We start from the raw sequence: 72,089 nt of genomic DNA, 5'->3' as shown, positions 1-72,089 counted from the left end.
TGATTTTGCATTTATGGTATTTAAGTGATGAACTTGCCATTTTATCATTATTTGACGATACCGTTTCATTGGAAGTAAAAAAATATTGTTGGAGCTGTTAATACTCGTAACGGTACAGATTCTAAAGCTAAAAATTTATAATTGATAAAAACGATTTGAATTCATTAACGCAAAAAGTCTGAGTGACTTTGTTTCTAAAAAGTCTTTAAATCTCTTTAAAATCTTTGATTTACCATATGACTTCCTTGATAAAGATATTGAATCGTGGCCTACTAATGACAGTTACATTGAAAATAAAGAATACTTTAACCAATTGAAAGTTGTTAATGATTCAGCAGAACGAGCTGTTGCATTAGTTAGTGAGTATAATCAATGCTTGACAAAAATGAAGAGCAATTCCAATACTTATTGCAAATTATCAAAGAACATCGAAAAACTACCCAAACTGCAATAGAGGAAATTATTTACAGTAAAAGTGTACCGTTATGTTGAAAATATTGAAAATTATATGGCAGTTGATAATTAAATAAATAAATTCTTCGATAAAAAAGTGAAACACACTAAATTGAATTATATATTTAAAAAAATGCACTAATTTTTTGTTTTAATGTAATCAAACATGTCCAAGACTAAAAAAACTAATTAAAAAAATAGTTCATAACATATTTCTATTCATAGAAACTCAAATTTGTCTAAATTTCCTTGAAACTCACAGAATAAATTGAAATTTTTCGAATTATTGATCAAAAACTAGAAAAATTGATATGCATTGATGTTTGACGATGAATATCTCGTAAACGCTCAACTTGATCGAAAAATCATAAGAAACCATTTTTATAGAGCAGTAAATTTCCTACAAAACTATGAGTTTCATCATTCATAATGATTTTTTTCATTGAGTTATAAAATTCATAAGAAATAAAAAATTTTCCCAAAAATAATCAAACTTTAACCGTTAATATCTTTTAAACGGTTGGGTTTACGAAAAAATCGTAAGAGACCTTTTTTGTAGAGCATTCAATTTCCTACAAAATCTAAGGAACAAGATATTTTTTCAAGTAGTTGGAAGCGAGATATAAATTTTTCTATCTGATAATAAGATAAAATAGAAAACTGTAAGAAGGAGGACCTTCCCGTTACAATTAAGAACTCATGCTTGGAGAGGCTTTCTTAGAGGTGTCTAGGAACCTATTTTTCAGAGTACCAAACGAGAAAAAAAATATTCTTTTTTTTTTAATCACCCTAGTGAGTAATAATTAATATTTTTATTCAAAAAATGTCATATTCCTATAAATATTTTTATTGTTTCCTGATAAATAAACATTTAAATATATATATATAGAGATTTTTTTTTTGAGGGTTCTTATGTACATAATTTATATTTACTAATAAAAGTACTCCGAAATTTATAATCTGTCTTTAACATGTCTTTCCCATTCATCTAAAAGATATTCATTTTGGAGTCCATTTTTTTTTTTAATATCTGATATTTACAATGATAAATTATATATTTAAAAATTTCATTATCCGATCGATTATTAGATAAAAATCAAAGCGTTGTCATTAATTAGCGCGGTTCACCTCAGCATGGATGGTCTAAAATTATAAACAAAATAAATAAATATAATTTAGGCTCAGCCAATTATAATAAAAATTTAAAAGAGCTGTAAATAATCGCCATTGAGTCGCATTCTAGCTATAATGGTCCGATTTTGTTTATAAATAATAATTATTATTATATATATGAATTGATGTAGGTTAGTCTGGCTATAACCCAAAATCTTTTGTATATATAAACATAAAAAAATTTCATAAAATCCGGGTTCATTTTTTGGGGATCTTCATTTTCAGGCAATAATCAGAACCGAGTTTCATTTAATAACTTTACAAAATTTTGACCGCACTTCATACAGCTAGTATTTATTCTACTTCATCGAAGTAGATAAGAGTTTAAAGATTGATAATCGCTGATCAAAAATTGTAATAAAATATATTGTAGGTGATACGAAGTTCACCGAATTAGCTCGTTTTCTAATAAATTCAATTGAAAAGTAACCCACAAACGACCTGCTTATAAGTAAACTATGGTTTAGATTTTTGCCTGCAATGATTTTTTTATTTCTTTAATTTTAATTAGTTTATGCTGGAAGAATAAGTGAACGCTTACTTTTTAAATAATAATATTTTTATAAATTCAATCGAGAAGTAACCTTCAAACGACCTTTGAATAATTTAGAGTTTTGTTTGCAATAATCGTCATATTTTTTAGATTCTAATTTTTGGCGCGATACTCTAAAATTCAAAATTTTAATTTCTCAACTTTCAAAAATTGTAATTTTTTTTGTTTCCTTGGAAAAAAATAATTATTTCTTATGAAAAATGTAATGTTTCGAAAAATATGAAAGGGTATACTTTGACAGGTCAGAACGACTTTTATTGTTACTACTCGATGTTGGGAGAATAACTCTGCACTTATTTTTTTAATAATAATTTTTTTATAAATTAAATTAACAAGTTACCTACAAACGGATTGTTCATGATTCAGAGCTTTGCCAGTTATAATTTTTGAATTTTTATCTTCCCGCTATAAAAATCGAAGATTTTAAAAAATCGGGAAGTTATTGGTTTTACCCCGTTTTTCGAAAATTGAGTTTTCATTAGATACCCTGACTCTTCCCGCTATGGTGTACGTGCGGCTGTGTGTGTGTGTGTGTGTGTGTGTGTAAACTTCTTATAACTTTTGAACGGCTTGACCGATTTGATCGCGGCTGGTGCCTTCCGAAAGGGCTTGGCCAAACTTAGATTTTGAGTATAATTTGGATCGATTCGGATCAGTAGATATTGAGAAATCTTAAAAAAACTAAGAAAAAAAATTTTTTCAAATGTGGTTTTTTTCGGATAACTTTTAAACGGCTCCACCGATCGATTCCAAAAACTACTAAGCTATATAGAGAATAAAAACCACGTCGATCGCCACCAAGCTGGTCGAAAGGGGTTGTTGATTCGTTCGAGAGATATCGTGAACGAAAGAAAATCGAAAAAGTGTTTTTCGGGATTACTCTTATTATATTATTATTATTCATATATAGATTTCTATATAATTTGTTTTACTCCGGTGGGTATTTTGTGATTACTATAAAACATTCTCTTTTTTATCCAAGAGTCTGTTATTTCAATGATTATAAATCTTTTAATAAACAGTATTTTGCGAATGAAATGATAGGAATTCTTAAAAAAAAATTTAATTTCATAAAAATTATTAGTTTTGTCAAGTTCATAAATTGTTAGCCGGGCCCTCCAGCAATATATAGTTCCATATACTAAACAAAAATAATATTATTACTTATATATTTATAATTAATAATTAATAAATTAGATGAAAAATTTTGTTCACTATAAACCGATCATGTACACAATTTGCATTACCTGTAGTTATAACCAACTCTTCGCTACAAGTGAGTCTCTTAGGTAAACAGGTAGTGAAACAGTCATTCAAGCGTCAGGTCCACACTAACATTTAAAAATGTTAGTTTGTGAGTGGGTGTGCACACTGACAAGCTAGCATCAGGGTAGTCCTTTACCTGCCCAAAATAGTTACGGAGTAGGGGTGATACCCTGAAAACTGACCCTGATTGGAAAATGCTGTGCCCCAACTCAAGGCCCAATAGGTGGAGCCTTAATTAGGGAACACTTATATAACTAAGAGTTCGTTACTTTTTTTCTAATCTCCAATACGAGTTCAGTCCTAGTTCAACTCTCTCAACAGTTAGTTATCAGTTACTTGTTTTAAACTTTGGTCAATCGATACCATTTTCAAGTGTTAAATTTTAATCGTTACATTCAAGTATCCGCATACTTAGTTTTCTCTACATACAGTAGGAAAACGTGTAACTGAGAATAACCGTTCACTTTCAATTTGAGTCAATACATTTTTCCTGATTTCATTCAAGTGTCCGCACACTTTGTTTCTCCTCATATCGTGGAAAACGTGAAACAACACAAAAATAACGACTTCGGTAGTTTGAGACAAGTGAACATCCCGTATCCTGATAAAACATACAGCAGGATCCAATCAAGGATCAACTCAACAGGGATCATCGGGTTATTGTAAGTTATAATATTTAACAAATTAAGTTACCTTTATATTCAGACTTTCAATTTAGAATTTGTAAATCTATAGTTAAAATAAATTCACCACAAAAGTAAAACACCCATCTAAACATTATTACATTCCAAACACAATCTCACGATCCCGGTCTATAGGTCGCAAGACTTGGACCAAAATTATATTTCAATAAGTCTAATCTTGGACATAACAGAAGAATTAATAATTATTCAAAATTTACGTAAACATCCGTACGCACGGATGGCCCGGAATAATTATCAAATCTAAAATAATTTTGAAAACAAAGATGATCATTGAATAAAGTTTGATAGATTCTAAAGATTTTTCGATAACACCTTGCCACAAAATACCTGGCTGAACAGTGAGGAGAAAAAGATAATAAATATTCTGCTTTGATCGTTAGTCTCTGAGTAAAGGTGAAATTTGACTTTCTAAAGCACTCCTTGCTATGTAACAGACAGACTTTTTTATATGGATAAATATCCAATCTACCTGAACATTGTTATAATTGTAAGAAAAATGTTCCGTAATGTAACTGTTTAAACTTTATACGGATAGGGCACTATTACTATAATGAATAAAAAAATAAGTGATATTTGATCAAAGGTCTATTATATTGTAAAAATCAACAACTGTTAAAAATTTTCATTAAATTTCTTGGCACGGATAACCTGGAGTCAATTATTAAATAATTTATACTTTTCATGATTTTTTAAAGATTCCATAAAAATAATGCATTACTTATAACTTCTACGGCTAAACCAAGTATTATGTTGAAATTGCAGCTTTCAATTACCTGTAGTGATTTCTTTTTCATTTTAATTGGCTACAGAGAATGAGTTGCAACCATAGAAAGTATAATTTATGAATATTATCAATTATTTAATGAGAAGTGATGGTAAATTGTGACATACAATAACCTGATCAGACATGAACAGATCTGACTGGATCCGTTTATGCCTAGCCAAGTATGATCAAGCCTGGTCATTTTTTATAATTGATCAAACCTGAAGACTTATGCCTGTTCATATCTGATTAGATTTGATCATTTCTCTCCCGGGAAGACCATTATTTATAAAAGTATAACTAGTGAATAATTTAAAGGGAAATCCTTAGCACACGGAAAAAGACAACTCGAAAATTTAAACATAAAATGTAAAATGAGTCCAGCTGTAATCATAACTAGAAAAATTACAGTTTGAAATAGCATTTTTCTAAATTCAATGTTTTAATTCAATATTCAGAGCTTGCAATGTAAATATTACATTTTACAATGTAATTTTATAAAATCCGTAATAATTACAATCTTAAATTGTAATTTTTCCAGTTTTCATCACGAAGCGCCACGTTGCATTATACACTGTAATTTTTCGAGTTTTCTTTTTCCGTGCACATGTAACACGGAATTGTTTTTAATAAATGAGGGTGTGTTGGTGTGTGGACTAATATTTATTGCTATAAAACTCTGATAATTATTTACACGGAAATCCTTAGCACGGATAGCATGGAATTTTTCTTCCTATCATTTAGGTTGTCAAAATACATAATTTACATTTATAACTTACAGTTCTACTAATAAAATGAACGATGTTCATAACTAACACACCTATTCTGACACGGATGACCCAGTATTTCATATAATAATTTTTTCATAATCAATACCCAGTCGATTGTATTTTAATTTAGAGATTTTTAAGTTTGTAATTATATTTTTAATAAAGTTTTTAATTAATATTTAGAAGAAATAAGAAAATATATTCAGTTGCACCTTAACTCATTAATATAAAAAATTATTAAAAATGTACGGATAAGACTGACACGGTTGGCCCGGTATTATTTTCCAAAAGCTCACATGAGTTCATTTTCTTTATAAATGAGGTAATATTTATAATATTTTTGAGCTGCTTCTTCTGATGAACTTTTTATATTTTTTCCAAAATTTACAGATGATTTTGGTGCATTATATACAGTAAATAGTACTGCAGGATCCGTTGAGGCGATAAGCTTATGCCTAATGTCCCTTATATGATCCATGATTGCAGGCGGATTTTTAGGATCATTGATTGCTGTATACATTGTATATCTTTCAAATTCGTATTTTTCTTCATACCTCTCTTTTATATTATTAATTAGTTTTTCGACAATCTTCCTCTCATTTTCTTGTAATTCTTTTATATGATTTATTTTTTTAATTTCATCAATTAAATTTACTTCTTCATTGTCTTTTTTATTTTTTTTTATATCTTTCCAGAATTCGACGTACTCTTGATTATTTTTTTGATTCGGTGTTTTGGTGGGGTTGTACATATTTTCCAGTTTGTACAGAATGTAGATCTATGCGTTCCTCTCGCAAAATCATTATAAGTGTAGCTACAAAACATAAAACATTATTCTCAATTACGGAGCTATTTACATTTCTCTGTTGCATTAGTGATGCAGTTACTTGCATTTTAACACTCAGTAAGAAATTTTTCGTCATTGTGTAAAATGTAAAAGTTTAGTGTAAACTTTAAACATTTTAACGTGTTGATTTAGTACGATTAATCATTTATATCCTTTCATCGATTCGCTTTCCGATACAAAAATATATTTTTCAATACTTGAGTAACACTTTTTTAATGCTACACTTACACAAAGCTGTGTTAATTTACTTCTAAGGTAGCTGTCGCGGTTAAACCATAAATTCGAAAAATTCTAAATTTTTGTATATTTATTAATAATATGATGATACAATTACCCTTAAAATTTTGTCGAGTAGCCGCCTATAACCCGAGATGAATTCAATTAATAGTTGGATATTTAACATTGATTGCATGTGCTCTTTACAGTTATGTACCAGTTTCTTAGTTTAAAAAAAAATTGTCAGAAACTTTTAAAAAACTGACAGACAGTCTTTTAATGTATTTGTTTTGGGTTGAAAAAAAAAATTTTTTGAATTTTCGACTGCTTAATTATTTATATACAATGTATTAAAGTTCAAAAATTAATGAAAAATTATATACAGAGTGTGTTATCTATATATGGGTGATTCTCTGTAAGGATGTTTTTTGCTGTCCCGGGCATTTTTTTATTAGAAAAATTGTTATTATTTAACTAAAAAAAATTTATTACTAAAGTAAAAAAACATTTCTATTTGGAGCGTTAAAAATTAAAATGAAATAAATTTTGATTTTTTTGCTATGAATTCGTAAACCACCGAAATATCAGTCCCCTGGGCTGTTCCACTCCCAAAATTAAAATTTTAAAATTAGATTCCAAGTTATTCGTCCATGATATATAATTTTGTCCATAATGTTTATATACTTAATTAGTTAAATTAAATTTTTTAATTTTTAATAATTAATTCCGGACCGTCCGTGCCAATAACTTTTTTTAAAAAATTATTAATATTCACAATGAAATAAACCTTTTACTGGATAGGTATTTCATTTTCTTATTTTAAGTAATGTAATACACTACCTGTTTCAAAGTTAAATTCTAATATTAGTAATAATTTTTTTTATAAATTATTATATTGTTTACATTGATTTTATATTATTTAAAATAAATAAAATTATTTTAATATATGGCAAAGGGGGCTAAGAAGAGTCGAGTCTGGGCCCGACTCTTTATAAATATCTGAGCCAGGTATTTATTATCCCTACCCCTCCATATTACTACCAGATCATTTGTGAAGAAATTTTTCTTTACAAATCATCTATGATTTTTCGTTTTTATTCAATAAATAATCAGGAACTATTAATGGTTTAGTTTTTAAAAATCAATTCCAGGCTATCCGTGCCAAGGAATTTAAGGTATATTTTAAACAATCATTAATTTTTATAATATAATTAATCTTTCAGCGAATATAGCATACTTTTTTAATCATTTAAATAGTAGTGTCTGACCCCTGATAAAAAAAAAGGATTGAGACAAAGAAAAAAGTATTGAAAAGTAATGGTCTTCTAGTCAATCCAATACTTTTCAATACTTTTTCCTTTATGTCAATATTTTTTTTTATTCAAGGACCCGTATCGAGTTTAAACTCTAATATAATTGACCATTTTTCTTTAAGTTATAATATTAATCAGGTAGATTTGATATTTAACAAAAAGAAAAAAAGAGAATTTGTCTAATATTTGGTAAGGTGTGCCTAGAAGAATGAAGCTTCAGCCTTATTCCTTATAACAATCTGAGTCTCTGAGTCTCATATTTATTACCCCTTTCTTTCTATAGTTCTCTAAGGTCATCAAAGAAAAAGGTAAACGATGATGAGTCGAATTTTATCCAGACTCCTTATGACAATTTGAATCAGATATATATTATTCCTATTCTATTATTTTACTACAAGCTCAGGAGAGAAAAAGTTTTTCTTTATAAATCTTCTATGACCATTCATTGAATAACAATGTTATTCATTGTTATTCAATGAATAACCTGAAACTAGTAATTTTTTTGTTTTTAACTATTAATTCCGGGTCATCCGTGCCAAGAAATTTTTTATAAACTTTGAAAAAATTATTAATTTTTAAAATAAAATTAACCTTATATCGAATAGGTATTATATTTTCTTATTTTGTAAATATATAGCAAGGTGGGCTAAGGAGAGTCGAGTTTTATCCTGACTACTTATGACAATCTAAGTCTGGTATTTATAGTCTCTATCTTTTCATAGTTCTATTAGGTCATTTGTGGGCTAAGGAGAGTCAGGGCTTCAGCGTGATTCTTTACAACAATCTGAGTCAGTTATTAATCATCCCTTACTTTCCATAGTTCCACCAGATCAATTGTAAAAAAGTTTTTCTTTACAAATCATCTATGACCATTTCTATTGATTAAGTAACCAGGAACCATAAATTTTTAGTTTTTAATAATTAATTCCGGGCCATCCGTGCCAAAAATTTTCTGTAATTTTTGAATAATTATTAATATTGAATATGAAATAGACCTTTTATCGGATAGGCATCACATTTTCTAATTTTAAGTAGAAATATACCACCTGATTTTTATCCTGATTTCTTATTCTTATGACTATCTGAATCTGGTATTTTTTATCTCTATCCTTTCATATTACTACCAGTTTGTTTATGAAAAAGTTTTACTTTATAAATCATCTATGACCCTTTATTTTTATTCAATAAACATTCGAGAACTATTAATTTTTTTGCTCTTAATAGTAAATTCCGGGTCAACCGTGCCAAGACATTTTCTGTAAATTTTAAAAAATGATTAATTTCAATGGAATAACTGGTCTGGTACTGATTGTATAACATATTTTTTCGTCAATAATTACGAATAACTAAAATTCATAAGTAATGGTTTTCTCTTGACAAAATGATTAAACAATAGTCTAATTTGTATAGAAGAAGCAGTAAAAGTAACAGAAGAAGAGGAGCATGCATGCGTCTCTGATTATACTGTTGGTTTGAGAACTGTATATAAAAGACCGGGATTGATGCTATTCACATTTTGTTCATATTTCTCGATACTCCATATTATAAAATGAATAGTATTAGTCTGGGTACGTGAGATTTTAATTTAAACAAGAACATTGGGTCATTTGTGTCAAGAAGGGCACAGTTAAATATTTAGAACCCTTTAACTTTTTAATATAATTAACTTAACGCTAATTAAATGGTTTTTATCAATAATACCGGGTCATCCGTGCCGAGGTGTTATTCGTAAATTACTTAAAAGCACTTATTTTCACATTTTCTCTAGTAAACCACAGATAAAAGTAATTATTTGCAAACAAAATCGGACCATTATAATTACGATGAGCCTTAACTATTATTTACAGATTTTTTATATTTATATTATAATTAACCGAGCTCTGATTATATTTGATTTTTTTTTGTGTTAATAATTTTAGTCTGTCTGTGCTGAGGTGCACCGTGCAAATTGTTGAGACCATTTTAATTTTTATTAAATTATTGATCGAATAATAATATTTTTTAGTAAACAATTTATTATTGTAAATGTTGTATATATTTAAAAAAAAATCAACTCCAAAATAAGTATGTTTAAAATGAATAGAAAACAGGTGTTTCAGACAAATTGAAAGTTTTGGAGTACTTTTATTTTTAAATAAAAATTATGTATATGAGAGCCCACCAAAAAAAATATAAATGTTATTTATCATCAAAACAATAAAAATGTTTTTAACAATATGAAATTGTTTAAATAAATTAATTAATTATTACTCACAAATGTAACTGTAATTTAACATCCTGTATTGTTCTATTTTAATCCAGTAGTGCTTGTAAAAATTTAAACGCTTAAATTTATTAATACTTTATAGTTATTGATATTTATTAAATAACTAATAAAAATGTCACTAGTAAAGCACCATTCATTTCAAGGTTAATCTTTAATATTAATCATAATTATTATTTTAAATTATAATTTTGTTTTAGTTAATTATATATTATTTTAAATTAAAAGAATTATTTTATTATATGATAAGGTGGGCTGAGGAGAGTCAGGCTTCAGCGTGATTCCTAATAACAATCTGAGTCGGTTATTAATCATCCCTTCCTTTTCATAGTTCTACCAGGTCAATTGTAAAGAAGTTTCTCTTTAAAATCATCTATTACCATTTCTATTGATTAAGTAAACAGGAACCGTAAATTTTTTAGTTTTTAATAATCAATACCGGGCCATCCGTGCCAAGAATTTTTAGTAAATTTTGAAAAAATATTAATATTTACAATGAAATAGACCTTTTATCGGATAAAATAAAATTACGATAGTACACGGACAAAGGTACTAGAATTTTTTCTATAGGACCAAACGAAAATAAAAAAATTATTGCAGGCATAGCTCCGCATTGCGAATGGGTCGTTTGTAGTAGGTTACTGTACAGTGAAAATTATAAAAATATTATTATTTAAAAAGTAAGCGTTCACTTATTCTTCCAGCATAAACTAATTAAAATTAAAGAAATAAAAAAATCATTGCAGGCAAAAATCTAAACCATAGTTTACTTATAAGCAGGTCGTTTGTGGGTTACTTTTCAATTGAATTTATTAGAAAACGAGCTAATTCGGTGAACTTCGTATCACCTACAATATATTTTATTACAATTTTTGATCAGCGATTATCAATCTTTAAACTCTTATCTACTTCGATGAAGTAGAATAAATACTAGCTGTATGAAGTGCGGTCAAAATTTTGTAAAGTTATTAAATGAAACTCGGTTCTGATTATTGCCTGAAAATGAAGATCCCAAAAAATGAACCCGGATTTTATGAAATTTTTTTATGTTTATATATACAAAAGATTTTGGGTTATAGCCAGACTAACCTACATCAATTCATATATATAATAATAATTATTATTTATAAACAAAATCGGACCATTATAGCTAGAATGCGACTCAATGGCGATTATTTACAGCTCTTTTAAATTTTTATTATAATTGGCTGAGCCTAAATTATATTTATTTATTTTGTTTATAATTTTAGACCATCCATGCTGAGGTGAACCGCGCTAATTAATGACAACGCTTTGATTTTTATCTAATAATCGATCGGATAATGAAATTTTTAAATATATAATTTATCATTGTAAATATCAGATATTAAAAAAAAATGAACTCCAAAATGAATATCTTTTAGATGAATGGGAAAGACATGTTAAAGACAGATTATAAATTTCGGAGTACTTTTATTAGTAAATATAAATTATGTACATAAGAACCCTCAAAAAAAAATCTCTATATATATATTTAAATGTTTATTTATCAGGAAACAATAAAAATATTTATAGGAATATGACATTTTTGAATAAAAATATTAATTATTACTCACAAATGTAATTGTAATTTAACATCCTGTATTTTCTTATTTTAATCCAATGGTTATTATAAAAATTGAAACACTTTTATTTTTTAACAATTTATAGTTTATTGTTATTTATTATTATTATTATTATTATTATTATTATTATTATTATTATTTATATTTATTTTAAAACTGATGATAAATATTTCACGAGCAATAAAAAGAAATTATTATTAAAATAAATAATTTTATTTAAATAATTATAATAAAAATATTGATTGCACAGATACTTTTAATTTAAATCACTGAATAATTATTATAATTTAAAAACAATAAATTAATATTTTTACCATAGTTTTATATGACTTGTATAATGGAGTACATATCATCTACTTATATACAAGAGAAAATGTATGCTTTCACAGGGAGCTCTTTAATGCTACGAGGATCCGGTGTTAAAGTTGTAAATGCATGTGTATCCGCCATCTATTAGATTTTCAATACATTAATTTAGGAAATCTGTTTTACTCTCAATTTCCACGATTAGTTTTGTCGCAACCAGGTGGCACGACGCGATAATGTTTAGTACAACCACTTGGCCAACCTTAACATACGAAATCTCATATACAGGTATGCAAAATGTCGCACACCCTGTAGCGCGTATATTTGAATGAGCATTTAAGTCATGTATAATATTTTACATTGCTAAAAAACTTAAAGTTAAGTTTTTTTCAATTTTAAGTTTTATACATTCTATTTTTAATGCTAGATTTTGTTGAAAATAATTAAAAGTGAAATAAATTTTTGTGAAATGTTTTTTTAAATTTAAAGTGAATGTGTTTGGAGGTTATGAACATGTCAATGTTGTTATACTAAGGCTCTCTTAAGTTGGCGGGGGGTAATTGATTTTTTATTAATTTTTTTGGCTAATTCAATTGTTCTTTAACTGTTCTTCAATGTTTGATCAAAAATTTCTTTTGTTCGTTTTTATTTTTTTTTTTTTTAATTTTCAAAAATTGACTCTCAAGTTAGCACTAAATATTGATTTTCTCACTTTTTTTTTTTTTTTTTTTAATAGTTTATAATTATTTATTCATTTTTCTATTAAAAAAAACATTTGTTCGTCCTTTGTTATCCTGTAATTTAATAATAAACTTTTTTTTATTCTAAGCCAATTTATTTTCACCGCGCATGCGCAAAGGTCATTCGAACCGTAAGTAACCCGGTAATCTTTAAATGAGAATTATTTGTAAATTATCGTTATATCCAAGGGACATAAAAAGTTTTCTGTTAATATTTTTTAGGATTTAAGTTGATAATTATTATCTTAAATATACGTATTGCATGTCTTTAATGCAAAACACGTCGGTAGGTTCTACAATGGCCTAAAAAGCAGTTCTTACTTTGCATGTTCTGCCATTTTTGTATAATCTATTTATTTATATTAAATACTAATGGTCGTTTAATAGTTTTTAATAGTGTATTTGGATTATTTGATAGTAATAAATTTATTGATGAACTTTTTTTTGTCAAATTCGCCCGAAAATTTTGTTATCCTTTCAGCTATACAACTATCAAGTTTTTTTTCAATTTTATATAAAATTTTATGAGAGTAATCAACAATCGATTAATTTTATTCTAATAAAAATATTCAATTAGTTATCAATAATAGTATTGTACTATTCTACTTCCGATTATAACCACACGAATGACCTGTTTGGTGCGGTTTTTCAAATTTCAAATTGCATTTTCTCATAATAATAATAATTCAATATAGCGAAAAATAAAAAGTTTGACAACAGATATCGTGATCGATACAATTGCAAAAACATGTAATAGACTAGTTACTTATAATCAAAAAATAATAAAAAGAGAAATACATAGATAAATAAAAGATAATTTTTTAATTAATTATTAATTCACAGACAACTATATCTGTGTTCATATTAAGATGATAATCGAAAAAATTATGATTATGTTAATAATATAATAGTTACCTACCGACCGATTTTCTATTGAATGTAGTGAAGTCTATTGTATTTGACTTGTCTAACTAAACGTGTTTAACTATATTTATAATTAATTGATAAGTTAATTAGTAACAGGAATAAAATTAATTGTGCATTAAGCTGTTGGTTTGTAGCCAGGTGATTTTTCTTATGTGATTTTACGTATTAACAACTGCATAGAATCATCTAACGTAGGATAATTTATCACAATACTATCAACTTAATAAATAATTTATAATAAATATAACCATATTCAAATGAACAATCATAACGTTCATAATATTTAATAATCAAAAATGTACAGATAAAACCTGATGTTGTCACTGTTGTCAGTGTCATAAACCATGTGTCTTAGTAATGTTGAAAATCATGCTGGTAAAGCAATAAAAATTAGTAATGTACTTAAAATTTTTTTCTACAATGAACCCATTGTTATTAATAATTATGAATGTATTCATGGTAAATATAGAACTGATTTAATAGAAAAAAATTCCAATAACTGAAAAACAATTTATGATAACTGATTTTTAGTATTCAGCTAATAAAGCAGCTAATGATAACATTAAAAAATGTCAGCGTACTATCTACTTAATAACCCTTTTTGTTTTGACTTATTATTGCTAAGACTTGGATCTGATTATTACTTGTTTATTGTGTTCTGATAATTAACTACTGGAGAGATCAAATATATAAACTTGCCTACCCGGGAAAAAATGATCAGACCTGACCATGCCTGTTCATGTATGATCAGGCCTGAAATTAGACCTGATCATGCCTGTTCATGTATGACCAGGCCTGAAGTTATACATGATCATGCCTGATCAGTTCTGTTCATGCCTGCTCATATCTGGAGTACTAAATACGCTCAGGCCTGATCAGGCCTGTCCATGCCTGACCAGACCTATCCATGCCTGCTCATGTCTGTTCATGTCTAAAGTGTTAAATACGTTCAGGCCTGTCCATGCCTGATCAGACCTCTCCATGCCTGATCAGACCTGTCCATGCCTGTTCATGTCTGAAGTGTTAAATACGCTCAGGCCTGTTCATACCTGTTCATGTCTATTCATGTCTGACCATGCCTGTTTATGACTGTTCCTCTCTGACTATAGTCAGAGATATGATAAAAATTTTTCTTTGACGAAAAAAAAATTTTTGGTCATCACAAAAAGTGCAAAATTATTTTTAACATTACGTTTATTTAAATAATTTTGAAATAAAAATTTATTACATTTTCTATGGGATGTTATGGTCTGCTCTGCTCCTGCCTAATATGAAAATCATTACTTATTATATTATTTAAATAAATGTGATATTATAATGAGATTCGGTTACATAAATAAATTAGGACTATCAAAATATATTATAAAACCAATTTTAACATTATATTTATCATAAACTTATTCGATACTCTATGTACTTCATAGAATTGTTACATCTAATATAGCAGCACAGCAGGCGGGAAATTCAAGGCAAACGGATAACACCAGAGTTAAACAGCATTGAGCATGGTTGGTAGTTGGATGGTTGACCGCTGGTGTTACATCCTTACAATAATATGTAATTATTTTTTTTTTTATTTTATTTTATTATAGAGAATTGCGTACGACTCTATCAAGTACTACAACCATAAAATTAAGCAAAATAATTAATTAAAAATAGTAATGGGTTTTCAGACCTGACCATGTCTGATCAGGCCTGATCAGGTCAATTCATGCCTGATCAGGCATGGTCATTTTTCATGTCTGATCAGGGCTGAAGACTCATGCCTGTTCATGTCTGATCAGGTCTGATCATTTTTTCCCGGGTAAGCAACAATAACACCGTATAACTTCATTTCAGAAAAAACTGCGATGTTTCTAATAATTGATAATATTTATGAAACTAAAATTGACAGATATTGAAAAAATTTTTTTTTAATTTTATAAAAATGAAATTATTATGAAAAAAATTTAATAAAAACAACTCCACATTTGAAAATTAAAAAAATAATTAGTGAACATTTTTAGAAGCATTTTTTTTTATTGTAATTGATTTGCTACAAAAATTAAAAAAATTTAGCTGTCAGCTAGTATTATTGATATTCTATTAAAAAGAAAATTATCAATAGTCTTTTTTATAGACTGGTCTTCAAAAAATTATAAATGTGTTAGATTCACAGTGGTTTGTTAGATATGTTTATATCAATGGTGGCTTATATTTTTTGTTACACTCTCAAAGCCCAATGATAATAAATAAAATAATATTATTAAATAAATTTTTCTTTAAATGTAATTTATTAGTAATTTAAAATAATTCTATCTGCTTACAATATCTAATTTATATCCACAATAATTTTCGACCTACAACATCAAAAAAGTTAAATAAATAAATAAAGTTATCAATTAAATAGTTTATTATAGACGTGAGCGCTAGTAAAAACTAAATCAAGATCAAATCTATTTTTTTATTATTATTATTTAATTAAATTATTTATCAGTTCATGTTAAAAATACTAAGTAAAGAAAAAAAAAGATGAGAAAGATATAAATTAAAACGAGAATATTATATATCTGGCGTGCGCGAATTGGATTACAAAAGAAAAGTTTTACTTTATTTTACATTGTTTCCACAGAGTTATTCTCAATAAGTTAGTAAAACCACATAGAATTTGTAATCGTTTTTGTGCCATTCGGTCAGCTGGAGAGAACAAATAATGGTGAAAGCCCCTAAAACGTTGATCAACACGTGATGTTAGCCAGAAACTAATGGCCTTAGCACACTGATAGCTGAGATGAATTGAGGACAAAGCACTGATAACTTTAAGTAATGATAGTAAAATAACTCATGAATAAGATCAATTGAAAACTATGAGAATAAAATGATATTATAATAATAGTAACGCAAGAAAAATACAAGTTCTGCATATATTCTCGGTCGATAATAATTCAACTAGAAAAACAAGACTCTTATGAAATACTTTTCATCCTCACTTTCAGACACGCATATTCTAGTCCACGTTTTTGATTTCACTGTTTTCTTTTATTAGTATTGTTATTGTTATTATTATTATTATTATTATTATTATTATTTTTTTTTTTTTTTTTTTTGTAAATTAAATTATAAAACTCCCAGCTAAAAATGCCAAAATAGGTAACCTCCGTGGTTGAAACTACTTATGTACAGTAAATATAAAACTTCGCCCCAAGTGGCACAAAAATATTTTATTGAATTTAAGTTGACATAATTATTAATGTTTAACTTCTTGGTAAGCAGAATTTACCAAAAGGTCAACTATTTTTTGTGACGTTTGGCGTATAAGTCCAAACGGTCTCGATGTTGAATTATTACACTGACACCGATGTTTTCATTAATTTTCAGCGTGCTTTCCTAAATATCAAAGCGGTGTTAAAATATGATATCGAATTTCACATTTCTTTTATTGATAACTAAAAAAAAAAGTGTCCACTTATTCACATATAAAAAATCCTGATAAATCCACGTAGCGTTAATATAAGAGCTGTTATATTCACGCAGCGTGGCTTTATCAGGACTTTTTTACTTATGATGAGTAGACATGTCTATTAAAAAATTGTCTCATGCTTTTCATATTTACATTTTTAAGTTCATAAATGATAATAATAATAATAATAATAATAATAATAATACTAATAATATATATATATATATATATATATATATATATATATATATATATATATATATATATATATATATATATATATATACAGGGTGTCTCTGAAGTGGCGGGAGTAATTGTTGGGGTCGATAGAGAAAAAATACTGAATCGAAAGTTCCTGAGCCAAAAATTTTTTTGGGCCATAGAATTTGAGTTATGAATTAAAAACGATAGCCAATCAGAAGCGCGCTATTCGAGAAATGAAAATGAGCGGGGAAGTAGAGGAGACGCGAGAGTGAGATGCTGCAATAGCAGCTTACTCGCTCACACAAAGCCGAGCATGAGAGGGGATTGTGACGCTATGAGCCGAGTACGTAAGTGTGAATGAGTGGATGTATGAGGTCGCAAGCGGACGGCTTAATGTATGAGTGTGTGTCCGTGTATCGCAGCATTATTGGAGGCGTTGTAACGCTGAATTAAAGCTAACCGGGTACTCTAAGACAGAGGAAAAAATTTTAATTTTTATTTTTATTCGAAAAAATTTAATAAAAAAAAAATAAAAAGGCCCAAGATTTAACCAGACCCACAGAAACGGAGAGTAAATTTTTAATTCTCATTTATTTTGCTGGGGATTATTTTCAAATACAAAAAAAAAAAGGCTAAGATTCAACTGGAATCCAAAAAGAGATGGATGAAAAAATTTTATTTTTTATTTTTAATCAGCAAAATTATTTTTCTTTAAAAAAGAGCCCAATCTCGACTGGAGCAAGAAAAATGATTGAAAAATTTTATTATTAATTTTCAATCAACAAAATTATTATAAAAAAATAAATGGGCCCAAGTCTCAACCGGACCCAAACAAACGGATAAAAATTTTTATTACTTACTTAATTTGGTGGAAATTATTTTTAAAAACGAAGAAAATTCCCAAGACTCGATCGGACCCAAAAAAAAATAATTAAAAGAATTTTTTCCTTATTTTCAATCACCAAAATCATGTTTCTTCAAAAAAAGGCCCAATCTCAACCGGACTAGAAGAAACTGATTGAAAAATTTTATTTTTTATTATTAATCGAGAAAATTATTTTGAAAAAAAAAATAGGGCCCAGAATCAACCGGACAAACAATGGACTTGAGTTCAATTTTTTTCTTAATTTATAATTTGACATTCTACCTGTTAATTCACCGATAGATAATTCTAATAAAAATATCAAAATTATTCGGACTTGAGTTCAATTTTTTTCTTAATTTATAATTTGACATTCTACCTGTTAATTCACTGATAGATAATTCTATTAAAAATATCAAAATTATTCGGACTTGAGTTCAATTTTTTTTTAATTTATCATTTGACATTTCGCTTGTTGATTAAGTGATTAATAATTTTAATAATAATATCAAAATTATCAGGACTCGAGAGCGATTTTTTTTTTAGTATATTTTTTTACATTTTACCTGTCAATTAACTGATAAATAATTTCAATTAAAATATCAAAATTATTCGGACTTGAGTTCAATTTTTTTTTTAATTTATTAGTTGACATTTTACCTGTTAATTAACTGATAAATAATTTTAATAAAAATATCAAAATTATCAGGACTCGAGAGCGATTTTTTTTTTCAATTCCTTATTTGACATTTTACCTGTCAATTAATTAAAAAATAATTTTAATTAAAATATCAAAATTATTGGGACTTGAGTTCAATGTTTGTTTTAATTTATTTTTTGACATTTTACCTGACGATTAATTGAAAAATTATTTTACAGAATAATTCCCAGCAAAATAAATGAGAAATGAAAGTTTTCCATCCGTTTGGTTGGGTCCGGTTGAGTCTTGGGCAATTCCTTCTGTTTTCAAAAATTATTCCGAGCATAAGAAATAAGTAATAAAAATTTTCTATCTGTTCGTTTTGGTCCGGTTGAGTCTGGGGCCTATTTTCTTTTTTGAAATAATTTTGTCAATTAATAATTGATAATAAATTTTTTCAATCAGTTTTTTATCGTCTTGTCAAGATTAGGCTGATTTTTGTTCAATAAATTTTTGTTTGTTATTGAAAAGAGAAAATAAATTTTTTTGCATTCTTCTATTCTTGGCTCTGGTCGAGTCTTGGGCATTTTTTTCGTTTTTAAAAATAATTCCTAGCAAAATGAATGGGAAATAAAAGTTTTCGATCCGTTTGTTTGGGTCCGATTGAGTCTGGGGCCTATTAATTTTTTTTTAAGAATAATGTTGTTAATTAATAATTGATAATAAAATTTTTCAATCAGTTATTCGAAGTCTGTTTGAGATTGGGCCTTTCTTTTCAAGGAAAATTAATCTTGGTGATCAAGTAATAAAAATTTCTATCCGTTTATTTGGGTCCTGCTGCGTCTTGGGTCTATTTTTTTTTCTTAATAATTTAGTTAATTAATATTTAGAAATAAAATTTTTCGATTTATCTTTTTCGGGTCCGGTCGAGTCTTGGGCAATTTTTTTGTTTCGAAAAATAATTCCCAACAAAAAAACAGGAATAAAAGTTTTCTTTCCGTTTGTTTGGGTCCAGTTAAGTCTGGGGCCTATTTTCTTTTTTAAAAAATTTTGTTGATTAAAAATTCATTATAAAACTTTTCAATTATTTTTCTTGCTCCAGTCGAGATCAGGCCCTTTTTCAAAGGAAAATAATTTTGCTGATTAAAAATAGAAAAACAAAGATTTTCAATTTATTTTATTTCGGGTCTGGTCGAGTCTAGGGCATTTTTATCGTTTTCAAAAATAATTTCCTGCAAAATAAATAAGTAATAAAAATTATTTATCCGTTTGTTTGGGTCCAGTTGAGTCTAGGGCCTCATTTGTTTTTTTAATTAGTTTTGATGATCAACAATAAAAAATAAAATTTTTGGATCATTTTTTCTGGGTCCGGTCGAAATTGAGCCTTTTATTATAAAAAAGTTAATTATGATGATTAAAAATGAATAGTAAAATTTTTTATTCATCTCCCTTTCGGTCTGATGGAGTCTTGAGCATTTTTTCGTTTTTAAAGATAATTTCCAGCAAATTAAGTAAGTAATAAAAATTTTCTATCCGTTTGTTTAAGTCCGGTTAAGTCTGTGGCTTATTTTCTTTTTTAAATAATATTTGATTAATAATAAAAATAAAATTTTTAATTAGTTTCTCTTAGTCTGTTTGAGATTGGGCCTTGTTTCGAAAAGAAATTAATTTGGCTGATTGAAAATGAAAACAAAATTTTTCAATTTATTTTTTTTTTTTTTTTTGGTCCGGTCGAGTCTTGGGCGATTTTCTTCGTTTTTAAAATAATTCCCATCAAAATAAATAAGTAATTAAAACTATCTATCTGTTTGTTTGGGTCCGGTTGAGTCTGCGGACTATTTTTTTTTTTAAATAATTTTGTTGATTGAAAATTAATAATAAAATTTTTTAATCATTTTTTTGCTCCAGTCGAGATTGGGCCTTTTTTTAAAAGAAACAATTTTGCTGATTGAAAATAAGGAAAAAAATTTTTGTACTGTTATTTTTTGGATCCGATCGAGTCTTGGGCATTTTTTCGTTTTTAAAGATAATTTCCAGCAAATTAAGTAAGTAATAAAAATTTTTATCCGTTTGTTTGGGTCCGGTTGAGACTTGGGCCCATTTATTTTTTTATATTAATTTTGTTGTTTGAAAATTAATAATTAAATTTTTCTATCATTTTTTTCTTGCTCCAGTCGAGATTGGGCTCTTTTTTAAAGAAAAATAATTTTGCTGATTAAAAATAAAAAATAAAATTTTTTCATCCATCTCTTTTTGGATTCCAGTTGAATCTTAGCCTTTTTTTTTTTTGTATTTGAAAATAATCCCCAGCAAAATAAATGAGAATTAAAAATTTACTCTCCGTTTCTGTGGGTCTGGTTAAATCTTGGGCCTTTTTATTTTTTTTTATTAAATTTTTTCGAATAAAAATAAAAATTAAAATTTTTTCCTCTGTCTTAGAGTACCCGGTTAGCTTTAATTCAGCGTTACAACGCCTCCAATAATGCTGCGATACACGGACACACACTCATACATTAAGCCGTCCGCTTGCGACCTCATACATCCACTCATTCACACTTACGTACTCGGCTCATAGCGTCACAATCCCCTCTCATGCTCGGCTTTGTGTGAGCGAGTAAGCTGCTATTGCAGCATCTCACTCTCGCGTCTCCTCTACTTCCCCGCTCATTTTCATTTCTCGAATAGCGCGCTTCTGATTGGCTATCGTTTTTAATTCATAACTCAAATTCTATGGCCCAAAAAATTTTTTGGCTCAGGAACTTTCGATTCAGTATTTTTTTCTCTATCGACCCCAACAATTACTCCCGCCACTTCAGAGACACCCTGTATATATATATATATATATATATATGAGAAGAGAAATACGAGTTATTTCTTTGGATCAGCGAATTATATTCAAAAAGTGTAATATTGCAGAAAAATATTTATTTTCTTTAATTTGAATGTTTTTCAAAATTTAATTAGTTCCCTTAATTAACCTTTTTTTTAATAAAAATAATAAGTTTTTTTTTTAGAATTTAAATTTGTTTCATTTCCTAACAAAGATAAATTTGTTTATATGTTTTTTTTTCGCTACGTATTTCTTTATATTTTAATTAAAAAAAAGAAAATTTTTCGATAGAAGGACATCATTATTGAAAATTTATTCAAATTTCTGCTACATTTATGAAAGATGATAGCTGCAGTGCCACCTAATGGATTGTCAACTAATCGATTACATGAATACATACATCATAATGTGTATACGCAAGTGGTAGTGTTGTTATTCAGTTATTCGACATATTTTTCACACATGCTCCAATTTATTTCAATTAATTTCTTCCGTATTTGATTTAGAAATTTAACTTCTTCGATGGTTTATTAATTAATTGATCAAGCTTTGTCTGTCTATTATAATAATATTATGAGTGATTTTTGATCTTAGAACATTACGGAGTGAAGTGGGTTACATTGACAAGTCAAGTAGCTCTACGTACATATGTATGGAAGGTAGTTTGTCGAAATTAATTTGTAAGTTAGAGTATGTTTATATTTATGTAATTTTTTGGAAACCTTAAAAACTCAGTAATTATTTTTATAACTTCATACTTTTTTCAGATCTAGTTGATGTTTGATATCCGATATTAATTAAAAAATCATGAAACTGGTCAGAGGATATAAGTGTTCAAAGTTACTCCATTTTGGATTACGAAAGTTTACAAAATTGTTTACATTATTACAAAATAAATGGCTTTTGCAGTTTATTGGTAACATGTATAATTCTGAAAAAACATCGGATAATTCAATAACATGAAAAGATGTAGATTGAATAAAAATATGGGAATGGAGTTATCATTGCCAACTCTTAACTAAGTGTATGGTGATCGAAACAGAGTAACTGCTTCGCGGCATAAATATTGGTAATAAATATTATTTTGTTGAAATATTGACTTATTAATTATAATTTAAAAGAATTTAATAGATCATATTGACACCATGAATTTTATTTTAGTTGGAATGGACAGACACCAATAGATTGCAATGCCTAGGAATATTGAAATAGTATTTCAGGTTTTACTTGAAACTTAGTGCAGTAGTAACTACGGATTATTGGTATGTTTGGAAAGGTCGTTTCGAATAATTTTGTTTCAATTATGTAATTGGAGATTTTTGAAGCAGTACTTTTTATTTTCATGCAGGTATGGAAAAATTTTCGATATCAGGTTGTATATAAATACATTTTTCTATAAAAAAATTTTTAATATGACCTATATTAACGATTCTTTATTTTAGGATGTTTCTGGTCAACTATATTAGTAAACAGTAGAATTGAATCTAAAATGAGTACTGATATGTAAGTTTGAAATGTTTTATTATCATTAAATAAAAATTTATCATTTTTTTTTTTTCTGTGAAATAAAGATACAATTTATAAGCTGCTTAATCACTTTTCGTTTGTGACAATGTTTTATATTTCAAGTATAATGTCGATTTATTGAACAAATATTCTAATTTTAATATTTATAACGATTCTCAAATAACTGATGTTTTTAAATCAAATATTTTATTAATTTATTTATTTTTTCAGATTTATAAAATAATAATTCCAAATAAAATTAATTTCGAAAACTAAAGTAAATGAAAATATTGATATCTTTAAACATGGAGCACAAGATATTTCGTATTTGGATGTATCTATATATTTCTTTAAATTCATTTAATAAATATTCAGTCAATATTTTTTGCTTGAATGTAAGTATAATTAATCATTTTTCATTTTTGATTAGAGACATTGAAATTGAAAAATAATTTGTTCTATAAAGTAATACTGTTATATCATATAATTAAAAGTGGATAAATTTATAACTAAATAAGATTTGCAATAAAATTAATTTGTAATAAAATAATATTTGTAATAATCTGATGATTGACAAGAAAGTTTACTAGCCGCCGATAAAGTAGATAATCTTTCAATTTTATTTTTATATGCAACAATGGCTAATTAAAATCTGATAGTTTTATATTTTTAATTAAAATATTTATGTTAGAAAAAAATTTTTTCGTCTGATTTTTAATTTTTTTACAATTTATTTTTCTGTAAAAATAAAATATCGTAATTGTAGTTTATGTACTTGTGTATATAACTTATAAACATTTTTGACTTAGCTATTTGTATTATTATTATCATCATTATGATTATTATTAACATTGTTATGTTCAAACAAATGACTACTTTATACTTGTGTGATGAATATTATATCGAAAGAACCTTTAACAAATAAAAAAAAGTTATGAAACATTTATTTTATAATTGAAAATTAAAATAAATCAGAATTATTGCGTAAATATAAAAATAATATTTAGTAAATAGATATTCTTGTGAATCAGACAAGGTGTGAATTAAACATTAAAAATTTAAGTAAGGTGCTTTCATTAAATTTTTTTGTAATTACTTAATTGACTAACTGTTGTTATTGATTTTTTTTTAGGTATTACTAATTTTTCAAGTAAGAATGCCACCTAAGAGTAGAGTATCGATAGACGATGCAATTAATGTATTGATAAAATATATTAGTTATTTTGCATCGGATCAATTACCTGAATGGTCTTCTGACGTATGGGATAAGATGTCAAATGAACCTGAATTTAAAGATAAGTGGAATGGTCCTTGTATAAGAACAAACATCAAAGAAAATCGACGCGATATTCTAACGAAAGCAAAGGAACGATGTGGTTATTATGTACCTATAAAAAATAATGACATAAATAATGATGATAATGACCTCGATGATGACATCTCCGACGATTGCGACCGGGACGACGTTAAAAAAGATCCAGATTATTATAGTAATGTGTATATTAATGAGCAGAAGGATTTTGAGTGTTTTGATGTAGTACTTTCCAGACATCTATGGAACTCGATTCAAAAAGTTACTCCTATTGTAAAGAACGATAGCAACTATCCCGGTCTTCAACCTAAAGTATGGACTGATACTCTGATATTAGAATTTTGGAAGCAGTATCGATTAAAATGTGCATTCGTGTTTAAAAAAGGTACTATTCAACAATATGGACATTATTATGCAACAATGATAGGACGATGCAAAAGTAAGAAATGTAGAAACAATTTATTTTGTTATATCGAAAACGATCCGGGTATTGATGGTGATGTTATCATAAAAATGAACTGTCGAGACACACGATTTGAGAAGCATGACGATCTTAGCCGTCCACTTAGAGGAAAAAAAGAGAAGAAATGAGAAAAGAAGTTAAAGATAAAGGAGTAAAAGCAAGTATTAGAGAAGCATCCCGAAAGCTTCTTCAACCTGGAGACACTCAATGTCCAGTGATAAGTAAAGCGAATGTTCTATACCAATTAAAAAAGAATCAACAGAAAATGAGTATGATGTGAAGCCAGAAGACAGGCGAGATTTGATAAAAGCTCTTATGTGTGTAAATGAGACCCCCATTTACCGTAATTCGATCAAAGTTGTAAGTGCTTCACCTTTCTGGGTTTTCTATGGAACACCTTCCCAAATTCATTGTTATCGTGAGTATCAGCGATTACACAAAGACTTATCATCAATTAGCATCGACGCAACTGGTGGGATAGCCCGAAAATTTATTGATTGTGGTGAACGTACAAGTGCTATCTTTTTATACCAAATCGTCATAAATTTCTATAATACTACTATTTCGACATATCAAATGTTGTCGGAATGTCATGACACAGATGTAATTACATTCTGGTTAAGAAGATGGTTACGGCTTGTACGTGATTCTTCGACTGTTCAGAGGATTCCTGGCGAGGTTGTGTGTGATGGTTCACGTGCGTTACTAAACTCAATAGCTTTAGCGTTTAATAATCAATCATTACCTAATTATATCGAGTCGTGTTTTAATAAAGCTAAAAATAATACTTCATGGAAACCGAATACGTATATTCGGTTGGACACAGCCCACTTCATTCATGCTGCCAGCTCTTGGCAATGTTGGAAGTCGGTAAATCACAAGAATGTGAAAAATTTTTATTTGTATTGCATTGCACTGTTGATTCAGTGTAATACTTTGAAAGACTTTGAAAAAATGTTAATATTGATTTTAATTGTTTGTTCTACCGAATTTGATGATTCAACAATTTTTATAATCAAAAATATATTACGCCTCTAAATGCTCGAACAGAATTAGAAAATATAATTGGTAATAAAAACAGTAAAGATTTGTATCATGAAATTGAAGAAAATATGAAAAGTATGGACTTCGATGCTGAAAAAGTACTATTTTGAATGACGAAAAAGAAGATCCAAGTAGTGACTCGTCTACCATTAGTTCATGGATAAAAGATCTTGTTACTATTTCAAATAATGTTCAAACTACTGGTAAAGTATTAAACTGTTTTTATGTACCATTATTCAAAGAGTCCTTTCTAAAAACTGTAAAAGATTTTCCACTGTGGACACAAGTATGTACTCCAAAAATAAATTACGTGCTACGTCATCATATATTGAGCAAGACTTTAGAGATTCAAAAGAAATGCTCAATCGGCAAATCGGTCTTCCTGCACGAGTCGACATTTTAGTGAAAGCTCATTTGAAAAATCTTTTAGGTGGTATGGTTGTATTTCAAAACAAGCTCACAAAATTTGTCGATGACAATATTGATAAATCTACTATATCTAACGATTCAAATTGTAATGATGCTAAGTCTGAGGAAAAAACAGATGGTGTTAAGGTTGAAAATTCAAATGATGTTAAGATTAAGGAAAGAGCAGATGATGTTGAGGTTGAAGATAGTATTGATTTTGAAAATTGGCGCGGCTAGGGTAACGATATGAAACATCAAAACTTTGAATGGATTAATTATGCAAATAATTTAAATCACCCTACACAAGATATGAAAGCCGAGAATTCAACTATGGAAGTAAGTAACGATTCTGTTATAGAGAATTTGAATAAATCTATTGAAAGCGAGCATGATTATAGCTTAAAAACTAGTACTCCGAAAACTACCCAAATCTCTGAAAAAACGTATTAGATGCTGCTATTGAAAAAAAGAAGGAAAATTAATAACGAAGGTAAATACTTTAAAGACTGTCCTGAACTTAAATTAATAGATAATTTACTTGCATCTCAAAAGAACAAAGAAAATGTTCCTACTATAAAAAAAAAAAAGGCAAACAAACAGAATCATATTTATTGATAAATGGGAATCTAAGTGGACCAGTTATTCATAATGGGGTAGCTTTTTTAGCTTATAATACTTGTCCGTTTGACAGTATAGTCCAGTTAATTTTTAATGGAGCATTAGAGAGTAAGAGCTTTCATGAATTTTTAAATTGTTCTGAAAATTCGACTTTTAAAGTTGCATTAAATTTAATGAGAAATGGTGTGAAGAAAAATGGGCAACTATATAATGATCGGTTCAATATTTTACACAAAATTTATCAACAACAAGAATTAAAACAACCAATGAAATGGAATGATGAAGATACAAATAAAGTAAACACAATATCACGTGTAATATATTGCGAAGACAATGTTAGTGCGTTATGGAATAAATTATTCCAAAACGATCCTAGTTTAATTGAAAATATAACATGTACAACACCAGAATGTGTTGATTTTCAAAATAAAAGGCCTACGCTGTCTGTCAATTATGAAATTCTTCTTAAGAATGGTATACAAGATTTGCAAAATGCTCTCATCTATCATGGAACGTTCCAATCAATCTGTACTTTTTGTAAGAATAAAACACGAATCTGTGAACAAAAGTTAAACTCTTACATTTATATTGAGTTGGACATTAAGCTGCGTAACCAAGATAGCAGCATGTCATACCGGTTACGAGACTTTCCAACGTTTTTAAATATCAAAGAAAATGAAACAAAAATATACGGTATCGGTTGGTATGATTTTATTACATTATTTCTAAAATTCTAAAAATTGTATTCTAATTTTCTTTTTAATTTTCAGTTTGTGTGGACTTATTGGATATAATGCACATCATTATATTGCATATTGCCGCAGATTATGCGGAGATTGGCGATTTTATAATGATTTAATGAAGGAGTCAAAGCCAATGAGGAAGCATACAAAAATTTTACCACATGGAGTTCTTTATATATTAGAAAAGTGATAAGTCAAATAATTTTATTACTTTTTATAATTATAAAGAACAAATTTTCATGGTGATAAGGGTGGCACAAAAAAACCCATTATTTTTTTTTCTGAGTCGAGTAAAAAAATGTTAGTTTTTGCTGTTTTAAGAGCCCTCTCCAAAGAACAGCTCAAAAAAATTTTTAAGAGGTCGCTCCAAATTTTTTAAATTTCAAAAATCGTAAAAAATCGAAATTTTTTTTTATTTTTTTTCTCGTTACGTCGAAATTTTATAAACAAAAAAATAAGTGCCTGAAAGTTTCAATTCAAAATTAAAATTTTAAAAGGTCGCTAGTAATTTTTTTTTAAATTTCAGAGTCAAAAAATGCTAATCCAATTAAATAGTCTTAATAAATTAACAAAAATTATGAGCGACCTTTTAAAATTCACATTTTAAACTGAAACTTTCAGGAAAACCTTTTTTTTTTTGGTTTATAAAATTATGACGTCACGAGAAAAAAAATAAAAAAAAAAATTCGATTTTTCACGATTTTTGAAATTTAAAAAATTTGGAGTGACCTCTTAAAAATTGTTTTAAGCTGTCCTTTGGAGCGAGCTCTTAAAACATCGAAAACTAACATTTTTTCACTCGAGACTCAAAAAAAAAAAAAAATTAGTCAGTTTTTTTGCGCCACCTAATGGTGATAAAAAATATAGTTGGAATGTAATGTTATTTTTAGACAAATTCACATCATAATAATTACTATCTTAAAATAGAGTTTCAATAAATAGAAACTGAATTCTTAAAAAAAAAAATCTGCTCAGTAAATGCTGATGAATTAATTCATTAATTCAAATTATTTTTTTGTTTAATTGAGTACTTAATCGTAATGTCTACTGAATAGCAACCGTAATACACGATTATTATGATGAAAATTTAAATACATATTTTTAGAGCATGTTAAATTAATCTTGAAGATTTTAAATTTTTATCGATGTTTTTGAATAATTTATTCAGAAAATTGTTGAAATTTTAGTGTATGAGTATGGTGCAAAATAATAGGTAATTTAAAAGAATATTTTATTTAATTTATTCATCTTTGTTGAAGAATTTATTTATTTATTAGCTATAATTTTTTGTTTGCTAATTCTACGTACAAAATAGAAACCATCCATATGCTAACATGTACTATATAGTTATATGAAAATTTTCATTTGATATTAATTATTAATAAGAACCAACTTCATGTTATGTATTTTATATTTAATAATACAAAATCCTTCAATCCAAGACTAAAAATTTTGTATTAAATGTTAATTATAATTAAAAGAGCAGAAGTATGCCACTTTGTATTTCAATAAAAAATCATTTTTAATTATAAATGCGTAGTTTTTCAATATTTTTTATCCTAATTGATCGAGTATGAAAATTCTAAAACTTGTTAGATGTTTGTCAATTTTAATATGATTATCAACTATAATAATAATAATAGGCTATAAGTTGATGATAAATAAAAATATTTTTTCAATTACAGCTACTAAGACTATTACATTCACCTAAGCATCTGTCGCAACCGAATTAATTAAAACCAAGCTTAGATTTTATATTCGGGAAAAAGTGATGCGTAAAAAATATTCTGATAATATATATTTGGTAATCCTTCCTAAACACATTTGTATTCGTAATATAATAATTGCTTTTATTAAAAATTATTTGTTGTTATGCTATTCTTTTCTTAGATATGGGTATCTAATACACAGAAATATTTTTTTAAAATTAACACAAAATATCGTAATGAAAAGCTGGTTTGATAAGTACATGAGTCTAACGTTCAGCTTCGCCGGTCTCTTGCAATAACAGTGCTTTCTGATCTTTCTTAAAAATTAATTTTATTTATAACGATGGAGAGACACTGTATTGCTCAATCGAACCTAAACTTATAAAGCTGATAATTGATCATGCTATTAATGTATTAGAAGTAACTATTCATACGTAAAAAACTCTGAGTTAGTCACGCAGCGTGGATTTATTAGGATTTTTTTACGCTTAAGTAGACATGTCCTAAAGTTTTATGAAGAAATTATCTTATGTAGAAATTAAAAATTTTATTGCTGTGAATTTCTGAAAATACTTTATCAATAATTGATAATATAATTATTATTTATTTATTTATTTTTATTTATTAAATATATATGCCAAAGCTAAACAGCCGAATAGCAATGATAAATAAAGTTTATATCAACAAAATCAACATAAGTAGTATTGGTTAGAGATAGTTTAGCAATTTATAATAATAGGATTTATTTATGATTTTAATTTACAATTAGAATATAAATTATAGTTTAAATTATTAAACTAAATTAATAAGTCTATATAATACTAAGTAGAAATTATTAATTCATTGTTTCAAGATTCACAAAATAAGTAAAGGCTTTATTTTTGAAAATTTCGATGGATTGCGAGTTTATGATGTCAGCTGGTAGTTCTTGCCAAGTTCGAATAGCAGTTACGATGAATGAATGCTCAAATAAAGTGGTAGCAAAGTTTGGCATTTTAAAAGTGACATTATTATTTTTCGCTAACAATCCACCAGATTGTCTTACGTCAGCATCAACTTCATGGAAGAGATCACGCAGAAATTTTGGTTGACCAGTTTCAAATAATTTAAAGAGCAAGCATGCCAATGAATAACATCTACGTGATTTAACATCTACGTGATATTTATTATAATTGATTTGTTATAAAATTCTGAAAAAATTATCAGGTGTTTGCTGATTTCGGTATCAGTAAATATCTACGATATTAGATATTGGATCTAATAGACACTCAATAATTTTTATTGAAGCTACAAGTGAAATTTTTAAAAATATTTTCGTAGAACTAGTTTTTAAATGAAGTTAAAAATATTAAGGTCTGCTGCTTTGAGTATCATTAAATAGTGATGAAATAAAAAAATTATTTGGTACGTGTACTAAAGACGTGCAATACGTATATTTAAGATAATAATTATCAACTTAAATCCTAAAAATATTAACAGAAAACTTTTTATGTCCCTTGGATATAACGATAATTTACAAATAATTCTCATTTAAAGATTGCCGGGTTACTTACGGTTCGAATGACCTTTGCGCATGCGCGGTGAAAATAAATTGGCTTAGAATAAAAAAAAGTTTATTATTAAATTACAGGATAACGAAGGACGAACAAATGTTTTTTTAATAGAACAATGAATAAATAATTATAAACTATTAAAAAAAAAAAAAAAAAGTGAGAAAATCAATATTTAGTGCTAACTTGAGAGTCAATTTTTGAAAATTAAAAAAAAAAAAATTAAAAACGAACAAAAGAAATTTTTGATCAAACATTGAAGAACAGTTAAAGAACAATTGAATTAGCCAAAAAAATTAATAAAAATCAATTACCCCCGCCAACTTAAGAGAGCCTTATACTAAGACTTTTGAGAAGCATCAGTTCAACAGTGTAGTTTGTGATTATTAACGAATTAATAAAAATGCCTCGGCAAAAAGTGGATCCTGATTTTTCCGTTTAACAGAATTTAATGAAACATTTATAAAAATTTTTTCTGGTGTCGATTTACCAGTATTTCTACACGTTGGAACTATACACCAATAAAACTCATTTTTTGACGACATTTCGAGTAATTAAATTATTTTATTTTATTATAAACAACACAACCAGATCTTTTTTAATCAATCACAATTAACACAACAATTGTTTACACCTGCCACGTGTTTACAAGAGATTGGCGCTTAAAATTTCAAATGAAATAAGCACTATGACGTCACATACACGAGATGGAGCTACTTATTCATTTAAATATCTGCTTTTTTTTATTTATTAAATTATTTAAATTTTTAAGAACAAAATCGAAAAATTTTTTTCCAAAAATTAAAAAAATTATATAGAATGTAAAAATATCAAAAGTTTATGAATATCAAAATCATGCAAATACCCAATTGAGTTGAGGTTCGATTTTACATTGACTGCGCGTATGCTCGAATATTGAGTAAGATGGCCACGGAGGCTAGATATATCTAGCCTCCGTGAAGATAACTCTGGGCAGAGAAATTCTGAGTAGAGTTTCACACTGTCTTCCGTTTAGTTGGCTTCAAATTGCTGACGTAGATTGACAACAAGTTTCAGTTAAGGTGGCTATCAGGGTAAGGCACTGACTGTACATATATCAATTTGGATGTTTTTGTTCTTATCGATTTCTCCAACTTGACAAAAACTTCTATACATTGCTGCCACACTCTGATGAGAGCGTAAAATCGCTCATAATTTTTATTACGATCCAGTTAAACGTTAAATGTAGTCTTAATTTAATATGTATGGTTAAATGTATATTAACTACAATAATTTGTTGCAATAATTTATTTTGGTTGTTGTTAAATGTTAATTGTTATTAGATCTATTACAATAACGTTATAAAGATTATTTAGGAGAGCCACAAAGCACTAATTGTCTGTTAAGTGTATTTAGATGAGTGATTTACGAAAATTTTCAGTTGATTTTTTTTAGTTTCATTATGTGTTTTTATTAAAATTTTAACAATTATTTTTATTTTTGTAAATAATGTTTGCTACAATATAGTTAAAGTTATATTTTTAATGATTTTCAAGTTTTTACCAGGTAATTGTTAATCATATTGTCATATTTCTTAACCTTAATTGAGAGCATTATGAGACAAATTCTCCAAACATAGTAAATAAATTTCTTCCTTTAGAAAGTAGATCGTTTATAATGTAATTGCATGAAGTATGTTCTTTATAGTAGTTATTAATTCAGTATACGAATCAAAAATTTTCAACCCAAAGTATGGTTATTTCAAATAATAGAACACAGCATCTACTTTGACATAAATAAAAAAGATACATCCCTGTTTAAAAATATTGATTAAAAAGAATTGAAAATGATGAAATTCGAATTCTTTTCAATAATTTCAAATCGTTTGTTTGTTTATATAGATATACAGTTTGTGTGGAGTGACCGATTCTCAATCCATTTCAATCAGTATTTTTAACCAGGGATTTGAATTGAAGAACAAGTTTACTCTATAAAAAAATTATGTATTATCAAGATAATTGTCCTAATTGAATAAAATGATTTGATAATATCGAAAATATTTAATATTTCTCAATACTTTTTTATCCTGAAAATATTGAAAAGTATTTAAAAGCAGTAAGAATTTCTAGAACTATTAAATCATTTGATATCTTGACAAGGGAACAGAAATTTAGATATTATAATACAATTAAAGTATTCGATATTATTGGAAATTTTTAATTCTATCAATTATTTTTATTCCTTATGCGCGATTAAAAGGAGTATTTCAGCGCACATTTTTATGTGTGGTAAATAACTTTTTACTCATCTGATAATTACAACCTAATTTTTTTGTAAATCAAATGGTTATTATGTACCTGAAGTTCTGAACGTTTTTTTTTGAACGAAAATAAAAAAAAAATTTTTTTTGCTTTTGAGACTGAAAATGATTTTTCAGTATCAAAATGAGTCAAAAAGCCCGGGAAATAGTATATTAGATTCTCAAAATACCAAAACTACCCCTTCAGCCACCCCTAAGACTTAGACATCTAAAAAAAAAAAAATGCAAGAAAAATAGTTCAACGGGTCGTTTGAAGCTGCGATTTTTTTTAGACGCTCCTTTTACACCCCCACAGACTACAAAAAATAATCAAGACAATAACTCCCCCGGAACTATCCTTCAGCCACCCCAAAGACTTAGAAATTTGAAAAAAAATTCAAAAAAAATAGTTCAACAGGTAGTTTGAAGCTGCGATTTTTTCTAAACACTCCTTTCATACCCTCGCAGACTACAAAAAATAATTAAGCCGATAACTCTCCCGGAACTACCCCTTCAGCCACCCCAAAGACTTAGAAATTCGAAAAAAAATTTTTAAAAAATAGTTCAACGGGTCGTTTGAAGCTGCGATTTTTTTCAGACGCTCCTTTTACAACCCCACAGACTATAAAAAATAATCAAGCCGATAACTCCGCCGGAACTACCCTTCGAGCCACCCCAAAGACTTAAAAATTTTTTTAAAAATTAAAAAAAAATAGTTCAAAGGGTTGTTTGAAGCTGCGTTTTTTTGGACGTTCTTTTACACCCTCGCAGACTACAAAAATAATCAAGCCGATAACTTCTCCGGAACTACCCTTCGAGCCCCCAATGACTTAATAAATTGAAAAAATTAAAAAAAAATAGTTCAAAGGGTCGTTAGAAGCTGCGATTTTTTTTGGACGTTCCTTTTACACCCTCGCAGACTACAAAAAATAATTAAGCCGATAACTCCTCCGGAACTACCCCTTCAGCCACCCCAAAGACTTAGAAATTTGAAAAAAAATTTTTAAAAAATAGTTCAACGAGTCGTTTGAAGCTGCGATTGTTTTTTAGACGCTCCTTTTTTACCCCCGCAGAATATGAAAAATAATGAAGACAATAACTCCCCCGGAACTACCCCTTCAGCCACCACAAAGTCTTAAGAATTTGGAAACAAATGATTTAAAAATAGTTTAAAAGGTCGTTTGAAGCTACGGTTTTTTGAACTACGCGGACAACTATTTTACGTCATTAGACAAAAATTGTTAGACTCTCAACTTTCCTGGAAGCGACCGATTAGCAACTATTAGCTAGTTTACTAACGTTGGTTTTTTCTACTGAAAATTTAGTTAGTATGTGATGGTGCTAGCCGAGCCAAAGAATTTCGAACTTTGTAAATTACAAGACTCTTACGCTTTATATTCATGCAATTTTATTTAATCCTTTTGCGTTGCTTGTTCTGTAGTTCTTTGGTCGTTACCCAGGACACGCCACGTGGAGGCCACCATATTTTTATAAAGGATATTAGTATTTATTTGATTAGATCGATATGCGTCGATCGAACATTACTTGTCATTCTAATATCCTTTATCAAGTGTCCCACTAGGGTGGGTCAAAAAAATCGAATAATTTATTTTTGATTTTATACTCTGAAAAATAGGTTCGTAGACACCTAAAAAGAATTCTCTCCAAGTATAAGCTCTTAATTATAACGGGAAGGTCCTCCGCTTTGCGGGTTTCTATTTTTTTCGAATAATCAGATAAAAAAATTTATATTTCGCTTCCAACTGCTTGGAAAAATATTCCGTGGCATAGATTTTGTGAGAAATTGAATGCTTTACAAAAAGGTCTCTTATGACTTTTTCAAAAACTCAACCGATTAAAAGATATTCATAGTTGAAGTTTGGCTATTTTAAGGAAAATATTCGTTTTTATTATGAATTTTATAAGTCGATGAAAAAAATTATTTCGGATTGCGGAACTCATGATTTTGTAGGAAATTTACTGCTCTACAAAAATGGTCTCTTATGATTTTTTGATTAAGTGAAGCCGTTACGAGATATTCATCGTCAAACATTAACGAATATCAATATTTCCAGTTTTTGATCAATAATTCGATAAATTTTAATTTAAACTATGAGTTTCAGGAAAATTTACATAAATTTGAGTTTCGATCGATAAAGAAATGTTATAATAAGTTAGATAAAGAATTATTGGAATTATCATTGATTTTCCTTGGAGAAATGCCTCAAGAAAAGATTTCTTTCAAACGTCCTGGTGCTGTTCATCATGCTAGATGGATGGCTAAGGCCATTTATAGTTTGAAAATGTATCTATTCAGAGATGAATTCAAACTCTCTCAGAAAGAATTGCATGGTCTTCGTCATTTCTGTATTTTTATAGTCACATTGTATTTAAAAGCTTGGTTTTCATCAACTTCTGCAACAACTGCTGCTTATCATGACTTGCAGTTTATGAAAAATTTATTGGAGTACAAACATATCAATCCTTTGATTTCTTCAGCTACGTGTGAAAAAATGATTTCGCACTTATGGTATTTGAGCGATGAACTTGCCATTTTATCACTGTTTGACGATGGCGTTCCATTAGAAGTAAAAAAAGTATTGTTGAAGCTGTTAATACTCGTGAAGGTACAGATTCTAAAGCTAAAAGATTTGTAATTGCTAAAAAAGATTTGAATTCATTGGCGCAGAGAACTCTGAGTGACTTTGTGTCTAAAAAGTCATTAAATCTTTTCAAAATCTTCGATCTACCGTATGACTTTCTTGATATCGATGTTGAATTATGGCCTACTAATGAGAGTTATCTCGAAAATAAAGAATACTTTCAACAACTAAAAGTTGTCAATGATTCAGCAGAGCGAGCTGTTGCATTAGTCAGTGAATATAATCAATGCTTGACAAAAAATGAAGAACAATTCCAGTACTTATTGCAAGTTGTCAAAGAACATCAAAAACATTCCCAAATTGTAATAAAAGAAATTATTTATAGTAATAGCGTACTGTTATGTTAAAAATATAGACAATTATATTGCAATTGATAATTCAATAAAAAATTTATCTATAAAAAAGTTAAATACTGGTTGTTTCTCACTTGATTCAATACTTTTCATATTAAATTTGACAAAGAAATATGTCATTCACTTCAAATTAAACTAATCATTGGCTATATGTCGAAAAAATGCTCTAATTTCTTGTTTTAATGCAATCAAACAAGCTCAAGACTGAAAACAATATTAAAAAAATTGTTTATAACATTTCTTTATCGATCGAAACTCAAATTTATGTAAATTTTCCTGAAACTCATAGTTTAAATTAAAATTTATCGAATTATTGATCAAAAACTGGAAATATTGATATTCGTTAATGTTTGACGATGAATATCTCGTAACGGCTTCACTTAATCAAAAAATCATAAGAGACCATTTTTGTAGAGCAGTAAATTTCCTACAAAATCATGAGTTCCGCAATCCGAAATAATTTTTTTTCATCGACTTATAAAATTCATAATAAAAACGAATATTTTCCTTAAAATAGCCAAACTTCAACTATGAATATCTTTTAATCGGTTGAGTTTTTGAAAAAGTCATAAGAGACCTTTTTTGTAAAGCATTCAATTTCTCACAAAATCTATGCCACGGAATATTTTTCCAAGCAGTTGGAAGCGAGATATAAATTTTTTTATCTGATTATTCGAAAAAAATAGAAACCCGCAAAGCGGAGGACCTTCCCGTTATAATTAAGAGCTTATACTTGGAGAGAATTCTTTTTAGGTGTCTACGAACCTATTTTTCAGAGTATAAAATCAAAAATAAATTATTCGATTTTTTTGACCCACCCTAGTGTCCCACCCTATTTTTTTTTAATCTATTATCGATCTATATTCATTCCGACTCTTTTCTCGGAAATATATTCGAATACTATTTCTAGTTATGTTAAAAAATTGACTTAATGAAAAATTTTCAATGATTTTATTACCCAAGATTAAAATTTCCTAACGATTTTAGATTTTTTGTAGGTACTACTTGTTTCTACGTAAGGTAAGTGCTCAATGGTTTTATAACGTTGTTATAATGTTATATTCATGTTCTTTTTTCCCAATCTTGGTAATTTTTCAGCTGACCGAAGAAAACACAGTGTATTTGCGTAATTACATTATGTATCATTGTTAATGATTCAAACTTTACCGTTACGTTTATTGCTAAATATTAAAATGAATCATATAAAAAAAAAATACACTCTTAGTCGCATTACTGTTGACCGAATTATCAATCAGGTACATCTTTACCCTGATAAAAAAAAAAGTATCGAGACATAGAAAAAAGTATTGAAAAGTATCAGTTTTCTAGTCAATACAATACTTTTCAATACTTTCTTCTTTGTCTCAATATTTTTTTTATTCAGGTTAATTATTTTTTTTTCTACCAAATAAGTTGTGCTATAATTTCTTATTCTTAATACACATGAAACTTGTATTCTTGGTCGCATTATTGCTGACCGAATTCTGAACTTATAGTATTTCTGCAATTTATCTAAATTAACTTTAAAGAAAGATCAAACTGTTAGTTTTTTAAATCTTTGTACTACATAAAAATTATTGGACGGATAACTTATTCTTGGTCGCATTACTGCTGACCGAATTATCAATCAGGTACATCTTTACCCTGATAAAAAAAAAATATCGAGATATAGAAAAAAGTATTGAAAAATATCAGTTTTCTAGTCAATCCAATACTTTTCAATACTTTTTTCTTTGTCTCAATATTTGAAAAATTGAAGAGAAAATTTGAAAAATGAAGAATTTGATTACGATCCTTTTACGAACAAAGAATTAATATACACTGTGCTTAACGATATGAAATATCAATGCCGAGCTTGTAAGAAGTATTTGAACAGCTTTTGTATGAGAAAAACATAGATAACCAAGCAGTAAACAATAGAAAAAAATTTCAGTTATTTCCAAGGTCAAAATAAGCAATTAATTTTCTATTAATTTTTAAACTGAAATAAAATTGTAAGTGTCAATAAGTAGGCCAGTGTAAGAAACTGGATCTTTCATCTTATACAAAAATGTAATTTGTACAGAACTCGATCGGCAATTCAACGATTAAGAATATTGTATAGCACGCCTCATTAGCGAAGCGTTGAGGTTGTGCTCTACTCTCGACATTTCAAAAAAAGCAGTTTTCTTGAAACTGAAATTTATTTTTGTAATTTATATCGCACTTACAGGTTAATATGAGCACACTTATATCAAGTCAAATAATTTGTCAGGCACATAAAATATATTTCAATAAAAATTTTTTAGTTTAACATAGTAAATAATAACATTAAACATAATCTTGTCTGGATGTCCGTGTATGGATGAATGTATGTGGCAGGGAAATTGGTCGAATAAATGATCGTACCGGAATAATTTTTTATTATCTAAAGTAATACACAATGGATTTTCTTAATTAATATGAGCGTTCAATTCACGGTCGTTAAATTATTATTTATACATGACTAATATAAGACTGTAGATTTTTTTGTATATATATATATATATATATATATATATATATATATATATATATATATATATATATATATATATTGTAACAGGGTAAAATTACCCTTAATCGATAAGTCACCGGATATCGATAATTATTCGACATAGCACTAGCGCGTCTCGATCTTCGGGCCTAAAGGGAGAATAGGAGGGGGTGAGTTTGGGTTAAAATAGGTGAGCCGTGCAGTGGAAAAGGGAGAAGTAGTGTGACCGCCAGACTGAGTGCCACGGGAATCAAAAAGGACCGTTCCCGAGAGTAGTGACGAGATGAAGGAAGCCAACTACAACTAGGACTTCATCCTCAACGAGTAAGTTAGATCATCGTTTTGTTCGTCAAGGTATCAATTATTACTCTGTGGGAAAGAAGTGGACCGCGGTTCTTCCAATACCCAGTTACTTCTCCTAATTATTTATCAATTGGATCGTTAATCGATAAAATTTTACTAATAAATTAAGTGTGGAACATTTGCTAGTTTGGATTTAGTGATTTTCATGGGGGTTTATACCCGAGGATCACTCAATCGACCTTGCGGGAAAATTTAATAACTAAAAATTATCAATCAATTAATTAACATCTGAAAATTCGTTAAATTTATTTTTATAATAATTAACTTAGTAAAATTGATTGATTTTTATCATTGAAAAAAATCGACAAATTTTTATTCGTGGAATTTTAGTTAGGCGTCAATTTTTGGTGTCGCAGTAAATTCCAATACCCAGGGTCAAGCAAAACAGCTAGCGAATGTTCTAGCAATAAAAAAATTGAATATTTCGACTTGTGTCGAATTTTTTTTAATAGATAAAACTAATAGAAAATTATTGATAATATTTTATATTAAGAATTAATTAGTAAGAATATTTTATATTAGGAAAATTATTAATTGAGAATATTATAGAGTGGAAAATTATTAAGAATATTATATTAGGAATTATTTATTGAGAATGTTATATTATAAAATTATTCCGTCAATTGTGAATTTAATAATTTTGGGATTAAGTCCGTGAATTAATTAAATTAATTTTACTCTAATTTGATAATTATCGGCATGGACATTAAGTCCTAGGAATTAGTTAATTGAGTCAAAAATTGTCACAGTAAAAATTTAGTGAGAATTAGTTAATTAAACTTGTGTTAATAATTTTGAAGTGATGTAAAGATTTATATTGTGATTAATTTATTTAACAAAAGCTAATTCAAGGTATTAAGCCTCTCGTTCGAAATAATAACTTAGGAATTTTAAGCTGTTTAATATTTTAAACTAAGGAAGATTAACAATTGGGATTTGAGAATTGTAATAGCTATTTGGAAATTGATTGTTAATTAAAAATTGTCGTTTTATTAATTACTAATGATTGAATAATTTAATTTAAATATTTAATTGAAATTAATTACATTCGATTTTATTAAAATAAAATTTATAAAGTAAAGTCAAGTTAGTAGTGTGAGTGTGAGACAAGTGTGGGTTATGTGTGAGTTGCAGAGTGATTAGGTCTATGTTTCGTCGCTGGGCCGTTACCAGCTGTAGCTGGTGTGGGTTATGAGAGTGTGCTGCAGAACATCTAGGTCTATGTTTCGTCGCTGGGCTGTTGTTCTGTAGTAAAGTGTGTATAAGCTGCAGGAGTATCTAGGACTATGTTTCGTCGCTGGGCTGTTACTCCTGTGAGCCGAGTCAACGAGCCCGGTATATGATTCGTCTCTGTGCGGGTGATTGTAGGTTTAGAAATCGGGTAGACGCCGGGAGGGGCCCGTCACGTGTAGACGCCGGGAGGGGCACGTGTTAGAAATCGACGGGTAGACGCCGGGAGGGGCTCGTCGAGATTAAGATATTGTTAAGTGTGGTTAGTGTGTGCGTGAGTAAATTTTGTTAACTAGTTTTAAGTCAAACCTTGTTAAGTTTGTTAATTTTTTATCGTTAATAAATATCGATCGATCTTGTTAATTAATTATTCATTATTCAACAGCACCTTCCTCCACTCTCTCTACCCTAAGGTTAAGTTTTCTCAGCTCTGGACCGGTTCCAGGAACCCTGATTAAAAATCCTGGTGGCGCCCTGATAATTGTATTGTTGTTAGTTTTGTTTATTTATTTATAAAATTGATTAGGGGCCAACCTGAGCAGGTAAAACTGTTACAATATATATATATATATATATATATATATATATATATATATATATATATATATATATATATATATATATATATATATATATTTTTTATATATATATATATATATATATATATATATATATATATATATATATATATATATATATATATATATATATATATATATATATATATATATATACATTTCATTATAATATTTTTTTTCCTCATCTTAGAGCTTCGGCACCACTAAACCATAGCAGAATTTTCTGTTTTTTATTATTTTGTTTTTTATCTCTCAATTTAATAAATTTTGTTGTAAAAAATGAGATTATGAGGCGTGCACTATTGGATTTTCCAAAATTTTGTTATCTACATTACAAAAAAATGAGCTCTCCAAAGAAAATTTTCAAATATAATTCGGTCAGCAGTAATGCGACCAAGAAAACATAATCTGTAATCTAATTTTTATATTGGTTAAGATATTGAGTACAAGAAATTTATTTATTCGTATAAATTCTAAAAAAATTAGCGAATTACTATAAGTTCAGAATTCGGTCAGCAGTAATGCGACCAAGAATACTGGTTTCGTAGGTATTAACAATAAAATATGTTAGAACAACTTTTTCGAAAGAAAAAAAAGTTAAATAGAGACGAACTTGATGAGTAATTCGGTCAGCAGTAATGCGACTAAGCGTATATTTTTTTTTTTTTTATATGATTCATTTTAATATTTAGCAATAAACGTAACGGTAAAGTTTGAATTATTAACAATGATACATAATGTAATTACGCAAATACACTGTGTTTTCTTCGGTCAGCTGAAAAATTACCAAGATTGGGAAAAAAAAATGAATATAACATTATTACAAAGTTATAAAACCATTGAGCACTTACCTTACGTAGAAACAAGTAGTACCTACAAAAAATCTAAAATCGTTAGGAAATTTTAATCTTGGGTAATAAAATCATTGAAAATTTTTCATTAAGTCAATTTTTTAACATAACTAGAAATAGTATTCGAATATATTTCCGAGAAAAGAGTCGGAATGAATATAGATCGATAATAGATTAAAAAAAAAAAATAGAGTGGGACACTTGATAAAGGATATTAGAATGACAAGTAATGTTCGATCGACGCATATCGATCTAATAAAATAAATACTAATATTCTTTATAAAAATATGGTGGGCTCCACGTGGCGTATCCTGGGTAACGACCAAAGAACTACAGAACAACCAACGAAAAAGGATTAAATAAAATTGCATGAATATAAAGCGTAAGAGTCTTGTAATTTGCAAAGTTCGAAATTCTTTGGCTCGGCTATCACCATCACATACTAACTAAATCTTCAGTAGAAAAATCCAACGTTAGTAAACCAGCTAATAGTTGCTAATCGGTTGCCTTCAGGAAAGTTAAGAGTCTAACAATTTTTGTCTAATGACGTAAAATAGTTGTCCGCGTAGTTCAAAAAATCGTAGCTCCAAACGACCTTTTAAACTATTTTTAAATCATTTGTTTCAAAATTCTTAAGTCTTTGGGGTGGCTGAAGGGGTAGTTCCGGGGGAGTTATTGTCTTGATTATTTTTCATATTCTGCGAGGGTGTAAAAGGAACGTCAAAAAAAACGCAGCTTCAAACGACCCTTTGAACTATTTTTTTTGAATTTTTTTCAATTTATTAAGTCTTTGGGGTGGCTTGAAGGGTAGTTCCGGGAGAGTTATCGGCTTGATTATTTTTTGTAGTCTGCGAGGGTGTAAAAGGAGCGTCTAAAAGAAATCGCAGCTTCAAACGACCCGTGGAACTATTTTTTTTGAATTTTTTTCAATTTTTTATGTCTTTGGGGTGGCTCGAAGGGTAGTTCCGGGGAGTTATCAGCTTGATTATTTTTTGTAGTTTGTGGGAGTCTAAAAGGAGTGTTCAGAAAAAATCGCAGCTTCCAACGACCCTTTGAACGATTTTTTTTGAATTTTTTAAAAAATTTTTATGTCTTTGGGGTGGTTCGAAGGGTAGTTCCGGGGGAGTTATCGGCTTGATTATTTTTTGTAGTCTATGGGGGTGTAAAAGGAGTGTTCAGGAAAAACCGCAGCTTCAAACGACCCTTTGAACTATTTTTTTTTAATTTTTTTCAATTTCTTAAGTCTTTGGGGTGGCTCGAAGCGTAGTTCCGGAGGAGTTATCGGCTTGATTACTTTTTATAGTCTGTGGGGGCGTAAAAGGAACGTTCAGAAAAAATCGCAGCTTCAAAGGACCCGTTGAACTATTTTTCTTGAATTTTTTTTTTTAGATGTCTAAGTCTTAGGGGTGGCTGAAGGGGTATTTTTGGTATTTTGAGAATCCAATATACTATTTCCCGGGCTCTTTGACTTATTTTGAAACTGAAAAATCATTTTCAGTCTCAAAAGCAAAAAAAATTTTTTTTTGATTTTCGTTCAAAAAAAAACGTTCAGAACTTCAGGTACATTGGTTATTTGGGTACGATAAGCATAATTACACCTAAATAACGATCAAAACTGCCAACATGAAAGAAAGAACGTAAAATGAGTTTGAAAAAATCGATCGAAGTACCAATACAATAAAATAAGATTCAAACAACTGATTGAAATTTTAACAATGTAAAAAGATTTAAACAAATAGTTATTCAAAAATTAGAATAAAATCTTTCAATATGTTAATATATATAAATTGATGCAAAAATTAGTTAATACATGCCAAGCCCAAGTTCATTTTTCTACATTAAGTTATTCTTATCAATTAAAATTTTTTTGCTCTATGCAGTGGTGTCCCTACACGAAAAATTAGGAAAACGGTTGACCCTGAAGGCCATCCCTGCAACTTCCCGCTACTTTGGTAGTTAACCGCTTGAAATTGCACTTATTATGTTTTCGAGCTCTCCGAGCTCAAAATTTTGATAGGAGTTTAATAAATCACTATTATTTTATTTTCAAACCGCAATAACTTTTGAATGAATGAACCGATTTTCACGCGGTTATCGGCATTCGACAATGTTTTTCAAATTCTATGATATATTTTCAAACACAAATTGATTAGACTGGAAATTTCAGTGTCATCCGTAAAAAACACTTTTTGTCGATTTTTTTTCGTCAACGATAACTCACGAACGAATCAACCGATTTTGACCGGCTTGGTGGCGATCGACGTGGTTTTTCGATGTAGAGAGCTGATTAGTTTTTGGAATTGATCGGTCGAGCCGTTTGAAAGTTATTAAAAAAAAATATAGGAAAACGGTTGACCCTTACGACCATCCCTGCAACTTCCCGCTACTTTCGTAATTAAGCGCCCGATATTGCACTTATTATGTTTTTGAGCTCTTCGAGCTTAAAAATCTAATTTTCGTGTAGTTTTGAGCTCTCCGAGCTCAAAAGTTTGATAGGAGTTTAATAAATCACTATTTATTGAATTTTCGAATTGCAATAACTTTTGAATGGATCAACCGATTTTGATCGGACTGGCGGCGATCGACGCAGTTTTCTGATGTTAAAAGCTGATTAGTTTTTAGAATTGATCGGTAGAGCCGTTTAAAAGTTATTCCAAAAAAACCACTTTTCAACAAATTTTTTTTGTAGTTTTTTTACAATTTCTCAAAATCTACGGGTCCAAATTTTCAGGAAATCTAAGTTTGGTCAAGCCCTTTCGAATGGCACCAACCGCGATGAAATCGGTCGAGCCGTTCAAAAGTTATAAAAGGGTCACACACACACACGCGCGCGCGCATATATATATATATATTCACGCATTCACACAAACATACATACATACATACATACATACATACATACATACATGCATACATACATACATACATACATACAGACATGTTTTTAAAACATTGAAATATAATTGATCATAAAATAATTTGTCATAATAATGATAATTATATTAATTATTATTAATATTATTATTAATTGTTTCTTCTTATTCTTATTATTAAAAATTTCTTGATTTTAATTGAGTAACAACTCAACATTGAGAATATTTTAAATTGCAGCGGATGAAAACCACTGTGTCCGGGCTTGCGCGCGCCACTACCTCAGTTTCCATAGTTTTTTTACCGACTGTATAATAAAACGTAAACAAATAATTTTTTTTTATTTTATTAATTTTTACGCCGGGGATTCATTTAATATAATAAACTGCCGGGGATTCATTTTTGTTCATTCAGATTCAGAATTTTTCGCCTTTTAATTTAGTTATCATATTCATAGGGCTTTACATTAATATAAATAAGATATTTGAAGAAAATGTACCGTGTCTCAGCGACCCGAATGTTATTTTTTTATTTATTTAAAAAACCCGGGGGAGTTCAGCTTTATAATTATTATTTTCGTAATCTACGAATTTTTTTGCATAAAATGGAACAATAAAATTCTACTCGCAAATTAGTTCCCTCAACGGTTAAGAGTAAAGTCAGTGGACGATTTTCCTACACTTCTCTTATGTTACATGTACGAAAAATATCATTTTCAATTGCTATTATCTTAAGTTTGATACGGTAAATCGTCTTCATATTTTAACAGCATATGTATTATGCATTGAATATCTTATATTCAAAGTTTCGAGGATTTCTTAAAAAATTGCATTCATAACCGCACGACCTTAAGCCATGATGATCGTTGTTTTAAGTCAATAACAGTGAGTCTCAGGAGAGCGCAAAAATGTTCTTGGCTCCAGTGTTTAACTATGCACATTGTATAATTTATTTATTTATTTCGGAAAAATTTAAATATCCGCGATCACTTAAACGGCTTGTTTAATACAGTGCTGAATCCAGAACCGCAAATTCGTAGGATCGATTTCCGGTTAAGAAGATGTTGTATATTTTGATGTCGGTAATTCAATCTGGACCAGTGACACTAGATGCAATTGAATTAATTGATTTATTAAATTTAAACTCATGTAAAATGCACCGGAGAAGCTTATCAGACTAACTGAAAATACTTTAAGCCCTGCTGAAAAAAATTAAACTCGAAAATTTATTTTTGGCACTCTCTTGCAGCCTACATAAGAGTATAGTGAATAAAGTTTTTTGATAATAGTTAGTTTTCTACCCTTACCTAGCTGTATTTTAATAATTCTGGTTTATAAGTAATCTAAACTAAAATTAAGAATAACCAACAAACTCAATCAATCTCAAAAATAATTTTAGCTGTACGTTTATGAGTAATTTCTACATAATAAATTTTATTTACTTGAAGATGTGATGAGTTCTGAGATAACCAGTGTAAAAATAAATAACAGTTTTAAAAAATTAAAAAACACGTTTTTTATAAAAAAACAAATTAAAAAATAGAAAATAAATTTAAATAAAGAATTGTGTTAAAAATTTCAATATATATAAATTAAAAATAGTGTGAATAAAAAAAAATTATTTCATTTTAAAAAAAGCGTGGGGTGCATGGTGTCAATAGTTATAAATATTTCATTAACAGATACGAGTAGAATGATTATCATTTTGATAATATCTTAAAAAGCACCCCACGCTTTTTTTAAAATGAATCAATTTTTTTTTATTCACACTATTTTTAATTTATATTTATTGAAATTTTTAACACTATTCTTAATTTAAATTTATTTTCTATTTTTTAGTTTGGTGTTTTATAAAAAGCGTCTTTTTTAGTTTTTTAAAACTATTATTTATTTTTTACTTTTTAGTTTAGTTTATTTATAAAAGCGTGATTTTTTAGTCTTTTTAAACTATGATTTGTTTTGTTGAATTAAAAATTATCTTTGGTGTTCGAAAATTTGTTAACATTAGATAAATCGACTAAAAATGATAGTTGGAAATTAAAATTCCTGCTTTATCAACTACAGAGAAAAATTATAAAAGGGATTAAAAAAATTAAAATTAAAATTCTTGTTTTATCGACTATAGATAAAAGTTATATAAATTAACAAAAATCGTATTTTGCATATTGAAAAACGCAATAATTTTATCAAATTAGTGTATTAATACCCTATAAAACATTGATGTAAAAATCAGAGGACTAGGATCAGGATAAATTCATTAGAACTTCATGTTTACTCGCGACGTTTCGGCTTATATTAAGCCTTTCTCAGGCGTTCTGAAAAATGTATCACAACAAGTTACATAAATCAAAATAACTAGACAACAATTACAACAAAAATAATCAAAAATTATTTCCTACCATACACAGTTGCTCTAATATTGTCAAACATAATCCTTGTCATGATTCATTTTATAAATACGGTACACTCACAAAGAAAGAGTTTCCAGGATACATCAAAATTAACAAAAATTAGTAATAAATAATATTGTCAATAAACTCCTTTATTGTCAAAAAACCCAATTAAAAAGCAAATTGAATAATTCACCATTATAAATATTTAAACAAAGACTTTAAAAAAGACTTTTTTAAAAAACCGAATACTTAATTAAAATTCTTTCTTTTTTCTGTTATCTACAAATAAATCCAACTTTATCCTAAAAATTATTCAAACAATCATTTATAAACACTCTACTAGGACACAAAATACTACTGCCATCCTCTTCTGTCATCCTTTCTTATCTTCGTGTAAAGATTCAGCAGGCCACTGTACAGACCACTCAAGTGATTGGTGTCTGTTTTCCGATTGACAGTACTATTCATAGAAATATTAAAAATAATATATCATTTCACTCACACTTCTTTTAAAGTAATTCTTCTCTTTATCAACTATAGTAACATTGTCAAAGTCAAATACATGGCCGGTATCAAAATGATGCCTGGCTAGAGCCATAAGTTCAGGTTTCAAGATGTTAATATTCCTGCAATTCATACGATGTTGATAGATTCTACTGCTAAACCACTGCTTGGTCTGCCCCACGTACAATTTCTTACAGCTACAAGGAATTCCATTGACCAACTCAGACATGATCCCTTGATCTAATTTATCCTTCAACTTCGAATGCAACATTCCGATAGTTCTTATATTATAACCTGCTAGTCTCCAGTCAGTGTTATGAAAACACATTGAAACCCCTTGAGTCATTCCCGAAATGTACGGAAACTTGAAATAATATTTTTCAGCGCGTGCTCTAGCAACACCTCCATTATCATTAAACTTATTCACGCACATGTCAATGAAATCCGACGGATAATTATTATTTGTTAGAATTTTCCTCACTCTTATTAAATTAGACTGGTGGTGTTTCTCATCACTTAAATTTATGGTCCTATGGATTAAACCTAATGCAACTGACATTTTTTGTGTTAACGGGTGATTTGACATATAATTAAGTAATCGGCCAGAGCTCGTAGGTTTAGAATACCAGTTAGTACTCAGACTATCATCCTCTTCTCTGGACACCATTACGGCAAGGAACGGCAATCTTCCGTCAATCTCAACCTCCATAGTAAATTGGATCTTATCTTCGATGGTGTTGAGATCCTCCAGTAGTTTATGTTCCTCTTCTTTAGGATTAGCCATAAATGTGTCGTCCACGTATAATTTTAAGCAAAATATTTCAAAGGGAAGCCCTTTACACACCTTTTCTAACACGTATTGCATGACAATTTCGCTAGAGCCGGGCTAGCTGGTCCACCTATACACGTGCCATCAATCTGCAGATAAAACTCACCGTTTAACCGAAAGTATCCTAAGTCAAAGCAAACATTAACTAACTCTAAGAAAATTTCTTTACTCATGTTTACCACTTCTGCAAAAAAATCCTAGTCCTCTGACTTTTACATCAATATTGTATCAACAAGGATCTTAAACAGTACTATAACCCTATAAAACTTTGATCATTTCCACAATTTCTCTCGTGCTCTAAAAAGTAGGCCGACTTTTCTTTTATTTTTAGTAGATTTTACAAGAATCCAACTGTAGTATTTGTTCTCATGACAGAACTTTTGAAAAATATTGCTAATTATCGACGGAGCCCGTCATGCTAACATAGAAAATATTTGGGGCATTTCATGCCAAATCACTGAGTTTTTTTTTCGACCCCTTTCGATTTGGCTAAAAATTTGGTATTATTTTCTACCCTACCAATAACATTTTTCTGAATTTTTTCAGTTTTCTTTACCCAACCCAAAAAAAGTTACGAATTTAAAAAACAACGTTATTTTTTTTTTCAAATTGCTATAACTTTGACACTTTTGGCACTTGACCTTTTGGCACTTTTTTTTGTTTTTAAATGTAGTTTTTAGAAAAAAATTTTCAGAAGTAAAGAACAATAAAATATTTTAGTTTTTTCAAGAAAACCGTCATTTTTTCGAAGTTCGACACTTTGGATTTTCAATTTTTTTGTCTCAACAAAAACTTCAACTAAAACCGTATTTAACCCCACTATTCCCATTTTGTGCCCACTTATACTTCTAATTTTTTTTTTTTCGATTGAAAAAAAAAAGTTTTCTTTTAATTTTGCTTATTTTCTTAAACTTTGCACGAAAACGATTTTGGTTGGCTTTTATAACCTCAAAAGTAAAAAAAAAACATAAGTTTGAGAATATAGTGATCGAAGAGTACAGTAACGTTAAAAAAACTTAACCTACAACCTTAACTCTGTTGATATGTATAACATGGATAGTGAGGCAAAACTTTTTATCTGGACTGTCGCAGAGGTACTACCTCAATTGCGTAGAACTGTAAAAAATAGCAAAAAATGATATTAGAATTAATATCTAATGACAAAAACGACAATTAATCATTTTTAATAGGGAAAAAAAATTTTTCAAATTTTCAGAAATCGAAAAAAAATAGTAGCTATGGAGGTCCCACGACCGGACCCACCTGAAAAGTTGTGGAATGAATAGTAGTTTGTTGTCACGAATTTTCAGGAAAATCAAAATATGCATGATTTTCAGAAAACGACTTTAAAGTTTTAAGACTCGAAAATCACACGGAAAAACTTTTCGAAAAAATTATTTGTATTTTTTTTTTAAAAAAACATAGAAAAACGAAACTTTTTTGTGCTTTAAGTTTTTTTAGTTGAATCGTTTTTTAAGAAGTTATAAACAAAAAACCATGAAAAGAGCGGTTTTTTTTAAAATTCGATGTCTTTTGAACCGGTGATCAAAAAAATCTCAGAATTTAGGAGGACAAGTTTTTTTATAGGCACTAAAAAATATAAAAAAGTTGAGAAAATCTGAAATTAAAATTTTGAAAACCGTCCGATTTGGCGTGGAATGCCATATATGTACATAAACTACCAAACCAACGTCATGTTTAAGCCTCACTTGACTGAATAATTAATATCGTAACGAAGTTCTGTGTGAATTTTGACGGAAGGGCCAATGGAACAGATAGATTTTATGAAATCTACCAAAAAGTCACATTCTAGTGTACCGACCAATGATTGTGAGTAAATTTTAAACAGTTACTATTGGCGCCCAGTATTTCTACTGACAGTTTATTATGAAGCGGACCTAATGTTGATAAAATAAGAACCACGGTATAAATCAATATTAATAAGAAGATAATTAGTATTAAATTAAGTTTAGCTGCCTTCGTGAAACGTCATAAAATTTCAATATGCTATCATTTGCCTCCTATCCCTCAAAAGTTTAACTTATGGAGCGATAATAACAAAAAATATTGTATGTCATTCGGCCGTTAAATGGCGATTTTGACGACTTTTTTTCGAAATTCGCTTTAATGATTGTGACGAGAATGTTCGAAAACGAGCATAAATTTCCGTTCTCGGCTACGTCTCGGACGTTAAAAATTACGCCCGTTTCGAACCTTCGGGCTGCAATATTTTGGACTTACATCTAAATGTCGTCGCTGTCAGATAACCGCCACTTCACGGCCTTATGACATGAATATCTATTTTTGTTTTTCATCTAAGAAGTGTTTCTTTGGTTGAAAATTGATAGCAGTATTCGGTAGACTGACTAGACAGTGTCGATGCCCAGTAATATAACTCCTGAGCTGTTATTTGCTAATCGATTGGCCGCTGAAGGCTTGCTTCTGCTGTGACTTTTTAATACTTTTTTAATTGCTGTGGAGCACCATCAGAGAGGTGAAAAACTTTAGCTTCATCAGGAATCAATTCTTTTGCAATATCGGCAATGATCTTAAGATACATATTTACATCGATAAAGTTACACAGAAAAAATTAACTAGCAAAATTTACTCAGATTTTTGTTACTTTTTAATGTTTCGAATAGTAAAATGAACATCGGAGTAGTATAAATTTTAATATTACAACACTCAATACTCAATGTAGAAAGTATAAAAGCCGTAATTAATGTAAAAAAAAGTTATTAACATCTGTCACTATAGTAAATAACAATTCTCTTTCGCTCTTTCAAATTATCGTTTCAAAGGGCTGGATCCGATAGGCTACTGCGCGCCTGAATACTTTTATTAAACCCTATAAATTTTAAATATTTAGAAAGTAATTTTAGTCGATTTTAATATGCTCACAACGTACGTTTTTCTTCTTCTATGATGCTTTAAGTTTCTTTTATCTTATTAAGAATGAATGGCAAATGTGCATTTGGTACAATTTTCGACTTTAAATTTCACAATAATTCATATTTACAGTAATGTCATCGAAAAGCAAAGTTGAGTCTTACGGGACTTTGCCATGGAATGTCTTACAATTAGCTGAACATTTGCGACAAGAACGTTTATTTGTTAGTGCGGAACAACAAAATCTTCAAAATCTCAATGAAAAGGTATTATTTGATGAGATTTGTTAAATGCATTTTTGTAGTCATCATATTTAAGAAATTAAATGATTAATTTTCAATTTAAGGTTCTTTACGTATTATCGGACTTAGCTCAATTGACATGGGTCACTGATCAACAAAGAGTGAACTTAAATAAATTAATAGTATCGAGACCTGACTGTACACCTGCTTTATGTTGTCAACGTGCGAATGCCTTAGAAAATTCACAATTCCTTGATGTATACAAGTGTATAAAATATCAATCATGTTTAGTTTATGGAGAATTCTTAGGAGCACTAAGAAAAAGTCCAGATATCTTAGCTGCTTGCTTAGTCGAAGGCGAAAAATTTCTACCCGATATGATTCAAAATATTATTCAATCATTATCAGCTGGACTTTATGGAAGTTGTTTACTACCTGAAGATAAAATATTCGTTTTAAAATTATTGAAACAGCTTATGCTTCTTCAAATCGTCCCATCCGATAATCCTAGGAGGCTACTAAGACATGGGACTTGTGCATTTTCTAGATTTTATTCAGTTTTTCACGAAAGTCTATTTTCTGCAAAGTTATTCCTCACTGCAGCTCTTCACGGACCCATAACTCAGTTACTAATGGAGGATGAAATGTTTCTTGATATTGATCCAGATAAAGTACCGATACGATTTCCACCATCCGAAAGATTGAAAAAATTTGGAGTTGAAGGGTCTTCAGAGTATCAGTCTAAATTGTTGCGATATAGACTTTGGACAATTAATTCATTGGTTCGAATCACTCAACGATTTATTACAAGTATACGAGAAAACATGTATTGTTTTCCAACAAGTATACTTTGGTTAGTAAAACAACTCGCAGGATTTTTGAATAAGAGTGGTAACATTGAATCTAAGGAAGTTCATGCAATGTGTACTGATCTTGTATTCACCTATTTTATTTGTCCAGCAATAGTCAATCCAGAACCGTATGGTATTACTGATGCTCCTATTAATTATGTGGCTAGATTTAATTTGATGCAAGTGGGTCAGATATTACAGATGTTATCTCTGATGAAGTATCAAAAAATCGATAATAAAGTTATGGATCTATATCGTCGCTTTGAAAAAAATTCAGTTTCTACAATTATTGATCTGATGTTAGAAGGAATAATAGAGGAATTAGATGATGAACCAAAAATTTTAGATCATAATAAGTTGCAAGGACTTAATCGATCTGCTGCACTTTTTACAGAAAATGAATTAAATTCATTGATTATATTTTTACAAACGGTATGTCATAACGAAACAGAAATCTCTTATCCTGATGATAGTACTTTAGATCGTAAACAATTGAGCCAAATGCTAGCTTTATTGCCAAGTGGATCAGTGATGTCGAATAAAATTGTAAACATTACCCCTCTAGATTCTGTTAAAAGGAGTAGTGGTTTATTAGGGAAAGTTGGTATCAATCGAGGGTTAAGACCTTCTACATCATCTAATCCTGGCATTTCAAACGATGGTGTAGAGGAAATCAATAACATTTTTAGTTTTGAAGAAGAATGCATAAATAAAGTTTCACAGGAAGTTCTGGTTATACCATTTGGGTCAACACTACATGAATCGGTAGGTTTTTTGAGTGAACATAAGATTCTGTGCATGGAAAATCAAAATAACATGAATCCTAGTTCAGTAACTTTGAATCTTTCTACTGATTCTTCAAATAATAACCGCCGTAATTCTACTGGTCCAGAGCGTATCGAAATACATGAAAAAAGAACACGTTTTTCATTGTCACATGATGAAGTTTTATTTGAAGGATCTATTGGCAATACTTCAGATAATCTTGAAGTGGTTTCAGAAGCTGCTTCAAATCATAGTGTTGCTTCATCGTTAGAACTGGAAACTGAAGATCAAAACGACAATTTATCCGACATGGTATCTGCAAATGTATCTGGAAGAGGATCTCCTAATATTTCTGGTCGAGATACTCCGTCATCACAGATTACCGAAGGTGAGGATATACGAGCAAGTGGTGAAGTTCGACCTTTAGACTTACCTCCTCCTACAATTTCTACGAAACAAAGTCGATCTGAAATTGATGACAAATTCTGTAAATTTGAAATTAAAAAACTTATTGAAGGTGATGAGACAATTTCATTAGTATCCGATACGTGGTCTACAGACGTTCTAGCCTCTGATAGTGAAACAGTTGAACACCAAGACCGTTTTCTGTTTCCACCTCTAGCTGAGCAAACGTCGGGACTGCCTGTTGAACCTTTACAAGGGATTGTGGATGTTAGTGAAACTGCTTCAGAAGCTTGGAGTATGGATGTTCTCGCAAGTGACTCTGAACGTCTAACTGAGGTGGATACTGATGACACATCTAGTGTAGCGAGATCTGATGATACTGGAAGATCAGAAATAGAAAGTCGTGGAGAACCAGAAGTCAGTGAAGAATCATCAGATGTAGTACATATCTCTACTGGTCCTTTGCTAGATAGTTTAAATACATTGTTTAAGCCAAATTCTACAGAAATTAATCAAGAAGATGCCACCATTTCTTTATCTCCTACTTCATCATCAGCTGGCAGGATCATTAGTTTTAAAAGTAGTAAACCTGACAATTTTAGAAGCATTATTGACTATGTTGATAATAATTCTAAAAATGTGACCAGAGTTGAGTATTTGAAATCGATAAAAAATGATAAATTAATAAATATGATGGATAAATTGAACATTAATGATGAAAAAGATAACAGTATGAATCTGAATTTGAACAATCATCTTGGACAAGTTGCTGTTGCTCCAGAATTATTATTGGAAAACCACATGTCATTACCTCATTTATCAAATGAAAAATCATTAAATGGAGATACAAAATCTGCAGAATCAGAAAACTTCAGAACAAGTGTAAATGATGTTATTGTTAGGCTCAGTACAACTAGTTTAACTTCAAGTAGTAGTTCTGGTTCTGAATCTAAAGTGAAAACCTTAAATTTTAACTCAGAGTCAATTCCATTATCATCAACGAATGATAGTAATGATAATAATACAAATAATACTAACAGTATTGGCAAGTCAAACTTTTCAACTGGCGCGATTCCAAAAAGTATAAGTTTTGATATAACTGCAGTCCGGGGAGATAGAGAGTATTCAGATGATCAAAAACACAAACGTGGTTTTTTTAGCAAATTTAAAATGTCTTTGAAAAATCGAAGAGGCAAGTCATTACGAGAAACAGATGAACTTGGAAGATGTTATGATCGTGACATCGTAGCTGACGGTATAGATGTAGGACGGTATAAATTACGCAAAAGAATGTCGGAAGATCTTAGAACTAATGCCATTAATAACGTTGGTAAGATTTTTTATCATTAGAAGATAATTCGAAATTAATAGATGTAATTCTTTCAGATAGTACTGACGACATCTTGGCTAAGTACAGAAGAAAACCAAATATAGTATATGATACAGTTTCAGCGGACAACAGTCAGAGTCGACCGAAAGAAACTGAAGATGAAAGACTTTTAATTGATTCAAACAATGTAGAATCATCTTTTGCTTTTTCTGATGCAAAAAGAAAATTACGAATGGTACTTAGCACAGCAGATCTGCAACACATTCCATGGAACATTTCTTTTGAGGTTGGTATTTATAACAATAGCAGAGATAAAAACGTACAATTTTTAGACTTGATTAAGCGTATAATGGAGTAAATATCTAAATTTGGCGATTTAACAAGAAAAATGTCTGTTCTGTAGTCATTTCTCAAAAAAATAGAGATGATAAAAGGTACTATTAAGCGGAAAATTCTTGGATCAGGTTTAGACTGGTTATCTCATTTAAAAACACAGAAATATTAACTAAAATGTAAGCTCTAAATTTATTTACACTAATAACACTTCATATTTAATTAATTGGTTAGCAGATTGTCGTTGAATGAGCGGATAAATTAAGCACAGCGTGTGTAATAAAGCGAAGTTGGTTGTTACGTGGTTAAAAAACAAGCGGAACTGGAATTAATGGGTGGATTTCTGTACAAATAAAATAAATTATCTGGAACAGACTCAAAGAAATTAAGCGCAGATAACTTAAGCGAGTTAGTTAATTATTAATTAAGCAAACAAGCGGAATTTTATAACGCCAGCGAATTAATACAGCGGAATAGCGATGCATTGCACTACAAGCATGCTTGCAAAAGATTATAATAATGCGTCTTCTTTCTGGTCAGTCTCGTAAAGAAGCCTGACTGCGCATGTCAGCGGAGTGAGAAGCCAATCAGAAAATTCGGTCTATCGATGTCGACACCGATAGCCAATAATAAAATGCAACACGTCCGGTGTGATCGAGAAGTTCGGTTTGCGCCAGCATCTGAAATTTGCGGGAACGAACGGTTGTCAGGTGCGGCTCATGTATTTTATAAGCTTACAGTGATTAATTACTCGCGAGTCAACATATTCACTGAATAAAGATAAATCAAAAAAATTAGGAAAACGGTTAAGCCTGAAGGCAATCCCTGCAACTTTCGGCTAAATCCATACCTAGGCTTTGAAAATTGCACTGATGATGTTTTTGAGTTCTTCAAGCTCAAAAATACAAATTATGTATTATTTTAAGCTCTACGAGCTCAAAGAAATAGTTTTTTATGCTTTTGAGCTCTTTGAGCTCGAAAGTTTGACAGAATTTTCATTGAACACTCTTTTTTGAATTTTCAAACCGCATTAACTCTTGAATGAATCAACCGATTTTCGAGCAGTTGACGGCATTCGCGGCAGTTTTTTCAATCTTATAACAAATCTTTGAGTTTTAATTGATCAAACTAGGAATTTCCGAGTAACTCCGGATATCTCTCGTAGGAATCGACCGATTTTGACCGGCTTAGCAGTGATCGACGAAGTTTTTTTGTATTAAAAGCTGATGAGTTTTTGGAATTGATCGGTATAGCCGTTTAAAAGTTATTACAAAAAATGTCGGAGTTATGTTAAAAAAAACAATTGTTTCCAAATATTTCGTCGACGATGTCTCTTGAACCGATTAATCGATTTTCACGTTTTTGGCGGCGATCGACGCCGTTTTTTAAGCTCTAATGATTATCCTGTTTCATCAAAAACGATCCGGAAGGAAATGTCGAAGTTATGTAAGAAAAACACTTTTTTCGGTACTCTTCCGTTCACTACATCTCCCGAATGAATCAACCTTTTTTGACTGGATTAGCGGCGATCGACGTGGTTTTTCAAGCTTAAGGGCGAATATTTTTTTAAGTTGATCGATAAAGCCGTTTAAAGTTTTTTCCAAAAAGCCACTTTCAGAAAAAAATTTTAACTTTTCGCTAAGACAATTGAAGATTTTCAAAAATCGGGAAGTTATTGATTTCACCCTGTCTTGTAAAAATTGAGTTTCCATCCAGTCTCGACGTTTGAAGCTTACAGAAAGCTTCCTTGACTACCACCTCGGTGTTGTCGCTGTGTGTGTATGTGTGTGTTTTTTCATAGAGAAGCGAAAAAAAAATTTTCCGAAGATACCGCTATCATTAAATGATGATGGTCGGTAGTGTGGGATTCTTACCCACTAAAAAAACTCCTCTCTCCTTCCCCGAAGATAGTACCGAGATGACTGGATCGGAACTGCGTTAGCATTACTTCAATACAGTCCATGTTGTGTCTCAAGACGCTTACTCCTGGTTACTGGTCTCTTTCTGCGGTTTTCTCGTTTAGAAGGCGCTGCGCGTAGGCTGCAACAGCTGACCAGTTATCTTCTTTTCTGAGCATGCAGGCTATCAAGCTCTCGGAAGAGAGTATGGTGTCTATAATTTCTCCGGTTTCTGCTTCTGTAGTCCTTCTACCGTACACACCCGAAGAAAGTGTGTTCGGCGTCGTCGAATTCGTCCGGGCAGTATTTGCACGTCAGCGTGCGGTGCAGCCCCATCTTAAAGAGGTAAGCGTTGAACTGTCCGTGTCCTGTCAATAGCTGTGTGAGGAAGAAGTCCGTGTCCCCGTGCTTCCGAGAAAGCCAGATGCTGGTGTTCGGGATCAGTCGCGCCGTCTATCTGCCTGTCTCTCTCGATTTCCATCTCTATTGCTACTTTTGCTGCGTTTCCGCTTTTATCATCGCTCTTGCATCCTTCATGTTTTCGTCACTATTTTTAGCGTCATAGAGTTTTGCTCTCTCAAACGTTAGTGAGTCGATGGGCACGGCTCCCGTAATGACCAATACAGCCGCTTCGGAAACCGTGTGGTTAGCACAGGCACCCCTGAGAGCCCCTCGCCGTTGTACTGCTGCCATTTTTTGCCGGTAGGTTATCTGTTTTAATATGCTCGCCCATATCTCCGCTCAATAAAGCAGTACCGAATGGACTGCTTCTAGAAGGACTCTTCTTTTTTTGGCTCTTGGTCCCATAGTGTTAGCCATAATTCTTGCTAGGCTAGACACAGTCTTACTGGCTTTCCTGCATGTACTGTCTAGGTGTCAGCGGAAAGATAGTTTCTCGTCTATTATTACCGCTAGATACCGTAGCGCCCTTGTAAACGTCAGTGTTTTTCCTCCCATGTCGACAGCAAATGGTTTTGGGAACCATTTTTGACGTGTCAAAACGACCATCTCCGTTTTGTGCTTGGCCAGTTTCAAGTGGTGTTTGTCAAGCCAAGTCTCGACTGCGTCAATGGATTTCCTAACAAGTAGTTCAGCCTCTTCTATGGTGTCTACTATTATCGCGGCCGCAACGTCGTCCGCAAAACCCGTCAGTTCTACTTGCTTTAGCAACGTCGGTTAATTCTTCAATTTTGCTACCGAGCCTCTCCATTGACGACTGTTGGCCGGTGGCGGTCAGTGCAGAATTAATCCTTCCTCGGTAGGTTTGAATATTGGCGGGAACAAAAGGGCCTCCACTTCTTGGAGGAACTTTCATTGGCTGTCCATCTTCGTCCATCTGAGCTGTTTTCGTGCTCCCTGTAGCATTCTTAGATAGCAGAGCCATGGGGTCCACTCCGCTGTCCGAATAGCGGTCGCTTGATAACGATGAGTTCAGGCCCGTTTGCACGCCTTCTCTCGCCGGCACTGGGGTATCCAACCTCTGTACTGTAAACAATGTTTAAAAGTTTTGTGACATTTTTATATTGTTGTTTGCTAGGTTTTGGTCCACCCCGAGTATTTTATTTCCTTGATACCGAACGTATTTGGCATGCAGACATGTCGGGCGTTCCCCTATCGTCACCTCTGTGTGTGTGTGTGTGTGTGTGTGTGTGTGTGTGAATCTCTTACAACTTTTTAACGGCTAGACCGATCGGATCGAAGCAGGTGGCGATTCAAAGAGTATCATTGCTATTAAATTTCGTGAAGATTTGAATCGATTGAGTTTGATAGATCTTGAGAAATCTCAAAAATAAAATTCTCAAAAAATTTTTTTTTCACCTGAGAATGCATGGACATTACGTCAAATTCTGCCAATCGCGTGAAAATCAGTTCATTTATTTAAAATTTTACGAACAAATCACCCGATTTTGACCGGGTTGGCGGCTATCGACGTAGTTCTTCAATGTTAAAAGCTAATTAGTTTTCGGAATTGATCGGTCAAACCGTTAAAAATGTATTCTTAAAAGAACACATTTGAAAATATTCTTTCTTTGTTGTTTGTTTTGAGGTTTTTCAAAATCTACCGGCTCGATTCATTTAAAATCTTAGTTCGTTCGAGTCCTTTTAAATGGCGCCAACTGCAATGAAATCGGTCAAGCCGATTAAAAGTTATGAGGTTTACATACGGACACACACACAAACACAAACACACACACACACACACACACACATACATACACACAAAATTCGAGCAAACTTCCCAGGACTTCAAAACGTCAACATCCGTTGAGAACTCGATTTTTAAAAAGACCGGGTAAAACCAATAATTTCCCTACTTTTGAAAATTTTCAATTTCCTTAGTAGAAAGTTAGCAAATTTTTAAAACTTCAGGATCTTGAAAGGTCAGTTACAGGTGTTATATTAAAAGATTAATACATACGAAAAGCTTTAAAATTCATTTATAAATACTTTTGATTTTACTTTTTCTCGTGAAAAACATATTTTTCCATCGAACATGAGTATTGAATAAAATTTATTTAAAACTAAATTATCATTTATATTCTACTTAAGACATAATCACTGTTAAAACAAACAAAAAATGTTATATGCAGTGCAAATCTCTTTAAGTATTGTGGCGGATCAGCGTAGTGGTTATCTTTCATGCTTCATGTCTTGAGGTGTCCAGGTTTAAGTCTCGTTAAGGATCGGATGTCAAATGGTATTTTCCAGTCAAACGATTGTTAAGTTCATAAATGTTATTCTTTTTATCGTAAAAGAAAATGACTTATCGGCATCAACAAGTAATTTAAAAATTAACTAAAAAAAAAAAAAAAAAAAAACTTACAGAACCGTCCGCAGCAATTCAAGTTCTAAATCTTGACTAAATTTGATATTACTTAGTCTGATTTGATACAATTAGATTCAAAATATGTTTAAACCATTTTCCGGGTAGCTATTGGTTTGTTTATTGAGTGATGTAAAATTATTACTTACCCTATGAACGTCTCATCCTTTAATTCCTTATTTAACATAACACAGGTCCACAAAAAAAGTGGTCTGTGCTGGATATTTGACAAAGATCTTTCGACGTATTTTTTACCACTGAACACGAATCTGAAGTCAAAATTGGGGCTCAAACTGCAAAAAACGGAGAAAAATAAAAAAACCGATGAAAACCATGATCTAATAGTATTTTCAATATGTTATGATCAAATTGTAGTTTCTGGTTTGTTTCTCTCCGTAATATCCATCAGTGATTTGCAAATATGTTTATTTGTCACTTATTGTGTCTAACTGAAGTTTTTTATCGAATGAATTTTGTTTTTAGTATGAAATAAAACGTCAGGACATTGAATCGGTACATTTACCGGTAAAAACTTACTACCACAGAGTGTTTGGACTACGATGACAACTATCCCCATAACGGGATGTGTAGAATGATTCGCTAGTCAACATTTCGTGGTGTCGAAGGCAGCGAAGACGTTCTATTTTGCAGGGAAGCGCTAGAATATGGGAATGATGTTGTATTGTGTCCGACGACGAGTTGACATTTTCCTCATCAATGGCGGAAGGGGGTTGTTCATTTTAATAGATTGTAATGTTTCTTCTACTCAAAATTTAGCTGGATCTTTTAGTATATATGAAGATCATGAATGTTCTAAGAATCCTAATCTCTTTTGTTACGTTTGTGCAAAATACATTGGGATGAAAAATACATAGAAACTCATTCATAGGTTTGTGACTTTTTATGAAAAGTGTTTACAAATGGAAGTTTCTTTTTTAATAAGTTTAAAAAATTAGATACCTAATGTTGTTTGTGGTTCAGACTATAATATGGTTTACCGATATGAGAAGCACCATGTAACAGGGTAAAATTACCCTAAATCGATAAGTCACCGGATATCGATAATTATTCGACATAGCACTGGCGCGTCTCGATCTTCGGGCCTAAGGGGCGAATAGAAGGGGGTTGTTTTGGGTTAAAATAGGTCAGCCGTGCAGTGGAAAAGGAAGAAGTAGTGTGACCGCCAGACTGAGTGCCACGGAAATCGAGAAGGACCGATCCCCGGAGTAGTGACGAGACGAAGGAAGCCAATTACAACCAGGACTTCATCCTCAATAAGAGAGTTAGATCATCATTTTATTCGTCAAGGTATTAATTATTACTCTGTGGGAAAGAAGTGGACCGCGGTTTACCCAATACCCAGTAACTTCTAATTAATTATCAATTAGATCGTTTAATCGACAATTATTTTAATAATTAATAGTTGAACATTTGCTAGTTTGGATTTAGTGGTTTTCATGTGGGCTTATACCCGAGAATCATTCAATCGACCTTGCGGGAAAATTTTAACAACTAGAAATTTACCAATTAATTAATTAACATCCGAAAAATTCGTTAAATTTATTGTTATAATTTTTATAATCATTAACTTAAGAAAAATTGAATAATTTTGTCACTTGGAAAAATAATCGACAAACTTTTGTTCGTGGAATTTTGGTCGAGCGTCAATACATTTTTGTGTCTCAGTAAATTCCAATATCCAAGATCAAGTAAAACTTAGCTAGCGAATGTTCTAGCAAATGAATTTGAATGCTTCGACTTGTGTCGATTATTTTTATAATTGATAAAACGATTAGAAAATTATTAAGAATATTTTATTAAGAATTATTTATTGAAAATATTTTATATTATAAAATTATTTTATCACGTATGAATTTAGTAATTTTGGAGATTAAGTCCGTGAAGTAATTAAATTAAAAGTTACCAAAAATTAATAATTAATAGCGGGGACATTAAGTCCAAGAAATTAGTTATTCTGAGTAGGAAATTCACAGTAAAAATTTAGTCAGAATTAGTTAATTAAACTTGTGTTAATAATTTTGAACGTGATTGAGATTTTTATATTGTGATTAATTTAATTACCAAAAGTTAATTCAAGGTATTAAGAGCTTTTGTTCCAAAATTATTGTTATATTATTAAGACCGTGACTATAACTTACTTAGGAATTTTAATCCAAATAATACTTTAATAGAAAGAAAATTAACAATCGGAATTTGAAAATTGTAATAGTTAGTTCAAGGTTATTTAGAAATTGATTGTTAATTTGGAATTGTCGTTTTACTAATTACTAATGATTGAATAATCAAATTAATTTAGAATATTTAATTAAAATTAATTACAGTCAATTTTGTTAAAGATAAAATTTAGAAAATAAAAATTATAAATAAAGTCAATTCAGTAGTGTTAGTGTGAGACAAGTGTGGGTTATGTGTGAGTTGCAGAGTATCTAGGTCTACGTTTCGTCACTGGGCTGTTACTGCTGTAGCTGGAGCGAGTTACGAGTGTGTGCTGCAGAGCATCTAGGTCTACGTTTCGTCACTGGGTTGTTGTTCTGTAGCAAAGTGTGAATAAGCTGCAGGAGTATCTAGGTCTACGTTTCGTCACTGGGCTGTTACTCCTGTGAGCCGAGTTAACGACCCCTGCATACGATTCGTTTTCTGTGCGGGTGATTATAGGTTTAGTTAAACGGGTAGACGCCGAAAGGGGCTCGTCGAGAATAATTTTAGAAATCAACGGGTAGACGCCAAAAGGGGCTTGTCGAGAATAAGTTTAGAAATCGGCGAGTAGACGCCGAAAGGGGCTCGTCGAGAATAAGAAAATTGTTAAGTGTGGATAGTGTGTGAGTAATTGAGTTTTGTTAACTTGTTTTAAGTCGCGATATTGTTAAAAGTTGTTATTGTTAATAAATATCGATATATTGTTAATTAATTATTTATTATTCAACAGCACCTTCCTCCACTCTCTCTACCCTAAGAAAAGATTTCTCAGCTCTGGACCGGTTCCAGGAACCGTGATTAAAAATCCTGATGGCGCCCTAATAATTATATTGGTTGTTAGTTTTGTTTAATTATTTATAAAATTGATGAGGGGCCAACCTGAGCAGGTAAAACTGTTACAACCAGAATAAAGAGAAACTTAAATTTAAATCTCCAGCTATATGGAAGAAACTTCTTGGTGCAAGTAATTGCTACTTTTGCACTACAAAAGTTGAGACTGCAGGCTGAATCCATAAGGACAAAATTTCGTATTCTTCTGAGTCAGGTGAGCAACAACCAGTTGCAAACTTTATAGAAGATTCAGAAGATGATACGTCACAAGATAGCCTGACCAGCGGATTCGGTACAATGGAAGTCGGCGTTGATCCTGAGAATGTAGCTCGTAATGACAAAGAGTCTGCTACTAACGGTGAATCCGATTCCAGTGAACATGGTGAAATAGTTCCTTTGAGCAGTAAAGACGAGTACAGGTCGATCGGTAACGAGAAAAAGTCAGAACGATATGACCAAAAACATCTAAATTATTCATTTAGAGTAGCTAAACTCTTGAAAGAAAAGGCTAAAATATTGGCTTCGAATATGAAAAGGAGAAATCTTCTGAAAAAAGTTACTTAAGTTTAGTTTTATCGGAATTGAGAGCAGGCTTTCCGTAAATATTTTGAAAAAAAGAAAAATTTGATTTGTTTTTTTGTTCGAATACTAGACATTTGAATAAAAGAAGTTTGAACAATAGGTCTCATATTAAAATTTCTAGTCAATTTTTTTCTTAATTAATTATTGCGTAATAAATTAATTATGATGCCATTTTTTGTGAAATTGTAGGTATGATTTAGAATTGGTGTCGCGGTAGTGTGGCGATGCTAGGGAGAGTACATTTTTAGTGGGCGTCGTAATAGTCCACCAAACGGCGGTAGTGCAGCGGTGGTACGGCGGTGATGCAGCGGTCGAACGAAATTTATTGTTTTTTAGTAAAAAATAATAATTTCATTTTAACTAGGGTGAATCTCGTTATTATTTATTCTCTTTTAAGCTTTAAATTTCCGAGACTCAGAGAGAGGGAAAAAAAAGATATGTTGGTAATTTGATTAATTTAATTGCAATTGAAATAATAAAAGTCTCGAAAACTAATACAAATTATAAATTTAATTTTTTTAATTTATTTCTTCGATATCTATATCATTTGATGCGATTTCTATTGGTATTCTTGTGACCGAAGTATTATAATAACTAAAATATGCAACATAAATTCGGGTTTCAACATTTTTTTTTTTTTTTTTGTTTATTTAAAGTCGCATAAACTACTAAGGTCATGAGCGATTTACTAGGGGGGAACTTTTGAGATTGGAACTCATTTTTAACTTTTTTGGGCTCAGCAGAATAATACACTTGAATATTGAAAATATTCAGTGGTGTAGGCCGGACTCGAACCCGGTCCAATGCATTTTAGAAAGCAAGGGCCGGATCCGATAGGTTATTGCGCGCCCTGTATTTCAACATTATCTAAAGATCTTTTAAATATAACATCTATTATTGCTCCTGAATTTCTAGTTGGTGTGTTTAGATTATTATACATCAATTATTGATGTATTGCCATTTAAAGTTCTAATATTTATCTACTAAACGAATATATCAACGAATAGCGTGTATTTTTTCTCGATCTCCCTTACTCTCTCTCAATTCGTCTCACTAGCTCTCTCCTATCTCTCATTTCATTTCACACTCTCTCTCGATCTTTCTCACTCGCTGGTTCCCTACTCTCGCTCTATGACTATGTGTTTCATACTACGTTCACCCTTTCTCACTCTCTGTCAATCGTTCTCTCCGTCTTCTTCGACAAAAACACTGCACATCTTTATGACACTAATATTATTATTCTTTCGTTTCATCTGTAAAAAGTTTACCCTTATGCGCCTTAAGAAGTTTCACTCAAAAAAGTTTTGTGTACGAGATCTTCATTTGGGGTTGAATCATATAATAAAATAAGAATACCGTTTGTTGATCCAGTCAAAATTCTCATTTTTCCTATTCATGTTTAAACTTAGGTTAATAGAACAGTTTGGGAAAGTTCTTGATGAAGATGGTGCTTTACATACCTGCGTCAAGTTTTTAAGCACAAATTAGGTGCAAGATTGAGAGAAGGCATCTTTTATAGCCGGTAATCCGGACGTTATTCAACGATGAAACATTTGTTTCACTTATCGATGAATAAGAAAAGGCATCATGGCAAAGTTTTAAGAAAATATGTACCAAATTTGTAGGTAACACCAATATGACCGCAAATTTTAAGCGTTGAGGTTGACTAATGAATTTGAAACTTCACTTTCTTGATTCGCATCTCAACCAATTTCCGGAGAACAACGAATATTTTAGTGAATAGCAAGGATAAAGATTTCACCAAAATCTCGAAGAATTCAAACTGCGATTTCAGGGGCAGTGGGGAGTAAATATGTTTGCAGATTACCGCTGGATGCTACAAAGAGAAACTTAGCAGAGACTAAAAAAGCGTAGCAGAAATCCGTTGCACAGGTTATTTAAATAGAAAAGGGCCAAGAAATGACAGAAATTATAAGATTAAAATTATCATGCAGAAAAAATTATTAGATCATTGATTTGATCTGGTTTTTTATTATTTTTCTCTGTTTTTTGCAGTTTGGCCTCCAATTTTGACTTCAGATTCGTATTTGGCGGTAAAAAATATGTCAAAAAATCTTTGTCGAAGACCCAGCATAAGCAACTTTTTTTTTGTGGACCTGCGTTTTTATTAGATTATGTTTCCATTATAAATCTTTTTTGGTTTTTCTTACAGAGAAATGCGTGTGTTCAAAAAGAAAACGAATTAATAGCCTTTTTACAACTTCAGCTTGCGGAAGCAATTAATTTACAAGATCGTTCTTTGATTGCTCATCTTCATGAAACTTTACGCTGTGTAAGATTATTTAATGATGATGGCTGTAAGAAACTTTTCCAATCACTTAAAGATGACTATGAAAAAAGATCACCTTATGTTGCTTATTTAATTCGATGTAGACAGGGTTTGTTATCAACTTTAGCTCATTTAGAACGGTATGTAAACAAAAAATTTTCAAATATCAATTAATTCAGAAATCGTTTGAAACATTTATAATTATTAGACTAGGAGAACGAGTAAAATGCGATCGAGATGCTGTAAATAGCCATTTAGTTGCCGTATGTGTAAGGGTATTTTTGGAAAAACGTGAATTACAAATTCTTCGTTTTTGTGATGAATTTCAAAAATTGAAGGTGGCAGACGAAAAACAAGATCTTCTTGAAAACTTTTTAAGTAAAATTTATGGTGAAATGGATAATGATTCGATTTGGCAAGTTGCAAGCGAGAGTCAACTGGATTTAGCGAGAATGGTAGTGGAAAGGACGGTGATGGCTCGAGTATATCACAATGCACTGTATCCCAATGGTGATGGAGATATATACAGAGATCAATTATTATATGACCATATAAAAAAACTATCCAAAGTTATAACGCCGAACCATAAAGATTTACGAGTCCCCAAAATATATCATTATGAATGTCCTTGGCCATGGGCTCAAGCTGAATTGGCTATGATATCTGCATACAAAACTCCACGGGATAAATTGCAATGTGTATTTCGTTGTACAACAACCATCATGAATTTATTATCGATGGCATTTGAAAGAGGGATTCCCGCAGCTGATGATTTGATTCCTGTATTAGTATATGTAATTATTAAGGTGGGTAAATGTTTTAATTAATACATTAAAATATACTAAATTTTTGAATTTATTATTTTTAGGCAAATCCACCTTCATTGCTATCAACTGTACAGTACGTAGACAGTTTTTATGGACACAATCGTTTAGAAGGTGAAGATCAATATTGGTGGACTCAGTTTTGTTCAGCAATTGAATTTATAAAAACAATGGATTGAGATTTTGATTCAGTTGTAAAATGAATGAAAATTTTTCTAAATAGTTATTTTATTTAAGTATTCAACAATTATCTGAAATAAAAATTTATTATGGTACTTACATAAATACTTTTAATTGTTATACATAAATCAATTCATTAGTAAAAAATTTTTTTTTGATTATTTTGAATTTCTAAGGACGTTCATAGCCAAGAAAAAAATACCAATAGGTTATGGATATTGGTTTCTTTTTCACGCACTGGTGCTGCCTCACTTGACAGAATATCGCTCACTTAGTTCCACTCATATAAAATATCTAAAGTCACTAACTTCAAACATTTTTTATTAAAAAATGAATACCGCTCGTTTATGTTATTTTTGTTTAAAATACTTGCTATATTTTCAATTAATGATTCTTAGTTGTCTAAAAAAATCCTAAGAAAAATACGATTGATATTCAATAAAACGTTCGCTTGATCGTCGGTCATAGCGTTTGTATGTAAAATTTACAAATTTTAAATACTAATATTTTAAAACTTAGTGCCGCAAGGATTATTTAAAAAAATTCCTGCATCTAGAGGATACTTATGAGCAGGGCCTGGAAGTTGGGCCAACAATTAAACTTAAAAATAAAGCAAATCTAAAGTAATGATCACAAGCGAAGTGACGATCGCGAGCAAGTTTAAGGGTTTAAACTAATACTATATTTTAAACATAGAATATGTCAAAATAAAAGTGAGGTTGGCAACAGAACACGTGGGCTAAAAAAAAAAACCCGACATCAAGGACAAAACTAATATGAAAAACTTTAATTTAAAAACGTGTATTTTGCTGGATGACTAAATTTCAAGTTTTTTAAACTTTTGTTGTAGGCTCAATTTATTCTGGAAATTATAGGAAGAAATACTCTCTACAAAATAGTATAAAATTATTTTTTCCCACACCAGCCCAAAAAAATTTACTGACTGATCTCGGTTAAGAACTTCAATTTTCCGGAAAAATAAGGTTCTAAATGGTCATTCCATTTGGTTGACTGATTAAAGCTTAACTCTTAGCTGGCAATGATATCATAGTTAAAAAAAGTACTAAAAACAATGGAAACGAAATTGAAAATAATTATTTTTATAATGAATCGAATTCTTTCCATTTCCGTTTCTATTGTTGTCAATACTTTTTAACTTCCCGCTAAGAAAATTAAAAATTTTCAAAAATCGGGAAGTTATTGATTCGCCCCGTTTCGCAAAAATCGAGTTTTCAACAAATCTCGACGTTTTAAGGTCCTAGGAAGCCATTTCGAGGGTTCCCAAAATGGTGTTACTGTGTGTGTGTGTTTGTGTGTGTGTGTGTGCGTGTGTGTGACCCTCTTATAATTTTTGAACGGCTCGACAGATTGAAACGCGGTTGAAAGCATTCGATTAAGTTCCACCAAACTTAGATTTCCTTAAAATTTGAACCGATTCGAACAGGTAGATTCCAAGAAATCTCAAAAAAACTGCAAAAAAAATTTTTTTCAAAAGTGGTTTTATTGGAATAACATTTAAATGACTTTACCGATCAATTTCAAAAACTAATCAGCTCTCAACTTTAAAAAACGACGTCGACCACCGCCAACCGTGTCAAAATCGGTTCATTCGTTTGGAAGATATCGTGAACGAAAGAAATCAAAAAAATCGAAAGAATGGAATTTTTCAAGATAAACTCTAAAATTTCTCATCTGATCAATTTATGTTAACATACTGTTTATAGTACTTCAAAAACTGTATAGATTTCTGCAAACCATGTGAAAATCGGTTAATTTGTTCGAGAGATATCGTTCTCGAAAAATTCGCTAAAAAGTGTTTTTTCAAAATAACTTTCAACGTTTTTGTCTAATTGCATTTTTGTACTTAGATAACTTTTTTAATCTTAAAAAACTGCGCCGAACGCCGCAAACTGCATCTTAATCGGTTGCTTCGTTCAAAAGATATCACAGTTTCAACATTTTGAGAATCGTTTTTTCCAAATCATTTCGAAATTTACAATCGAATCGATTTTTGAAACAGTTCAAAGAGCTCAAAAATTTATAAAAACTATACTTTTCTATTCAGAGAGCCTAAATGAACATAAGTCACTACATTTTTGAGCTCATAGAGCTCGAAAATGTATAAAAACCTTACTTTCGTGAATTGACTTAATTAACTTTTAAAAAATCGTATTTACAATGTAGGTATTTGTCGATTCCGAATTTAATGAATCGGATTAATAACTCAATATGCAAAAATCGATTTTTAAAAATTAATTAACTTTTTTAATTTCCTGCTAAGAAATTGAAAACTTTTGAGAATCGGAAAGTTATAGGTTTTACCCCGTTCTTTGAAAGTCGAGTTTCCATCAGATCTCGACGTTTTGAGGTCCTAAGAACCTATTTTGAGGGTTCCTGTGAGGGTGTCACTACGTCTGTATGTGTGTGTGTGTGTGTATGTGTGTGTGTTATAAGGGTGTGGGGGGGTCCCTTTTACGGATTCTAGGCATAGCTTTTTGGCCTGAATATGTGGCGACTCGACGCAGCGTCATACTAAAGCTCGACGCTAGCGCCCCTACCCACTAAACCCTAAAATCCTTTTCCTCTTTCCTCTTATCCCTCATGGGAACCGCCGTCAGGCATTACTTCGTGAGGGGAGGATCTAGCTACTGCTCTTTCTTCTGGTAGCTATGGTATTATTCTTTCTTCCTTCTAATTGACGTCATTCGCTCTTCTTCTTTCTATGGACCGCAGGTCTGAGAGGACTCCCGCGACAAACGTGTTTGTGGCGTTCCAGGCAGCCTCTGATGACAGCATTGCTTCTACTATTGTCTCTGGTTGGATTTTCCTCTTGAAATCATTTCCAGCTCATCTCGCTGTAGATAAAATCGTGGGCATTCAAAGAAAACGTGCTTCGCATCTTCATTGATTCCTGGGCAGGACGGGCACTCCGGTGAATCATCATGCCTGAAGTGGTAAAGATACGTCCGAAAACATCCATGTCCTGACAACATCTGCGTCAGATAGTGATTGACCCCGCCATGACTCCGGTTTAGCAAAACGTCGATCTTCGGTATGAGACAGCGTGTCTATCTTCCTGTTGTCGCGGCGTCCCACTGCGATTGCCATCGTGCGATGCTGTTCTGCCGTTCTTCAGCTCTGAGTTCTTCGGCATTTAGTGTGGTTGACCTCTTTCGTTAGTAAAGATTCCGTCTTTCCTCAGCTAAGACTCTGGGCGGTAACGTTCCGGAAATGACACACACTGCTACTTTTAATATTGTGCGAAATGCACTGGCTAGTCTTACAGCGCTCAGTCGATATACTGGTCCAGCTTTTCTCTATGATTCTTGCAACTCCAGCGCGTCTGCCCAAATGGATATTCCATATGTGAGCACCGATGTTACAATTGATGATAGTAGTAGTCTCCTGCTCTGCTTTGGGCCTCCGACGTTCAACATCAATCGTGCGAGACTAGCTCTTACTACTGCTGCTTTGGCACTAACGTGTTCTACCTGCTGCTTGAAGTTGAGTCGGGTATCAAGCATCACTCCTAAGTATCGGATATAAGGTTGTGATGTGATTTCTTGGTCTCCGACTTTCAGGTTGACTGTTTCTACCACTTTTCTGCTGGATATAAGCACTGCCTCAGTTTTGTGTGTAGCCAGATGCAGGTTTACCGTATTCATCCACCGATGGACTCGCTCGAAGGTGATGTCAAACATGTTGTTAATCTCGTCAAGGTGTTTAGTGACGATTACTACGGCTACGTCGTCTGCATACGCTACGAGTTTTACACTTCTTGACAATTTCAATCTCAGTAGGCCACCGTACATGATATTCCACAGCAGTGGACCAAGTACAGAACCCTGGGGTACACCTCTGGTGATATCATACTCTTTTGGACCCTTCTTTGTATCGTATTTAAGAACTCTATCGGTGAAGTAGCTGGCCACTATCCTACACAGGTATTCTGGAACGTTTTTCTCTCGAAGAGCTTGCATGATGCAGTTCCAGTTGGCGGAATTAAAGGCGTTTTTGATGTCTAATGCCGCCACCAGGCAATAAAGAAGTTGCATAAATTTACTGTCCCTAAAAATTCATACATATATGAAAGAATAATTAATTTGAAGCATGTTTAAAAAAATTTTTTTTAATAACAAATTTCTTTTGTTATAAATAAATTATAGAAAATAAATAAATTCAGGCGCAATAAAAACGATTCCTCATTGGTTGTGACGTCACTATATCCGTTGAGGGTGAGAGCCAATCAGAATCGTACTATACACTTGTATTTTCTATATTCAGTTCTCCATGTGTTATAACAAAATAGTCTCACTTAACCTCTTAAAAACAACCATCATAACAAAAATACGAGATATTATAAATTGATTTTATATAAATCTGAAGTATTTTCGCATTAAAATTGAATATGGTTGACATTAGTTTTACAAAAGCAACATCTCAAAATCTGCCGAAAGTAGATTTTGACATGTTTTTAAAATATATTACTGAAAATCCATGTTATAATGTAGTGGAATCAAGTGGTGTCGAAATGAGCCGGTAAGTCAATAATAAAAAATATATCTACAAAATCATCAAATAATTAAATTATAATTCTTTAAAATTATTTACACTTACACAAATTATAAGTAGATTTCATAGAAATCTAATTATTGCATTGGTCCTCATGACGGAACTTTTGAAAAATTTTACTATATTTCGACTATACTCGTCGAGCTGAGTCGAAAAATGCATATGGTTCAAAAGTTTATATATAATATATATATATATATATATATATATATATATATATATATATATATATATATATATATATATATATATATATATATATATATATATATATATATATATATATATATATATATATATATATATATATATATATATATATATATATATATATATATATATATATCAGACATAACGCGACTTGTCACGACGATAGCGTCACCAATTTACATCGGATCTTTAC

General features: G+C 30.3%; 3 protein-coding genes across 4 annotated transcripts; all 3 read left to right on the top strand.

Annotated features, from left to right (window-relative positions):
• Positions 1-22,076: 22,076 nt before the first annotated feature.
• On the top strand, positions 22,077-26,152 carry LOC141535744 (uncharacterized). Of its 2 annotated transcripts, none has more exons than XM_074255845.1 (6): positions 22,077-22,563; positions 22,641-22,942; positions 23,035-23,221; positions 23,316-23,376; positions 23,611-23,774; positions 24,512-26,152. In XM_074255845.1, exons 5-6 carry the CDS (start codon positions 23,661-23,663, stop codon positions 25,280-25,282), a joined length of 885 nt encoding a protein of 294 aa, XP_074111946.1. In that variant the 5' UTR covers positions 22,077-22,563; positions 22,641-22,942; positions 23,035-23,221; positions 23,316-23,376; positions 23,611-23,660; the 3' UTR covers positions 25,283-26,152. The 2 variants fall into 2 exon arrangements, with proteins under 2 accessions (XP_074111946.1, XP_074111945.1); XM_074255844.1 differs by having other exon boundaries at positions 22,079-22,553.
• A 148-nt stretch (positions 26,153-26,300) lies between these two features.
• On the top strand, positions 26,301-28,230 carry LOC141535825 (uncharacterized). The gene is made up of 2 exons (XM_074255970.1): positions 26,301-27,923; positions 27,995-28,230. Exons 1-2 carry the CDS (start codon positions 27,398-27,400, stop codon positions 28,081-28,083), a joined length of 615 nt encoding a protein of 204 aa, XP_074112071.1. The 5' UTR covers positions 26,301-27,397; the 3' UTR covers positions 28,084-28,230.
• A 4,255-nt stretch (positions 28,231-32,485) lies between these two features.
• Gapvd1 (GTPase activating protein and VPS9 domains 1) lies at positions 32,486-67,219 on the top strand. The gene is made up of 7 exons (XM_074256311.1): positions 32,486-32,771; positions 51,675-51,808; positions 51,889-55,135; positions 55,192-55,421; positions 65,994-66,250; positions 66,319-66,916; positions 66,979-67,219. The coding sequence occupies exons 1-7, from the start codon at positions 32,750-32,752 to the stop codon at positions 67,111-67,113; spliced, it is 4,623 nt and encodes a 1,540-aa protein (XP_074112412.1). The 5' UTR covers positions 32,486-32,749; the 3' UTR covers positions 67,114-67,219.
• Positions 67,220-72,089: the final 4,870 nt, after the last annotated feature.

Source organism: Cotesia typhae, unplaced genomic scaffold (genome assembly GCF_013202065.1).
Source record: "Cotesia typhae breed Kobodo isofemale line unplaced genomic scaffold, CoteBio_Ctyphae scaffold_152, whole genome shotgun sequence".
NCBI classification, from domain to species: domain Eukaryota; kingdom Metazoa; phylum Arthropoda; class Insecta; order Hymenoptera; family Braconidae; genus Cotesia; species Cotesia typhae.
Note: the sequence above shows the minus strand (reverse complement) of the source record. Positions and strands in the feature narration are given on the sequence as shown.

What these genes read in the sequence shown, in the direction of transcription:
- LOC141535744 (XM_074255845.1), top strand. Translation starts at nt 23,661, where the DNA reads ATGAAAATATTGATATCTTTAAACATGGAGCACAAGATATTTCGTATT. An exon ending in TCAATATTTTTTGCTTGAAT is followed by an intron (nt 23,775 to 24,511) that starts GTAAGTATAATT and finishes ATTTTTTTTTAG; the next exon opens with GTATTACTAATTTTTCAAGT.
- LOC141535825 (XM_074255970.1), top strand. Translation starts at nt 27,398, where the DNA reads ATGAGAAATGGTGTGAAGAAAAATGGGCAACTATATAATGATCGGTTC. An exon ending in AACAAAAATATACGGTATCG is followed by an intron (nt 27,924 to 27,994) that starts GTTGGTATGATT and finishes TTTAATTTTCAG; the next exon opens with TTTGTGTGGACTTATTGGAT.
- Gapvd1 (XM_074256311.1), top strand. Translation starts at nt 32,750, where the DNA reads ATGATTTTCAAGTTTTTACCAG. An exon ending in GATTTTCAAGTTTTTACCAG is followed by an intron (nt 32,772 to 51,674) that starts GTAATTGTTAAT and finishes TCATATTTACAG; the next exon opens with TAATGTCATCGAAAAGCAAA. An exon ending in TAGTATATGTAATTATTAAG is followed by an intron (nt 66,917 to 66,978) that starts GTGGGTAAATGT and finishes TATTATTTTTAG; the next exon opens with GCAAATCCACCTTCATTGCT.